Below are 72,089 nucleotides of genomic sequence, written 5' to 3' on the forward strand. Positions count from 1 at the left end.
AGCACCTTCGCTTCATTGATCTTCGCAGGCTTATGCAATATAGGCAATGTCTTCACAACTGATCAACTTTCCTCTAACTATTGCTGCTTTTATTGCATCTCGTCCTATAGTTTCTGAACATTTGGATCTTCTTGCAGTGAATTCCAAATATTCATACTCTCGTCTAGTAGTTTATTGTAGTTCGCCAATGTTGTGTAGATGCTAACCATAACTAACTTTAGGTCATCCTCCCTCTAGTCTCTTACATCCTGCATCGCAGTTGGTTGTAGCTTCAATTGTAGCTCATTGATTTTGACTTCGTATTTAAACTATATCATGGAAACTTTGTCTTTTTTCTCCTTGATTTCAAGGTTGTGCTTTGTGACCATTTCTTCTACTGATTCCTCTTTACAAACCTCCATGTTCGAAATTCCTTTGCATTTTGTTTCTATTATGTCCTTCATCTGCTGATATTATTTTTCTATTTGATCTCTCTCTTGTATTTTTTGGTCAAGCTTCTGTAACAGTGCAGCATACTCCTTTTTCACCTATATGTTGAGCTGCGATGTGCACTCTTCCCTTAGCTTTAGTTACTCTGTAATCTCTTCATGTATCTTATGTAACTTTTGCAGTAGCATTGCTACAATGTTCATGTTTATGTGAGTCCGCTCCTTGGTCTGTTGCTGAATTTTGGCTGACTAGAATTATAGAGCCCATGTAGGTATTTGTGTCAGCCTTGTTGCAAGGGTAGGCACGATTGGCCTTCCTTCTATAATCCTTTCATATGTCTTTGAAGGTCGTCTAATTGATAATTCTGAAATCTTAAACTCCATGATCCTTTCCTACACACCTGTGATAAGCTCGTCGTAGTGATCTTCCACCTTGTTCCAAGATTCCGCTGTGATCTCCTAAACCTTGTCTCCAATTTGGTCCAAGTCTCCCTTAGTGAGAACCATTGGTGTGAGCTCCTTTGACTTATCCACCTTATGCTTTTTTTTGGCCTTGGTGGAAGCTTCGCCTTGGCTCTTCCTTTTCTTTGTGGCATATTTCTCTGTTTTTTCCTTCTCTGTCTACTTCATCATATCCTCGCCTCCTTGAGGATCCTCTTCATCATGATGTTATTCTTCATGGTGTTCTTCTTCCTCTTCCTCTGACTCCTTCTCCTTTTCTTTTCCACCGCCTTCACCATGGTGTGAAGTGTCTAGCTCTTCTTCTTATGTTGCATTGTCTCTTGCTTCCTCTAGCAGAGTCATCCAATCTACAAGCCATGTCTGCACTACTTCTAGTACATAATCCTCTTTGACCATACATGGTAATGAATGCCATTTCTTCTTCGTGTCTTTGCATGCCTATATGTACAATCTATGAAAATCCTCCTTGAACCTCGCCACAGAAATGTACTATTTGTATAAACTTGGCAAGAGGCATGGATACCGGTTTACGAGCATATGTATATCCATCGGGTATAGCATAAAAAAAATCTTGTTTCCCTGTGCACACGATAGTTGAGTGGTATGCCATAGCGAAGCATACCTCACGGCCAAGGAAAAATTTAGGGGCTAATATTCACATGTAGACTAATTTTCCATGCTTTTTCCAAAAAAAACGATTCTCTAATTTCCATTTTTTCCAAAAACGATTCGCCCAAATTTTATAGTATAAGATTAGTTTACCTTAAAGGTTTCCAAAACATTATATAGACTAGTATAAAATAATTAAAAATCTAATTTTTTCTACAAAAATGTGTTGGCTTAGGGGGTCTTGATCTAGGTTCATAGTCAGTTTCACCAACCAACAAAACCCTACAGTACAGGCCTTTTCGGAAAACAATCGGTGTAGCACAGGCTGCAGTCTCACCCGAAGCAATATGGGGGGGACGATGGAACCAAGTTTCCGCACCCAAAGATCAGTGTGATGTCTTTTAGTGCCTTAGGCATGCCTTCGCATAGATCTATAAGCCCTTAGGGCTCGGTACAACACTCTATTAAAATAGCCTTCAAACCTTCGCGAAGGTCCATGATCGGTCTTTATGAACCCTTAATAGTCTATTCATCCACTTACGTGCACCAAAAAACAACCCTAGATCAGAGCTCACGTAGATCTACCTTAAGTATTTAATAAACATAATAGATTTTATCCCAGTCTTCACAAAAGTACATAACTTGCATTGCATACATTTATTGAGACTGATTCAAGTGAATTTCACATCATTAGATCAATATTTCATAAACACATTATCCATCCACAACATATATTGTAAACAGAAGTGAACAAAAATAAACAGATATACACATGAATTCTTCAATAATCTTCTTTATTGATCTTCAGTTCAGGTTTACAGACTCAAAACTATCCTGCGCACACAACTGCATGGGTCCATGCACTTAGCTATGCACTCTACCTAGGCCTTTGCGCACTCAGCTACAGACCCTTTCTCTCCGATCTGACCCACTTTTCTGCGCTATCACTCTAAGACTCCATCGATTCTTACCCATAGACATGCCTTAGACTCTCTAAGACACACCTATTTATACCCTTTTACATACAATCCCATGGTCCGCTGACCATTGGTAGATCTCAAAACCGACTCAAACTTTACATACACAAAGGGCTAAAACCATTTTGACTCCTAACCATCTACGCACTCCGCATCCACAAACTACAGAGACTTTACATCATTTACAAAAAATACATCAATACTTGGGTTATTTTAACCCTAAAACTAACCGAGGGGACCCCATCCCAACAGGCCCCCAACATAAAGGTCGTGACTCGCCCTCGATTCACTTGGCTGGCATGGCGATCTTGTTGCGAAGTTCCCCCAGCTCCACCTAAATCACGGTAACTTCGGAAGTGCTCTGAGTGGCTACCTGCTTCACCTCCTCAAGTAACTTCTCTGTAGCTGGTCCTTCTGCAACCAGCCTCATTGTCTATTGCATCTGCTACAATCCCTTTAGCTTATCCTGAATAGTGGTCATTACTTGATAAGCCTCCTCTAACCAAGGCTCCAGCCTGTCCTTAAGCAAGGCCTCCTTTTTTGTGTTTCCTCTACTTTTGCGAGGAGCTTCTTCTCATCCTACAATTTTGCAAGGCGCTGCGCTGGTGCGATTGATCGCATCGTTGCCCTAACTTCATCATACTGCCACTGTAGCTCCCTGATCTTTGTATTCAGTGTCTACAGGTTTGGATCTTCCTACAAATTTGTGACCAACTCCATGGCTTTCTCAAATACTACTATGTAGTCTGCAACTGTGGCATCCAAAGTAGCCAGTCCTTCCTTGATTGTGGCTCTGCGCTGCTCCCAGACCTCCGGCAGAGTTGTGGGCTGCATATTCAATTGTAGCTCGGTTATCTTCATGTTGAGTATAAATTGAACTTAATTAAACTCATCTTTAGCCTCGTGCACACCAACATCTAATTTTCTAATATTCGCTTCTGGTTGTGCATCCTTGGGAATATGAAGCTTAGACATTATTTGGCATGTCTTTGCAACTACTGAATCTAGTCATGAACTATGTGCCTAGAGCACCTCCTTTTCCTACAGAACCTACATCTTCTCAATGAACAACTGCTGATTATTAACCTTGATTTCGCTGACAACACTGAGTGCTCGTTGTTCCTGGATACGAAGCTCTTCCACAACTCCTTGTAATAATGCATTCAATGACTGTAGTTGAATCACGACAAGGTTTAGGCCCGTCTTCGGGACTCCATCAAGGAGGGCCCATTGTTCCCCAGGGTTAGTGTAGGCTAAACTTGTAGGCAAGGGGAAGACTTGCACATCCTACGACAGCCACAGAATTATCTTCGTGCCTGTACTTTGACCTCGCGCTGAATTTCCTGCTGCGCCGCTCCCGGCATCATTTGCTTGGATCTTGGTTGCTTGGAGTTGCAACTCCCGTAGATCCTTCTGGACTCCTCCCAATGTTTGTATGTATTGCTACTCCAACTATTGCAGTACTTCTATTGTGGCGTCCCTGAATTTATCACCAATTTCATCTAGATCGCTCTTTGTGAGCACCATGGGATCAACCTGTGTTTTCTGAGCCTTCTACTTCTTCCTCGATCCAGCTTGTTGTTCCAATTCTCACCTTTTCATAATGAAGGGGGTGCACTGCCCTTCCTCACCTCCGTTGCCTTGCCCTGTAAGCTCTTTGGTTTCAGTTTTTGACGAAGGTGACTTTTCACCTTTCTGTGTCTCATGTTGCTCCTCCTCTAACGTTTCCTTAGCAGCGCGTTCCTTCTCAACCTGAACCTTCTCTGTAGCATCCTTCTTTTTCTACGTAGCCAAGTTCTATGCATCTTGCTTAGCTACCTCCTTCCTCTTCTTCATGGTAGCACTCTTAACACTCATGCTTGGCCCAGCAACTAGATCTAAAGGAGCACACCACTCTATTGGCCATCGCGCTGCTACCTCCTGCACATCGGTCTCTATTACCAAATAGGGAAAGTCATGCCACTTCTGTGCTGGATCCTTTTGTGCATGGATATGTACTCAGTGGAAATCAACCTTGAATGTTGTGTAGGCTAACAATTGCGTGTACAAGGTTAGGGACAACCTTGGGCATTGGTTAACTGCCTTGCAGATACTTTCTTCCATCAAGACCCAAAAAATCTTTGTCTCTGTGATTCACGTGCGGTCCTTTGTACCCCATAGAGATGCAAACTATAATGCTTCTGGTAATCCTTCTTCCAATGGAGGAAATTCGCCATCCTCTAGCAGTTCCCACACAACCAACACAATGGAGAGAAACAACCAAACATAATGAAAGAGCTTGGTTTCATCTTGGGCCTCACAGCAACTTGCGAGGAATTCTTGGGATAGGTACCTTGACTAATTGAACAATACATCTTTCACACACTAAGCTGCTAGAGACCCTATGAGCACCGGAACTTCATCCACACGGCATTTCCTCGTCACCTTGCTGGCCAATATCTGTGCGGCCAATTGAACTACGATTTCTGAGATGGACAAAATGGAATACCCACGTGACTTTTTCACAAGTTCAAACTCTTTCTTCATTCTCTTTGCGAGGTCCTTTTCCCCCGTTTTCTGCCAAACTCCTTGGTTGGGTTTAGACCTTCCTGAGGCAGATGCGTAATCCTGTGAATCAACATGTTAGTTATGGGGATATGCCCTCCTAGCCATAAACACCCACATGCACCAAAGTGAGCAATTGGCATATGAAAATTGTGTTAATAGAGGGTGTGGTGGTAATGTGGCACCCATAGAAAGTTGAGAAATCCTGATTGCTCAACACCACGGACCCATTCCTCTGCTTCTAGCACGGTGACACCTATTTCTTCATAGTACACTCTCTTCATGTATTTGTCAGTCGCTAAGTGAGGGAACTTAGCGTGATTCATGAGGTCCCAATCCTCCATCTTCAATAGTGGGACTCACACGAGTCGCAGACTTTCAAATGGAACCTTCTTAGGTAACAGGGGCATGGAGGTTGTGAATATTTCTGAGTCTGGGTCTTTAGTGATCTTCGCCTTTCCCTTTCTCAAAGGGATATACCTAGGCAATGTTTTTATAGTTTTTTCTCCTTCGGTGTCAACGTCTTCTGTTCCTTGGACGTCTTCCGCCTCCAACTCTACAACATTTTGTTTTCCTTTTGCTGGTTGCTTGTCTTTCTTCTATGTTGGTGTCACGGTATGCTTCCTTGGGGAAGTGTGTACCTACACCAACTTTTTCTTCTTTCCCTGTGCTACAAGTTTCTTTTCTTTCACCATGGATTGTTTTGGCCTTAGCGACCTCGGCGCCATGGGCACCACAGGCGTAGCTTCAACACTGGAGATTTTTGGTCCTGGAGCATCGGATATAGTGGCTTCCAAACTCACGGCTTTGGCAGGGTTGGTGGCAGTCATCCTCTCCATAAAAAACTCACAGGCTTCCAGAGAAATGTCTATGTGGGCAAAGAATTCCTCCCAAAATTCTCAGCTCATTGACAGACAACAAATTTCAATAACAACTCTAAGGGTGCAAAGTGTTCTCTATTGGGCTGACATGCTGAATTTATAGGGGGTTTTGAATTCAAATTTGACCATTCCCCCCAAATTTTGACAATTAATGTTACTTTGGCGGAAAATCTTCAAATATTTTTGCCTTAAATACCACCAGTCCGCTTCTCTTAACCATCTTCTGGATGTCAAGTCATGAACAGTGACTCCAATGGTCACTTTTCTGCTATGCTACGTGACACCTCCCTCTGTGGCACAGCTCCCTCTGCTTAGTTCCATATGTTGCAGCTTCACCATTTTCTATGAAGCCCGCCTACTACATAGTCCTCTGAACCTGGCAGTGTAGTTTATAGTCTTGTGCTCCCTTGCAACTTCCCAATCCACTAAGACTGTCCTTCTACCATGTAGTCATTGTGAAGGATCCCCTATATATAGATTTAATCATCTTCCATTCACTCTTCCCGGAAAAGGTTCTCCATTCAGCTTTGCGAGCTAAACTGCGTGTCCATCTATAATTTCTTTGATAATATATGGCCCTAGGCAATGCATCTGAAATTTCCCTGGAAACTTAGTGAATTTACTATCATATAACAAAACTAGATCATTTACCTTGAATGTACAAAGCTTGATGTGTCGATCATGCCATGCTTTTCCACATTCCTTTTGTACTTGTTGATGAAATCCAACCAAAAATATATCCTCTTCGAGCTCCATCAGCTATGCGAGACGTTTCTCCAAGGCCTCATGATCCGCCATATTCGTCAGTGCCACTATGTGTAGACTAGGCACAATATATTCCATTGGCATTATAGCTTCTACACAATATACCAATCTAAAAGGTGGCTACCTTGTTAGCTTTTTACAAGTAGTCATGTAAGCCCATAACATTGCAGGTACGTGCACATCCCATTCATTTCACTACGCATTGCAAATATTTGTCAGTGTATTCTCCAAAATCTTATTAAAGGCCTCAATTGTTCCATTAGCATGTGGATGATACAAAGTGCTCTTCTGATGGTAGACTTGGAATTATTCCATTAACGCATTGATCGTCTCATTTAGGAAGTGTGTTCCTTGATCACTCATCAACACCTTCAGGCAGCCAAATCTGGTTAAGACATACTCAAACAAAAAATCCATTGTTTTTAGCCCTTGTATAATCCTTAACCAGTTATGCCTCTGCCCATCTGGTTAGATATTTCTGTCGCGGTGATGATATAGTGCACACCAGTTTTCTTCCCTGGGGGCTGAATTGGTCCAATGAAATCAATCACCCATTTTTCAAATGGCTACAAGGATACTTGGGGATTTAGTGGAAACTCATCCCTCTGTGATGGTCTACTATTTCTTTGACATGAATTGCATGGCCTACAATACGCCTTGAAATATTTATGCAATGTAGGCCACCATAAACCTGTGCGGAAAATATTCTGCGCAGTCGCCTTTCCTGCATAATGTTCTCCCATAGCTCCTCCATGAGCTTCAGTGAGAATGCTATCCCTCTCAAAATCTAGCACATATCTTCGCAATATGTCGTCGGCACCCATCTTATATAGATGTCCCACAATCACTGAAAATTATGTTGCGTGCACTACTAATTCCTTCTTTTACTGACTCGTATACCCTTCTGGAGCCATCCTCGTAGTCAAAAAGTGGATGATATCATCAAAATTATTATCTACTACACGTACTGCAAAGAGTTGCGCATCTGGCAACCCTTCCTCCAAATTAGTAGGCTCCTCTCTGGTTTCGATTTGCGATAGATGGTCAGGTCCTACATTTAACCTCCCTAGCTTCACAATTACCTCAAAGTCATACTCCTAGAATAGTAGCAACCATCTGCAGATCTTCCCCCCCAACACAGGCTTATTGACCAGGTATTTCAAGGCAGAATGATCTGTGTACATTTTGAAATGTCTTCCCAACAAATAGTGCCTGAACTTTTGAAGCGTGTACACCATAGCCAACCCTTCATGCTCCGTCATTGAGTAATTCCTCTCAGCTTCGATAATTTCCTACTCGCAAAGGTTATAGGATGGTCCATTTCTCCCTCACCATCCTATGTTAGCAATGCACCCAACACAATGCAAGAGGCATCGACATGTACATTGAATTCCTTCTTCTAATCAGGGAAGACCAAGATCAGCACGGTGATCATGTTCTCTTTCAATACATCCAAACTGTGCTGACATTCTTCATTCCAATATAATGTGGTGTCCTTCTTCAGAAATTTCTCCATGGGCATGATAATCTAAGCATAAGCCTTGATGAACTTCCTGTAATATCTTGTATGTCCCAACGTCACACACAGCTGCTTAATGCTCCCTGGGGCCTCATAATTTACTATCACCGCAATCTTTGTAGGATCCACCATCAATCCTTGCTTGCATACCATGTGGCCTTGAAAGATCCCAAATGGAACATAGAATAAGCATTTCCTTAGATTCAACGCGATCTAGTATTTGCGACACGTATCCAGCATGAGGTGTAGACATTCTACATGGCACTTCACTAATCCAAACACCGTCCAATAAACAAAGTATAATTCCAAGAACTTATGAATGAATTCCTTAAACACTGTTATAACTATGCGAGAGAATATCGCAGGTGCATTCTTGAGTCCAAATGGCATCATAGTATACTGGAAACAACCCCATTCCATTGCAGAGGTTATTTTTCTCCTATCCTCTGGCACGATCTTGATCTGATGGTACCCAGAAAATACATCAATGAACGAGTAAGCCTCTTGCTCTCCAACATTGTCTAATACTTCATCTATAAATGGTGTTAGGAATGGGTCATGGACACAGGAACCATTAAGCTTCCTCAGATCTGTGCAAATCCTTACTTCACACTTCTGTTTCTTCTCCTAAACCACCATCGGGCTTACCCAATCAGATTCCTCCATAGGTTATATGATGCTCGCCTCCAATATCTTATCCAACTCCTGACAAACCTTTTCCTTTTATTTGGGATTAAGAAGATATGGCCCCTGCTTAATAGGCTTCACGTCCAGCTTCAAAGTAATATTCATAACACCAAAGTCACCTATTATGCCCTTCAGGTCCAAAATCTTGGTAGGAAAAAGATCCTGGTATTCGTGGAGTAACTCAGTGACTTTATCCATAATGGCATCATCCCAATAATCTCCAATCTTTGCAAACTTTGGTTCTACTTCAGTACCAATGTTGACTTGCTTTGTCTTCAATAGCACGATGATGTCTGGGTTCTCTATTTGTGGACCTTTAACTTCACGATACCCCTCTACCTTTGGAATATTAATATTCCTTGGGTCATCATCCTCCTCTTCAGCAATCACATTATAACATTCTAGTGCATGGCGCAACTGGGTCCTCCAATCTAGCTACACCCATTCTAGAGGTTCTTGTGGTGTTCTGAAGATAATCGCCTTGATTTCTTGCAGTGCATCATCAATGTTCGCGAAGTCATCCTCAAAGTTTAAGGTCAACAAGAATCCTTCTCTCAATATATCCCACTTCGCAGTGCCATTGCAGAGCTCTGTTTCCAAATATCAGTTCATAGGAGTTGTGTCCAAAGTATGGCAGAATAAGTGTACACGCTTTGGTTGTGGCTCTATTCCATAAGCTTTAGTCCATTTCACTATGTGATCACTCGGATCATCCCTCCCATCATAGTTCTCAGTCATTCTAGTACTAGGATGCCCAAACCGTAACCTCATCATTCTTCTGTAATCCCGCCATCCATCAAAACTATCCTTTTGCGCACCCCACCATCGTGCGGGTGTAGCGTGTAGTGCCAAATCTAATGCTTGGAAGTGATGATGCGCAGGGAATTCATGCTCAAACACATCCAAAAACTTATCCACGTCAGTTAAACCATCATAACTCCAGCTCGATACCGACAAGAATTTATAGTTATTGCATGGGAACAAATCCATTTCAGAAGTATTTTTCCTTTCCAATATTTTTCTGTTGGAGTTTCCCTTATTCCTTTTCTCAAACATAATGATGCGAATCACGCTCTAATGGGTTCTAATATGCAGCATCAAGCAGTTCCACTTTTTCGACTCGAGAAGTGCATTGCCGGCACTGGGTTGGAAGGTCAAGCAGCTCTAGATTCAAGAAGTGTAGCTATAGCTACAAGGTAAGTTCCTTACCTCTGATGAAACGCAGCACAACGATTTAGTCATCATGTTACAACACAGTGTAGATACTTCAAGCAGCCAATTCTGCCAATGCTACAACTCTTCATCTAAATCAGAGGTGCAAGAAATCTCTTGGTCCCATGAAATCCATCCACTGCCATCAGATTGATCCAGTCTTGATCTCGCACTGTTATTTTGTAGATCTAATCCAGTTCATCTTCACTTTCTTCATAGTAGCGGACTGGTTCAGTGTAGCATGACCCTTCTACAGGGTCCAACGAGACTACACCCGAAGTGATTTTCTCTCAAATGACATTGTCCTCTTCTTCAAATTGATGACCCCATTCATGTCAATGGCCCAATCAATTCCTAGGAGCACAAGGTATGGATTAATGTCATCAACGATTTCTATCACCTCAAAATCAACCATCGTGTTCGCACCTTTGATAGCAACAGTTACTCCATATAATCATCCCTTAGGGATGATCTTCTGCTAGTTCGCCATTCTGAGCTAAATCAGAGACCACTGTAGCATAGGTCTTCCCATTCTTTCCCATCTATATTTAGGAAAAACGTTCGTGTCAGACCACAGATCCAAAATGACCTGGTCCATCTCATATTCTCCTATCTGCGCGATGAGCCTCATCTTGCGCCTTGTTCTTGCCTTATGTTTAAAAAAATTTCTAACTACATTGTGTCCATCCAGGACATCTCTTTGCTGGTACATTTGTTTATTAACTCTTGCAGGCCTTTCACAACTTTTATATCGTGCAACAGTTTCATGCAGGTCTCCAAGAACTTGATAAGAACAGAGGGATCAACCTCTGTAGGCATGCTAGTTTCTTGCACATTGTTCTAGCTTCCTAAGGTGGAGGCCTTAGTGAAGCTCTTCTTGGCTTCCATAAAATTTTCCTTAGCATGCTCTAAATCAAAACAAACCTCCTTTTATGGGGCCTTGCGGACCCATTCATCCTCTTCAGGCTATTTTCCCTTATCAGTGCCAGTTTTTATTCCACTCCTCAACACTATATTCACATTATGATCTTCCTCGTGGGGCTCAAATCTCATCATTTGTAAGTTCTACATAGGTTGTTAAGGTTGTGCCTTCTTCTCCTGCATCTTAGCTATCAGCACTGGGCATTCTTCTATATTGTGGTCAAACTGGCTGCAGTATTGACATGATGGGCGTGTATGATTCTAACACTCCCATGCATAGTTCCCTGGCATTCCATAGTTATAGAAAATAACCTGTCTGCAACCTATACCAAGTCCTGCTCCTCCGCGGCCTCGTCCTCTTCCTTGATAACCTCCACGTGCTCCTTCGGCGCCTTGATCTAGAGGCTGAGTCTCTTCTTGCTCCAGTACGTAAGTGTTCTTTCCATCATCAATTCATAGTTGCGACAGTGGCACTCATCATGGCCCATAGATTTACAAAAGTCACAGAACAATTGTTGTGGTTTCTGAATGAAATTTTGAAGAAAATGACAATTATTCATTGTGTGTTTTCTAGCAACTTGACAAATAGTGCACTATAGTGCAGCCCCCATGCTTGACCCTGTTGGGGCTTGCAGCTTTAGGGGGATTGGCCGCCCTCCTGTAATATAATTCACGAATACAGGACAATGGTATTTATCATGTCCCTAGCTCTTACACTTCAGACGCCAGACTTATGCGCGCACCTCTGGTTTAGTCTCCTTGCTTTTCTTCAAACTATACAATTCTAAGCAGAGGCTCTATAACTAGGAGTGAATATGCTACACCCCCAATGTCACATCCTGAATGGGCATCACATGCAATCTCATTACGATTTCCAATGCTTGTTCCTGAGTTCCTATCTTCTGTTGCGACAAGGAAATTCTCAGATGGGGCAGAAGCGATGCTATAAACCTTTTGCGATGCTGACCATCTATGAGCTGCATGTTAGCTTCTCGAATCACACATTTAAACCTTTGATATAATTCCCAAGGCATCTCATCAATCCTCATCGTGATTTCCTTAAATCAAACTACTGACTGTGAGTTAGACTTAGGCTTACTAAACTCCTTGTTCAACACCGACTTAATATCTGCTAGCGATGCAAGAGGTTGATCAGAACAATACTTAATATACCAAGTCAATGCGCGATCCTGTAGAGCAGTAACCAACTAAGCCTTCTTTATGTTTTCATCAGTAATCTACTGCGTTGTCACACAACATCTGCAACAAACCAGAACTATTATGTATCCTCACTCCCTATGCCTTTAAATATTGGCAGCTTCATCATGTTCTCCATGGCAGATGGTGGTGGTGGAGGTGTGGGAAAAGGTGTATGTGGTGGAGGTGGAGGAAGAGGTGGAGTGGATGGGTGATGTATTCCCTAGGTTATTAACTGAACAACACTTCACGACGGAGTTCATTCCACCCCTTAGTCGTCACTAACAACAGGTCCAGTCAAAGGACTATACTCTGATCCTGATCCTTCACGATTTCTAAATATTCATCCACTTCATGTAGATCCAAACATCAAGGCAATGGAATAAACTATTTTTCACACAACAACATCTTAATCTATGTATTCAAAGATCTTAAGTACTTACCTCGCGATCCCTTGAAAAATCTCCGCTCCACTTCATTGTAGCTGACTAAGGTATCAACTCCAAATTCTATAACAAATCCTCCTATAATTTGATCGAGCCAGTGATCAATAGCCCACACGATGTTATCTACAGAAGCTTCCAGTTGTTGCACTAGCTATGGAGTCCACAATATTGGACTATCAAGCTTCCACCTCCCTTGGCAGTCTTCCAACTTATCTAACTACTCATATAATTTGATCGTGAAGGTGCAGAAGAAAATTTCATGAATTTTCGTATACAAATATCTATACAACCACTGTTCCTTTGATAGGCGCAAATTCCTATTTTCCTGTGCCACGAATTCGTGAATCTTTCTGTCCAACCACTTTTCAATTTCCTTCTTGGTCGGATTCGAGTGATGTGACATCATACATCTCGTTAAGCATATGCCGGTCCCAGACACAGAACCATTTGTTGGCTTAGAGGTCCTGACCCAGGTTCAAAGTTAGTTGCGCCAACCAACAAAAACCTACACTATTGGCCCTTTCGACAACAACTCACGTAGCGCAAGCTACAGTCTCACCCAAAGTAGTATGGAGGGATGTTGGAACCAACTTTATACACCTAGAGATAAGTGTGATGTCTTTTAGTGCCTTAGACCTGCCTTCGCACAAATATATAATCCCTTAGGGCTCGGTACTACACTTTGTTAAAACAGCTCTCAGACCTTCGTGAAGGTCCACAATCGATCTTTGTAGACCCTTAACAATCTATTCATCCACTTACACGCACCAAAAAACAACCCTAGATCAGAGCTCATGCAGATCTACTTTAAGTATTTAATAAGCATAACAAATTTTATCCCAGTCTTCGTGAAAGTACTTAACATGCATTGCGTACATTTATTAAGACTTATTCAAGTGAATCGCGCATCATTAGATCAATATTTCATAGACACATTATCCATCCACCTCATATATTGTAAATAGAAGTAAACAGAAACAAACATATATACACAAGAATTCTTCAATAATCTTCTTTATTGATCTTGAGTTCAGGTTTACAGACTCAAAACTACCATGTGCACTCAACTGTAGGGGTTCACGCACTTAGCTGCGGACTCTACCTAAGCCTCTATGCACTCAGCTGCAGAGCCTTTCTCTCTGATTTGACCCACTTTTATGTGCTATCACTCTAAGACTCCATATATTCTTACCCATATATATGAAGGAAACTAACACACATAAAATAAACTCAACAAAATAAACACTCAAAAATATAGAAACCAGAGATGGTGGAAAAGGCCTCGGCCTTACAACATTCCTCACTTTCTCATTATTAATCAATCCAATGTACAAAGAATGATAGTAGTACAAATAAATACATGAAGAAGTTGGTCTCAAGATAGTACATCTATCTTGGACACTATGGTTGGGAAAATATCTCAACAACACACTAATCTAGGAGAACTAGTTGGAGAGAACCTCTCATCCTAACTAAACTCCCTAGTTTGAGGAACTAATTCCTAATTCTCAAGATTTGATTTATTTAATTATAATTTTTGATCTATAATTTTTTTATTATGAGAGTGAGGCTAACATTCCCCCCCCCCCCCCCCCCCCCCCCCCCAATGATAAATCCAAAATAAGAACAAGGAACCCTCTTCCAAGTTCTCAAGTTGATCCTCAAAAAACATTTTCCTGAAAAATCACCAAAGTTGGATGCTGAAGAAACTCTAATATGAAGAGACCATGAGTCAGCTGCATGTCTGATTCATCTTTGGATGTTGCTTGACAACTCCATCATGTGCCAAGCTGCAAAAGGATCCATCTGTCCTTTGCTAGCAATCAACATCATTTGTCCACTGACAAAATATAGAGAACGCCCACTGGCTGATGACATTGAAAAATGACTCGCTATTGCTTTTTTTGTTTGAAAACTGCTCACAGCTGACTTTGTTGTTGATCGTCCACTGGCGAATTTTTTTTATGCTCACTTGCTAATGAAAATACCTACTGGATGCTTTGTTGATGTTGTCGAGACTTTTAGTCTGACAACCACTGTCAATTTCATTGACATTTTCCCCCCTTTGTCAGCTGAAAGGAGAGACAATTTTCTTCAAATTATTTCTGAACTCCCCCCCTTTAGGTGTAGGAGTGTTTCACTGGTGTACTCCCCCATTAAACTTCACGATAGTACCATATTTATTTTTACTATTGGCTGCAATATGTGTGAGTGAATTCGATTGTAAAACTTATACAATCTTCTGACCATGGATGACCATTCCCAGGGATCAATCCATGAATAATTTATCTTCAATCTGGTTTATTGTTGTTGTTTGCTGCATTGTGCTGATGAATGATTTGACTTGCCACAATGGTGACAAGGATGGAGATCAAAACACTGATCTTCTAGATGACTAGTTCTTTAACAATGAAGGCATTTTGGTTTGACTACAACTTCAGTTTGTATGTATTGTTGTTTGTCTTCAACTTTCTCAAAACTAGCCGATGTGATTTGTGCAATAAACCCTACACTGACAAACTTAATGGGTTGTGAATAATCTGGGATATGAAATTTGGCATCATCTTTGACATATACTAAGCCTCATTGATTTCTGTGACTTTGGGTTTCTTCCCATGGCTTGATGATTGGTTTGGAAGAAAGTTGAACTGGATCAGAGACCACTTCAACACTTGAATTTGGTTGGATCAATGACTTGGAATCAACATCTTTATATTCATCTGTACATATGAAAGAATTGGAAACATCACTCTTCTGTTGCAACTCATCTCTTTGAAGTTGCGACTCCAGTTGAAGAAACTCAATCATTTCATGTGCATGTTGTAGATTCATTGAAATATCAACAAGAGTTGATTTATTGATTTGCACCACGTCTTCAACAATTGAGAGGATCAAATTGTTAAGAATCTTTAATAACTGAATGCTTTTCTCCGAGTGAACTTGCTCACTTTGAATTCAAGCTTTCTTGCACTGCTGCTTATTGTTGATGCTTTAAATACTTGCTAGAGTTTTATAACTTGGTTGCTTGAACTTTGGATTTCACGCTCGCTTGATGACGACCACTTTGCTTGAATGCTTCACTCACACTTTGGGAATGCTTCAATCAACTTCACACTAGCTTGTTTTTTGTAGAGATATTTTGACACGCTCGCTTGCTTGGTTGTTTGAATGACACGCTCACTTTCTTTGTTGTTTGAATGACACGTTCACTTGCTTTGTTGTTTATTACACTTGCGTTAAACATTGTCTTGATTTGATGCTCACTAGAATTTACACTTTTTTGATGATGGTTTCTTGCTAGATGACTTTCTTGAACTTGCTTGATTGATTAATGACACTTTGTGCTTTCTTGAATGTGTGCTGAAATAAAAAAGGAAGGGTGTCGAACACTGTCGAGAATGCACCCAAGAGACAAATGACAAGTTCAATCTTGATGACTCAGTTGAAGACTTACTTGAATTAATGTATTCACCTTAACAATTCAAATTAGGGTGTCGGTTACAACCAAGAATGCACCCATACAATTCAGTTAAAAAATGTGTATTTTCAAGTGATACAAAAAGTGTTGATGATGTTGATGTTGTCTTGGCTTGAAATTCTTAATTTTGTAGCATCCTTAACCTGATTTCTTTGATTACATGATGTGAAATGTGCTTTCTTGGAAGATCATCTTATCAAGTTGATGATGTGACGCTTTGTGCATGTGTACTTAAGCTTGATTACAAGAGCTTGATTAAGCATTCTTATACTTAAGCTTGCTTATGTGCATGTAGTTGTTTAAGCATAATACAAAGAGATCATTTGAACACAAGTCATGCACATGCATTCATTACACACGGTGTACCTAAGATCCCCTTATTCAATTTTGGGCAGATCTAGGACACAATCATCACAAAAAATTATGATTTTATTAATTATTGGAGTACATCATTCTTCAATGTCACAACTTTGTAGTGTAAACTTCTCAGTGAGAATGTCACACTTGTAAGCAAATTGTCTTCTAAAAACTGCCTACACTAACTCAATCGCTCTCAAAGTAAAAAATTACTTTGGAGTACAACAATGAATTTCTCTAAAAAAGAATTCACTTATCACTCCAAATACAAAAATATTTATAACTCCAAAATTACAAAATATACTCCTTATCTCTCCGCACCTTATTTCTCCACATTACAACTTATACCTTATCACTCCATTGCAAAAGATTCACTTTACTTCAAACAATTTATGAAATCACTTTATAAGTGAATTGTTTTCCAAAGCTCAAATGTTGTGTACATTAAAAACACACCTTATTTCTCATGGAGAAAAAAAGCAAACTTTCCCAGAAATATGAGTTTACACTTTTCACCGATGAAGTAATATAATAAAAAAAAGTGCCCATGTTAAAAGCTTCAAACGTAAACTTCATGGGTTGACTTACGAATTTGTTTATTTCTTTTACCTTTGACTTGCATGCTGCAGGTATTAGATCCAATGCGTTTGATGATGGATCCTTTTGCTTGATTATAAAATCGTTAGTATCGATCCACCCACCATGAGACTGGTTATTCAACCTTCACCTCTAATTAACAATTCTTTCCAGACTCAAAATATGAATAACCAGGGACTGCAGTTGAATTAGAGCTTGCCTTTCAATATTACAAGTACCAACATGATTATGCTCTTGAATTGCGATCCTATAATACTGACATCGCCCTTGAACTGTAGCTCAACCAGTTCGTGTCATGCATATATTAATGAAACCAGAGCAGCGATGGCATGTAGTAATGATGGTATCTGTTGTACATTTACAGCAGGTAGTTCTACCTCTTCTCACAACATAAGGGCACACTCCACTGGATGCAGGGCTTACACGAGTGTCCTCAATTTCAATCCAGCCTTGTCTCCGAGGCAGTGGAACTATGGAGTAGAAATACAGTGGACTGCACCGTTCGAGCCTTCCTATAAAACTCAGGCAGATTGTGATAAGAACTCTGCTTTCTCACCTAATCCAATGGAATCCAGCAGATCCAGGTGTTTCTGCACTAGAGACTATATTTGGGATGTTGTACAAGGAAATTGCATAAATGGGTTTGTATTGATCCAAGGGGTTGTGAAAAGCATAATCGAAAAGCTATGATTGGAGGGCTAGTAGCAGGAGCATGTGTAGCTATTGTAATAGTTGTGCTTTTCATTATCCTCTATAGAAAAGGAAGGGTCTATAGGAAGACGCGGGCTCGATTAATGGAGGAGAGGTAACACATACTATCTGGTATAGCATGTGCGGCCTAGGGCAAGGCGAGGAGTTTCCTGGCCTTAGATTGGTGTGACTACAGCCCGATATCCTCTCTTGCAAGGGCTAGCTTCCTTTTGCATCAACAGCTCACTAAGGAGCTCGACGGGTCATCCTCTTATGGGTATTGGTGGTTGAACACTCTAAGTCTCGGTATTCAGGAACAAATCACTTCGAATTCAGAGAAATCAGGCCTTAAATCCACTTCGCATTCAAAGAACTTAGAGCTCATTTCATCTTGGGTCGATGGCAACAGTGCTGTCAATCTTGCCTCCATCGAATCCCCTCAGACGACTGCCCAAGTTCGTCCCCAGTTCTTTACCAGGGCAATGCTGTCGACCGCAGTTGAGAAGTATGGTATTAACATAGTCCTGCTACCCAAAAGTGATTCTTACAGCAGACATCACTCCTACTCTATGCAACACTCTTTAATCATCCTCCACTATGCACAGTATTATAATAAAAAAAATGTTTGGTGCTACACAACTTCACCGCTACTTACACGCTAGTTTGCTTTACACAGTCCAATGCTTTATACAACAATTTAATACTCTTACTAGTCAGTGCTTCCTTCACCAATCTCACAGGTTCCACGCTCACTCTAGCGTTCACACTGCTTTCTCATCCTTGCTCTAGCATTACTTTCTTTAACCATACAATTTGAAAAAGAGAGTGCGCACCAAAATTACCACCATGAGATTTGAGTTCTCCACATCCCATGAAAAATTACCACAGAATCATTCTAAGCTCCGATACCACATGAAGGAAAGTAACACACATAAAATAAACACTCAGAAATATAGAAACCAGACATGGCAGAAAAGGCCTCAACCTTACAGCATTCCTCACATTCTCATTATTAATCAATCCAATGTACAAATAACGATAATAGTACAAATAAATACATGAGGAAGTTGGTATCAAGATAGTACGTCTATCTTGGACACTATGGTTGAGAAAATATCTCAACAACACACTAATTTAAGAGAACTAGTTGGAGAGAATCTCTCATCCTAACTAAACTCCCTAGTTTGAGGAACTAACTCCTAATTCTAAAGATTTGATTTATTTAATTATAATTTTTTAATGATAATTTTTTTATTATGAGAGTGAGGTGAACAAGACATGCCTTAGACTCTCTAAGAATTTAACACCTATTTATAGCCTTTTACATACAATCCCATGGTCTACGAACCATGGGTGACTTAAACTTTACATACACAAAGGGCTAAAACCCTTTTGACCCCTAACCATCTACACGCTCTGCATCCACAAATTGTGGAGACTTTATATCAGTTACAAAAAATACATCAATACATGGGTTATTTTAACCCCAAAATTGACCCAAGGGACCCCATCCCGGGAAAATGTCATTAAATAGTTTACAAATTTCATATTAGGGACTAATAATATTCACCAAGTTTTTTAAAATTTAAGATAAACTATCATCCTTAAAATTTTCCCTGCTCGCGGCCTCACATACATCTTTTTCTATGGGAGGAAACTGTGTATCCTCCATTTCCTTCCATGTCAACATAGAAATGATCAATAGTAACTAGGCATAATGGAAAGATGTATCATTCTCCTATACCTCGCGAAAATCATCCAGTAATTCCTTGCATAAATACACAACCTAGTTATACTGGACTCCATTTGCACATTACGTCGCTAAAGCCACTACTGGTGCAGGTACTTCATTTATGTGGCACTTCCTCATAATCTTGTCATCCAGAATATGTGTCACGAAGCGGACTACTCGGTTGTTGATAGAATTTATGTCGTAGCTCCTGTTGCCTTTTACCAATCCATACTTCTGCTTCATGCTTTCTGCCAAGGCACAGTCCTGGTCCTTCTCAACAAACTCCTTTGCAGGGTTCCGTGTTGAGAAATGGCAACAAGAAATTCCAGTTTAATTTGTCCTTGAATTAAACTGAGAATTAAAATCAAATTCTATTCTCATAGCAACTTGTAAATAGTTAATTAAGTTTAATTAACTTAATTAGCTTAGGAATTTTGAGTTGGAAGTCTTTCTGAAGTCATGTATATGTTCTCCCTATATTATAGGGGTCTAGGATGAGTTAATTGTGAGTTGTAATTAGATAACTCAGTTTACTGAGTTAATTTTAGTTAAATTAGTTCCAAACTATTTGAGGAACTAATAGTGAGTTAATAGTCAGTTGGTGCACTAATGCATTAACTAGTGCTACTCCAATTAACTGAAGATTCCCTCATCAGAAACTCATGCATGTTGATTCTGAGAAATACTCAGTCGAGACTAAAGTGCAGGGACAATGTACTATCAATTGTATGATTTACTGAGTTGTATAGATCATGCATGCAATCAGGAACTGAACCTTGAAGGGATTGCGCAGTTTTGGATGCACTAGTTTCCCATTAATATGGGCTAATCAGCCATAGGAATTACGCAAGGAAATAGGGGCTTGGAGAGTTGGAGAATTGGCTAAGTGTTGGCCAAGAGCTTTCTTGTGAGCTAGAGATTGATTATACTAAGTGTTGGGATTGTTCTCGTGAGAATAAGCACTGTATTATCATCTTGGATTTCTGATATATGCAATACATATAGTGGGGTTTTGTGATGTGACTTTCCCATGATATTTATTGTGTTATGTGTATTTGATTATCTTCCTCTTGTCGATTATTGTTTTCATCAATCTATTGGCTTCCGCTAAATCAAGTAGAAGTATATTCGAGTCATGTGCTTTAGTACATTGCATGAGCTTGTGAATCTATAGGATTTTCTACATTCCACCCTTGGTATGGTAATCTCGTGATCCTCCAGATCAACATTTGGTCTATGGGGATTTTATTCCCCATCCACAGGTGTCTGTCATGTACTAACATCAACAATTGTTGAACACACGTTGTGTTTGATGAACTCTTGTCGAAGTGTGGCACATTTAACATGTTGAGCAGTCCTGACTGCACCAACCCATTTGCCCATTGTTGTGGTTCTAATCTTGTCACTCTGCTATCTGGGTAGTGAACCTGCTGCAAGTACCGGCTTGGTGCGAACTACGGGTACTTCATCCAGTCATTAAAATCATTATCTATGAATTTCAGTTGTGGGATTTTTCCTAAAATCTCTCTTTCAAATGGCATATCCTCTAGCAATAGAGGTGTGAATGTTCCATACTTTGCGTCCATGGAATCCTTTACCATTTTAGTGTTTGCCTTCCTTGACAGGATACATGTTAGTAGAGGTTAGATGAACATTGTGCCACCTTCCTTTGCTTAAATTTGCTCCACTTCTTCTTCAATGTCGACCTGCTAAGGTTTCTTCTGAGCCTTCACAGGTTTGGCAAGCTTCTTGTCATTATTTTTCTTGGTTCTAACTCCCTTGGGTTGCTTCTGCCTCTACGATGTCTGCAGCTTTTGTTGTGGCAATGCTACTACTCTAGGTGTTGTTGTTATGGGTGGTGCTACTAGTGATGTTGTGGGTGTATCAGTTGTTGTTGCAGTGGCTACCCCCATAACTCCTTTTATACATTTCTCATTAAAATATTCACACAAATTCTTTAGTTGACAGGATGTTCATGCAAGAAATCTTTGCAACTGCTTCACATTATTACTCTCTGAAGCTTTTGATTCGGCAAAGTTCTTAATTTGAGAGGAAGTTGGATATTTATAACAATTTCAGCCTTCGAACCTCATCATTAGATTTGATTTTGTCCCGATTTTGTTCATATTGTGTCATTAAATGTGTATCTATCATTAAATTCTACCAACTTTCGTCTTAAATGCAACTTGATGCATGTCTTTTCCCTTTTAATGGTCATATTTCTACTTTTCTGGTGAACTTCAATGCGTACCCTACTATAGTGCACCTCTGTCTTATGTCATGGTGTCCTGCGAACTTTGACATATTCTTGATTATAGTGAAGTACTTTCTTCGTAGAAGCTCTCTTGACAGTGTAGTTTATAGTCCAGTGTCCACTTTCAACTGCACGTGACACTAAGACTTTCCTTCTTTCTTCTTTAGTGCGAAGCTATAGGGATAGGGTTGTCCCTGTACAAATTCATCTATTGTCATTCACTTTTCCTTGAATTAATTGTCCATTTAACTTTGTTAATTGTATTGCACCTCAATTAATAATATATTTAATAACATATGGGCCTAACTATTTTGTTTTGAATTTCCCTAGGAATTTCAAAAACTTATTGTCATAGAGGAGAACAAGGTCTCCTACTTGAAATTTCTTTTGCTTAATATGCCTATCATGCCAAGCCTTTTCCCTTATTTTTTTCTCTTGTTGATGAAATCCTGCTATACACCTGTCTTCTTCCCGAGAATGTAACTCCGACATTCTTTCTTCCATTATGTTAGGGTATGCCATATTTGTAAAAGTTGTAATTCTTAGGCTAGGGACAATGTATTCCATGGGCATCACAACTTCTTGCCCATAAACCAACCTAAAGGGTGTCTAACTTGTCAAATTTTTTCATGTAGTCCTATAAGCCCATAATATTTTTGGAAGTCTAAGATCTGAGTCATCCCTATTCATATTAAATACCTTGGTCAGTGCATACTCCAAAATTTTATTGATTGCTTCCATAGTTCCATTTTCCTAAGGATGATAAGGAGTTCTTCTTTTGTGGTAAACTTGAAATTCCTCAGTTAATGATTCAATGGTCATATTCAAGAAATGTGACCCTTGGTCACGCATCAATATTTTTGGACACCCAAATCTGGACAGTATGTATTCAAAGATGGACTTCGTTGCAGTTTTTGCGCTGTAATCCTTCACTGGTTGTGCTTCAGCCCACTTTGTCAAATAATCAGTTGTAGTGATTATATACCTCACACCCATCCTTTTCCTTGGTGGCTTGATAGGTCCAAAAACATCAATAGCTCATTTGTCAAAAGCCCACAAATTTACTTGTGGCACTAGTGGCATATCATCTCTCCTTGTAGGTTTTCTTGTTCTTTGGCAAATATCACAAGCTCGACAATACTCATTTGCATCTTTGTGTAGTGTAGGCCACCATAGTCTTGCTCTTAAAATTTTCTGCGTAGTATCTTTCCATGCATAATGTCCACCAACTGCACCAATATGAACTTCTGTTAAAAGTATCTGTCTTTTGTGCTTAGGAGCATACCTGCACATTATTTCATCTGGTCCAATTTTATACAAATTTCCTGTTATCAGTGAAAAGTCTATTGCCTTAACCACCAATTGTTTCTTCTGTTGTGTAGTGTATTCTAAAGGAGCCATCCCTGTGGTTAAGAACTGAATAATATCAACGAAGTGATCATATGTTATCCTGATTCAAAATAGTTGTGCATTAGGAAGATTATCCTCTATATTTGTTGGTTCTTCTCCTATTTCTAACATTGACAAATGATTAGGTCCAGCATTTAGTCTTCCTAGATTAACAACAACTTCAAAATCATACTCCTGAAATAATAATAGCCATCTACAAATTTTTCCTCCTAAAACAGGCTTATTGACCAGGTAATTTAGTGTAGAGTGGTCTGTGAACATCTTAAAATGTGATCCCAGCAAATAATGTTTGAATTTCTACAAATAATATACCATAGCTATTCCTTCTCTTTCTATAGTTGTATAGTTCTTTTCTACTTTAAATAGTTTCCTACTTGCAAAAGCTATAGGGTGATCAATTTCTCCTGCACTAGGTTGTGCCAACACCACTCCTAAAGCTATGCATGAAGCATCCACATGAACATGAAATTCCTTATTCCAATATGGAAATAACAGTATAGGAGCAGTTACCATCTTTTCTTTTAGTGTGTCGAGGCTCTTTTGACATTCTTTGTTCCATAGGAAAGTAACATCTTTCTTCAAGAGCTTTCTGAAAGGTGCAGTAATCTGTGCATATCCTTTGATAAATTTTTTGTAATATCCTGTATGTCCCAAAGTGGTGTGAAGCTATCTCATTGTTTTTGGTGGAGGTAAATTCACAACAATAGAAATCTTTGTAGGATCCACCATCAATCCTTGCTTACAAACAATATTTCCTAGCAATATACCAAAAGGTACACATAATATGCACTTCTTAATATTTAGAGAAATCTGATACTGTCTGCATGTGTTGAGCATCAGTCTTAAGCTTGCAACATGTTTCTTCAACAACCCAAATATTGTCCAACGATCGAAATATACTTCTAATAACTTGTGAATATATTATTTGAAAGTTGAAATCACCACTCTTGAAAATATGGCAGGGGAATTCTTCAGTCCAAAAGGCATCACTGTATATTGATATGATCCCCATTCTATAGTGAAGGTAGTCTTATGTCGATCTTCTAGTGCAATTATGATCTGATGGTATCCTGAAAATCCATCTGTGAATGAGTAGGCCTCCTGTCCACCTACATTATCCAACACTTCATCTGTAAAGGGTGTAGGGAAGGGATCATGCACACATGCATCATTTAATTTCCTTAGATCCACAAAAATCTTGATTTCTCCTTTAGCCTTCTTTTCTTGGACTACCATGGGACTTACCCACTCTGATTCCTCCACAAGTTCAATGATCCCTACTGCTATCATTTTATCTAACTCTTCTTTTACTTTCTCCTTATATTTTGGATTCAATCTATAGGGTCTTTTCTTGACAGGCTTCGCATCAGGCTTTAAAGGAATCTTCATAAATCCCAAGTCTCCTACTATGCCCTTCATATCTGAGAACTTAGTGGGGAATAAATCCTGGTATTCATGTAAAATATATGTCACTTTTCTTACTATTTCTTCATCCCAATAATCTCCTATCATTACGAACAATGGTTGATCTTCACACCCTATATTCACCTTCCTTGTCTTTAATGGATTTGTTATATCAGACATTTCTAATTCAAGTCCATTCACTTCATGGTAGCCTTCAGATTCTTCTATGTCAATATTGCAAGGGTCTTCATCTTCTTCTACAGTGATTTTGTAGAATTTCACTATATTATGTAGTTGTGTAGCCCAATCAAGTTGCCAAGTGAGTGGAATTTCATTCTAAAAAATCTTCTTTTTAACTATATGAAGGGTTGAATCTATATATGGACAATCATCTTTGAAGCTAAATGTCAATATAAACCCATCAACCATCTCTTCCCATCTCACAGTACCATGTTGAAGTTCTATTTCCAAGTACCAGTTTTGAGGAATTGTCTCCAATGTATGGATGAACCCATGCACCCATTCTTCTTGTGGAATCTCCTTCCATGTTGTCATACAAAGCTGGATGTGCTCTCTAGGGTTAGTTTGACCATCATATTTATCTGCCAATTTTGTTTCTACCTGACCAAACCTTATCCATATCAACCTTCGACATTCCTTCCAAGTTCCTATATTCTTCTTATGTGTACCCCACCATCTAGCAGGAGTAGCTCTTAATGCTAGATCCAGAGCTAAAAATATTTGACACTCTGGTACTTGTTCTTCATATTCTTCAAGAAAAGTATTTATATTACCCAAACCATCATAAAAAGGTAAGTCACATACCTCAGCTGTCATACAATGAACTACTTTAGTAATTTTTGCACATCACCTTGTAGACACTTCATGTAACCTGTTTTGCCAATTTTCCAATTCTTCTTTTGAATCTAAAGTGCAGGAATTGTCTTATTCCCAACCCAATTTTCCATATGTGGTGGGATTAATCCATTCTTCTCCTTTAACTGGTTCAATATACCTTGCTCCTTTTGATGGAACTAATGGAACAATGACTCTCATATTGTCTCTTTCAAATATCATTTGCCTCTTCTTTAAGTTGAGTATAGCCATGTTTTGAGGAATTGTCTCCAATGTATGGATGAACCCATGCACCCATTCTTCTTGTGGAATTTCCTTCCATATTGTCATACAAAGCTAGTGTCGGCTGGATAAATCATTCTTGCGGACAAGACCGATCTCCCTAGTATCAACTGATATCTAGTGACAAGCAGAACAAGCAAATCTACCTTTCTCTAAATATTGTGATTTATAAATAAAAACCAAGAGGTGTTTTAGACCCTACCTTAAGTCCAACGCTAGTTTGTGGCAGCCACGCTTCGACCGTCTAAATGAGTTTCCTTTCGAATAACCTGCAAACACAAACAAGAACACATCAAATAACACCTGCATAGCCAATATAATAAATCATATTCATCATGGTGATCAAGGAATCCACGAAATAAACTATAGAAGACAGCTTATTGAAAAAAATAAACTTGATTGTATTAACTTTAAACAAAGAAGAACTTTACAACCTTGGTGCCTTGATGCTGTACAAGCTCCTCCCAGGGTCCAAGCAAGAATCTCCTCTACTTTGACAAGCTTCACACTCTTCCCAATGAGGTCAAAAGGTATGTAATCTCTCCTCTCAAGCTCAATTAGGAAGTCTAAATTCCAACAGCATTTACCCTCAAAAATATTCAGCTTTCAACCTCCTTAGTAACCAGCCCAATGCCTCATTTTATAGTGCAGAGGAAGGAAGTTACCAGGTCCACCCATGAAGGGATAGAGTCCTCCTTCAAAGGGATAAGCTCCTCACATCAAGGGGTTAGCTCCTTTAGTTATGGGATGCATGAACCTTCAAGAAGCGAACTTGCCACCACAATATTCCTTCTAGAAGCTTCCAGAAATAACCCAAAGTGAGTTTTTAAGAATATACTTGCGCATTTTTTACTTTTACAGGGGTCCGCACCCATTACACAGAAACAGAGCAGGCAGGTCCGCAGGGGACATGACCAAGGGGTGCGGGACCGCAGGTAATGCTAAGAGAAAGTGCAGAACCAGAGTTTTAGAGATTTTTAAGGACTTTCTCTCATTTTTCAAGGCTTGAAATGAAGAGCTGAGGTTTAAGACTTGCATAGAAGGAAAGTATGAGTGGTGATAGACTCACACTGATTGCAGAAAGTCATGGTGACAATATTTTGTGCAATAGATTGCCCCCTAAAGTGTGAAGTCTGTAATAGATAGTATTTGTCATCTAAGAAGAGTGAAGTACTTTATCATTTCGAGGATCATCTTGTGGAGAGCCTGGTTGGAGCTTGTAAAAAATTCAATACAAAATATATATGTGTGATCATATCATCGCTGAGGTAGGAATTCCCATACTCATATCAAAACTGACTAGAAAACTAACTAAACTACTCTGATATAGGAATGATCTTGTAATACATCACAAGTATAGACATATGTAGACACAGTATGGGCATAGCCATTTGTTTATGAATAGTCCATTGTATAATGAATAACAAAATTCCTTGCAGCTTGGATGGTGGAAACTAGATCCAGGGTCTTGATTTTTGCTTCCTGAACTAGTACGATTCTATCCATGTGAATGAATGTGTTGAAGTCGAACATGGTAGAAACCACTTGATTACCAGTCACTGATGTAAACTATTAACAAGTGTGAGAGAAACCACTAGTAATGTCAATGGTTCTCAAAGTACTCAGTACAATCCATGAAATGTGAATAGATGAGTTGATGTCGAACATGTCACGAAATCTTTTGATTGAAGGTCAATGATGCAACCTGTCATCGAAGGCGAGAAACCTACCATTGAGGCATGCAGATTCCAAGATACAGACGATTTCTAGATCATCTTTCTAGATAATGAGCTGAAGTCGATAGAAAGCAATCCATCGTAGGCAAGCCTATAACACGAAATCATAGATCAAGTTTAAAGAAATATGTTTGCAAGGACAGACTCAGGGATGGTCAAGATGGATGACAGATATTTTGCAGATGAATGGTTTATTTTCACTGACCTCTTGAACACATAACAACATTGCAGATGGTTTGGTGACAATTGACCCAAAGCTAATAACCAGAAACCGACTGAAGACTTTCAAAATGGTTTGATTAGCTATTAGGCAAAGGATTTCCCAACCCAGGTGAACAAAAGGTGTCATGTTCAAGAGTGGTTGAATGCTTTTTTGAGACACAAAGTATAACAAACAGGTTCATTTTTCTCTCTTTTCCCCCACCATTTTTGGCAAGTACCTCTTTATTTTTGACAAGCTTGAGGAGGATAACATTTTCTTGATTATAAGCTCATTCTTCAAATGATTCCAACTTAGTTTAAAATTTGAACCCTAAGAAGGAGTGGTCTGTTCCTGTTTGTAATTGAACAGGTCCTTTACTGTTAAACTTTAACGAGTCCAGTATAATAAAAACTCATCGTTTTTCAATTTTAGGGAGTCAGAAGAAAAACTTAAGAAAACTCCATCGTTGTCCTTTTTCGTAAATTTGTGTCTCCCAAGCCCGAAAAAGTATAAAATAATACTTGAGAGAACTGCTTGACCATTACAATCAAGGATTACTTTTCATAATTAGTGTCTCTAATCCAAAAAAGTAAAAAGCCGATCAACGACACGTCGTTTTATAACCAATATCGAATTTGAAATGACAAAAATCCGGCAATCTTTTCATGTTTATACGGTCAGAAAAGAGCTGTAAGTGGACTGTCCTTTTAATTCCGTTTTAACGAGCTTAAAAAGAAAAACTTAGCAATCTTTTCATATTTTAGGAGTCATAAAAGAGCTTAAAGATGACTCTAATGTTTTTCGTTGAAAATGATCAATTTTGCCTAAAAAATCCAATATTCTGCACAAAAACTCAAACATTACTCATACCTATTTAAAAATAAATAAAAATGCATCAAAAAGTTACCTCTTTAAAGTGAAAAATAAACAAATTAAAAATTCATTTATTCAAAAAAGCTTATAAAAAGGGATTTTGTAAATTCATTTTTACCGTTTGACTTCAGAGTGAGAAAAGAGAGCTTTTGGGTAAGAAACTTCCCATGAAGATTGCGGAAAATCCGTCCGTTGGAATTGAAAACCGTCACCTCTAGGTAATCCACATCACTTTAATCTTGTATTTCAACTGTTTGAATTTTGTTTTTAGGTTTCTATTTTGATTTTTATGCAAAATTTAGTTTTAAAGGCCGCTCGAGGGGTCCGCAGGTGCAGCATGAGAAACTTGCGAACCCCGACTTTTTCCCACAAAGGAAAGAGCCGGGAGCCCGCACCTGTTTGCGGACCTACGCATTGTCCCTAACTAGAGAGTGCGGACCCCGCGACATAGGTTTTACAACTTCAATTTTTTCAATTTCCGCCCAAAAACTTTGAATTTAAAATGTTCTAATCCGCCTTTTCTTTCAATATAGGACATATACCATGCTCAATTGGCAGGGACCAGTTAGAAAGGAGTGAAACCAGTTGATGTTTTTACTGAGGTTCGATACGCCAAAAGTGCTAAAAATAACATGTTATGCCAATTTGACCTATGAATCCCAATGATTCATCGGACCATAATGACTAGAACTTTGTTCATGGCTTCAACCAGACCATTATCCTGTGGGTAATATGGAGTAGAACTATCGTGACGCAGGCCAAGTTGATCTGTTAGTTCAGTCATCATGATGTTTCGAAAATGATGCCCATGATCAGTGATAATCGCTTGTGGAACACCGAATCTAGCAATTATATGATTGAAAATGTAAGCATCGCCTCGGCCCACTTGGTAAAATAATCTACCCCAAGGATGATATACGCATGCCCCCCGGCCGAGTGAGGGTTACATGTAATAACGTCGATACCCCACTTTGCAAAAGGACCGACGGCAATTATAGGGTGGAGAGGAGCAGGTGGAGCATGCATATTTTGATCAAAAATTTGACAATTGTGGCATTTTCGGAACGCGTAAATACAATCTTTAAATAAAGATGGCCAGAAATAGCCAGCGCGCAATATCTTTTGGGCTGTGGCATACCCAAACATATGACCGCCACACGCTCTAGAGTGACAGTCATTTAAAACCTTTTCAGCTTCTTCATGCGTTAAACAAAATTCGAAAACAAAGTCCGCCCCACAACAATAGAGTGTATCTCCAATGATCTTGTATTGTTGGGATTGGAAACGTATTTTTTATCACTAAGATCATGAAATCTCAAGCTGAAAAGATTGGGTTTGGAGATAAACTATGATATCTCCATACCATGAATCAAGAGTACTGATAAGAAACAAGGATTCGTCCGCAATGGGCTCTTCCGCCACAGTTTCAGTATCAGCACATGGGAATTCACACATCAACTCCGCAAAAACTAAAGATTTCTTTGGCTTAGATTTTTCAAATTCCAAGTCAAATTCCTGCAGGATAACAATCCATTTGGAATACTTGCCCCCTAGGAATTGTTTAGTCAAAATATAAATCATCGGGTTACAGTTAGAAATTACAGTAGTTTTGCGTAGTAAGATATAATGACGAAATCTTCTGACAGCTTGAACAGTTGCCAAGGCCAATTTCTCCACATGTGAATATTTTAACTCAGTCGGATTCAAAGTTCGACTAAGGTAGTAAATCACATGTTCACTATCGAATTCATCTTCCTAAACTAACACCATTCTGATGGTGGAATGAGAGGCGGCAAGATACAAGAAGTAATCCTGGTTGTAGTTGGGAGGATGTAATAATGGTGCATGGGTCAACGCGTGTTTAAGTGCATCAAAAGATTTGTTAGCTATCTCATCCCAAAAGAATGGAGTATTCTGTTTCAACAACCTGGTAAAACCCTTTGTTATATCAGCATTGTTAGGAATGAATCGACATAAAAATTTTGCTTTCCCCTACAAACTTTGGAGTTGGTTGTTATGAAACCAGCTCAAGAAAAGATAGAAAAGATAGATCAACGCCTTAGAATTCAGCCTCTTCGAGGGGGCAACCTCCTTTACATTACATAAATGAACAATTCTTTGATGATACAAATGACAAAACCTCCTTTCTATATATAGGAGTCTAAGGAGTCACAATATAATCCAGCCGACCTAACAATAATAATATAAAGCCACAAAAATAACAATAGAGGGATTCTATGGGGCACAGAAATAACAATATGGGGGTAATAGGGGCACAACAATATAAATAAGGGGTATAACTACAATAGTAATGGGGTAATCACTAGTATTATAGGGACCCAACATGCCCCTCTCCTTCAAAAAAGTGTTGTCCTCAACGCTTGAGTAGTTCTGGATACTTCTGCATAAAATTCTCATCCTCCCATGTGGAATCTTCAGCGGATAAGTTCTTCCACTTGATAAGATACTCTGAAATTGATCGATTTCGTAGCTGTCGAGTTCTTGTTTCTGTGACTGCTTCCGGTTCCAATATAATTTTTCCTTCCTCGTCAAGTTCTGGCAATATTGTTTGAACTGGGAGCTTGTCGCCTATAACCTTCTTTAAACATGAAACATGGAAAACTGGGTGCAATCGAGAAGCTGCAGGAAGCTCCAATTTGTATGCCATAGTACCAATCTTTTGCAACACCTTGTACGGACCATAATACTTTGGTGATAATTTATTATCCTTCTTAGCTTGCTTTAGGGACATTTGCTTATATGGTTGTAGCCGTAGGAATACCCAATCACCTACATCAAAACTTCTTTCACTGCGATGTTGATCTGCCTGTTGTTTCATTCTATTTTGTGCCAACACGAGGTTATCCTTTAAGAGTTGGAGGACTTGTTGTTGATGTTCCACTGCCTGAACCTTAGAATTTTCTCTTAAATATGATGTGATGGATGGTGGTTGATACCCATAAAGTGCCATAAATGGGGTCATTTTTGTTGTTGTATGGAAGGAAGTGTTATACCACCATTCAGCCAGAGGCAACCATTTGACCCATTGTGTCTGTTTATCAGATACAAAGCAACGAAGATATCCTTCCAAACATTTGTTTACTATCTCAGTTTGCCCATCAGATTGAGGATGATAAGATGAGCTATGAGCTAACTGAGTACCAAGACAAGAAAATAATTCTGTCCAAAAATTTCCAGTGAAAATGGGATCTCTGTCACTTACAATAATCTTTGGGTTTCCATGTAGCTTTTGAATTGTTTCCATAAATGCAGTAGAAACTGTACTGGCTTTAAATGGATGTGATAATGCACAAAAGTGTGCATACTTGGTAAGTCTGTCAACTACCACCATGATGACACTCTTTCCCTCAGACTTGGGTAAACCTGTGATAAAATCCATTGAAACCTCCTCCCAACGTTGGCTTGGAATGGATAAAGGTTGTAATAGACCCGGTGTCTTAATTGTTTCAACTTTATTTTGTTGGCAAACCAAACATTCCGCCACAAACTTTTGAATATCTGATTTAAGGCCATCCCAAAAAAATTCCTTCTTAACCCTGTGGTAAGTTTTTAAAAATCCTGAGTGCCCTCCTAAGGGAGAAGTGTGCAATTCCATAAGAATCTTTTGTTTTAGCTGGGAATTCTTACAGAGGTATAAGCGATCTTTGTACCATAACGAATCATTTTTCCAGCTAAATGTATCAGAAGTACTGGAATCTTGTTGTAGCTTTCGAATAAGTGCCCACACTTCTTCGTCATTCTTCCATTCCTCCCTTGCTTCGTTTATCCAATCTGGTTGGATAATAGAAATGGCGCACAACAATGCTTCCACATCCTCATCCTTTCTTGAGAGTGCATCTGCCACCACATTTTGCTTCCCTTTTTTGTAGATGATTTCAAAGTCATAACCCAACATCTTTGTGACCCACTTTTGTTGCTCTTCAGAGGATAATCTTTGTTCTAAAAAGTATTTAAGGCTATCATGATCCGTTTTTACCTTGAAGTGTCTTCCCATTAGGTAGGGTCGCCATTTCTTAAGTGCATGGAGTATTGCCAACATTTCCTTCTCATAAATAGCTTTGCTTAAAAACTTTCCCTTGATTGGACGACTTTCAAAAGCAATGGGTCTTTCATCTTGCATTAGAACAGCACCAATTCCATTTCCTGAAGCATCACATTCCACAATAAAGGTTTTTGTGAAGTCCGGTGTAGCTAAGACCGGTGCTTGGCACATTGCCTCTTTAAGATGTTCAAAGGCCTTTGTTGCTTCCGGAGTCCATGAAAATGCATCTTTCTTCAATAATGTTGTTAGAGGTGCTGCTATTCTCCCATAATTCTTAACAAACTTGCGATAATACCCTGTCAACCCAAGAAATCCTCGCAGATGCTTTATGGATGTGGGGATTTTCCATTCCTTAATGGCTTTAATTTTGCTAGGGTCTACCTTAACTCCTTCATGAGATACAATATGACCCAAATATTCCACCTCCTGGACTCCAAAGAAACATTTGGATCTTTTTGCATATAATTGTTTCTCCTCCAATAGTTGTAGCACCCTGTCAACATGTTCAACATGATCCTTCCAAGACTTGCTGTAGATTAGTATATCATCAAAAAATACTAACACAAATTTTCTAAGGAATGGTTTGAAAATTGAATTCATCAAACCTTGAAATGTTGAAGGTGCATTGGTAAGGCCAAAAGGCATGACCAAAAATTCATAATGACCCTCATGAGTTCTAAATGCCGTTTTTGGAATGTCTTCAATCTTCATTCTGATTTGATGATATCCCGAACGAAGATCCAACTTGGTGAAGTAAATTGATCCATGCAATTCATCCAGTAATTCATCAATGACAGGAATGGGGAACTTATCTTTAATAGTGAGCTTGTTGAGCTCCCTATAATCCGGACACATGCGCCATGATCCATCCTTCTTGTGCACCAATACTACTGGAGCAGAGAAAGAACTTTGACTGGTTGAATTATACCAGCCTCTAGCATTTCTGCAACCATACGTTCAATTTCACTTTTTTGGACATAGGGATATCTGTACGGCCTGATGTTTGGAGGAACACTTCCTGGAATCAGATGAATAGCATGATCATGATCACGCATAGGTGGGAGACCTTTGGGAGTCTCAAATACCTTGGAATGATTGTCCAGGACTTTTTGGAGATCTGGAGAAATAGATGATTCCAATGTGGAAACATCTAGCGAACATAATTGTGCAATTACACCTCTTTGCTCCTTTTTTAGAAGCTTTGTCATACCATTAGAGCTGATTATCTTTCCTGGTTTCCCTGCAATACCCCTTAATTCAACTTCCTTTCCTTCTGTAGAAAATTTGATGAAAAGTTCTTGAAAATTAAAAGCTATTGTACCCAAGGATTGTAGCCATTGGACTCCTAGTACAACATCAGCACCTCCCATTGGAATGGAAAGCATTGGGCTAGTCAATACATATTCTCCCATGGATAGCTTGATATTATGGCACCTTCTCGAGCAATTTATTGTTCCTCCATTTGCAATCATCACTTGACACTCTGGTGCTGGATATAGGAAGCAATTCAATTCTTTTGCTACCCTACAATGAATAAAATTGTGGGTGCTTCCTGAATCAATCAACACTATTACCTTTTTCTTCTTGATTTGTCCTTCTATCTTGATGGTTTGAGGAGTGGTAATTCCCACCAATGCATTACAAGATATGGTCGGATTTATTTGTTCTTCATCTAGGCTTTGTTCCTGGAATATATCTTCTTCTTTTGACCTTTCTTGCTCCTTTTCTTCTTCCTCTTCACAATCTATGTAGAATAATTTCTTCTCAGCACACTTATGACCTTTAGTGTATTTGCTATCACAACTGTAACAAAGCCCTTTTGCTCTTTTTTCTTCCAATTGTTGTGGTGTCAACCTTATAGGTTGTGGAAGACTAGGGGCAACAACACTTCCGTTTATAGTTGTGAGTGGTATGCTTCCTGGTTGCCATAATTTTGCTTTCCATTTTTCTTGCTAACCTGAATGCCTTCTCTAATGAATCAGGTTCCCAAAGGTGAACATCATGTTGGATATTATCCTTTAAAGACCCTATGAACACATCAATCCTATGCTCCTCTGGAATATCTTTTACCCTTATGTTCAATTTTTGGAACTCCTCAATGTGCTCCATTACTGAACCCTTTTGTTTGAGACTTATCAATTGGCTAAAAAAAGTGTTGCTTTTTGTATCTTCATAATGTGCTATCAATTCTTCCGTAAAAATTGCCCAAGTGATAAATTTTTTACGAGAGCAAAGCCATTGATACCATACAAACTGATTTGGTTCCAAATATACAGTTTCCATACGTACCTTTTGTGTGTTTTGCACATTATTGAGATCGAAGAATTGCTCCATCTGTAATATCCATGTGGCGGGATCCTTGCCATCAAACTTCCTCATATCGATTTTTGGAATATGGTGGGTCTTCGATCCAACATTAGCGTCTATGGAATCATGATTAACATTTCTTTTGTTCACATCATGAGTTTCCTTTACAACCTTTTCACCATTAGTAAGTATTTCTTGTAGAAAATTTGTCAAATCTGTCTTCAAATCTGCCATGTCTATCTTCAAATCTGTCTTCAAATATGCCATGTCTCTCTTCAAATCTGTCTTCAAATCATCCATCTTAGCTTCCATGCCCTTTATCTTAGATTCCACGCCATTTATCTTAGATTCCACACCATTGATCTTAGATTCCACGCCATTTATCTTAGATTCCGAGCCACTTATCTTAGCTTCTGTTAGCTTTTGTGAGCGTGACATTTGTTGCACTTGTTCTTGTAATTTTGATATATCATGTAGCATTTCTTCCTCTTCTTCATGAGTCATGCTAGAGCTTTCAGGTTCCTTACTAGGTGTTTGCATTTTCTTTCCTCGGGGCATCAGTTACCGATAATAATGCTTTACTATGCCCTTTGAATTCCGTTAAACCAAGCTTACACAAAAATTTAAAAAAACAACTACACACCTTTTTTCACTTTATAGAAGCCTCATATTGAATCTGATGTATCTCTGTAATTTTGGATCATCCAGTTCTAAAATTGTGCTCTGTAGTAGCCTTCTGCGTCCTCTTTCCAATGCCACAAGTCTGACCCAAATTGGATTCTCCAAGGAAGAGTTATGTGAAATCTCCCACAGTGACTTGCTTTTAGACTAGTTCAGTAGAGCGAACTTGTACGACGTGCCACGAGTCACTTTTTCAACCTTTGAATCTGAAACACACATACAAGAAACTAAAATCCGTCATCTTTCTGTACCTTCTTATGAAATTTCAATCCGATCCCCAGAGAGAAAGTTATGATGATTTTCCCCAGGTCACCTGTTTTGAACGTAATTCAGGAGTCTGCAAAAAGACCAAATTCCTCAGATCATATCTCCGCAAATATCGTGCGAAAAGCTCTGAAATTTGGACCAAAGGTTCAGCACGATTTCTTCTCAAATGGGTTCTTTTTGCGACTTCTGAAATGTCACAAAAAAAAAGTTATAGCGAAAATGCCACGATGACCTGTTTGGAGCAGCAAAACCCTAGAATCCAAAGCTCTGATACCAAATGTTATGAAACCAGCTCAAGAAAAGATAGAAAAGATAGATCAACGCCTTAGAATTCAGCCTCTTCGAGGGGGTAACCTCCTTTACATTACATAAATGAACAATTCTTTGATGATACAAATGACAAAACCTCCTTTTATATATAGGAGTCTAAGGAGTCACAATATAATCCAGCCGACCTAACAATAATAATATAAAGCCACAAAAATAACAATAGAGGGATTCTATGGGGCACAAAAATAACAACATGGGGGTAATAGGGGCACAACAATATAAATAAGGGGTATAACTACAATAGTAATGGGGTAATCACTAGTATTATAGGGACCCAACATTGGCAAAGAGTCGAATGAGGAGACAATTTGACAATAGCTTCAACCTTCGAGGGATCGACATGAATGCCGGCTTTCGAAACAACAAATCCCAGTAAATGACCCGTTTCTATACAGAAAACACATTTGTGTGGATTCAATCTAATTCAATAATGCCTACATCTCATAACTTAGATTGCTCGTAAATGAGTGAGATGATCGGCTCTGTGTGATGAATGAGCAGGTAAATCATTGAGATAAGGTTGCACAATGTGCTTGATGTCATGAAATGCATAAGACATAGCTCTTTTAAAAGTGCATTCTTCAGTCCAAAAGGTAATTTTCAATAAGAAAATGTCCCCCATGGACAAATGAAAGCCGTTTTTGGTTGATCGGCAGGTAGAATGTTAATTTGATTGTAACCCAAAAAACCATCCATAAAGGAGAAAATTTCACTACCGGCACAATCATCAATGATTTGATCGATATAGGGAGTTGGATAATTGTCTTTGGGACAAGCTCGATTAATATCCCTATAATCGATACATATTCTTATCATTCCTTGCTTTTTGTTAACAGGAACAATATTCGATACCTAATCTGTTAAGGGAATTGGATAAATGAAACCTGCTTTAAGTAATTTCTCAATTTTTGCTTTAATAGCAGCAGCTTTTCGCGGGTGGATCTGACGCAAACATTGCCGGACGGGTTTAGCATCCGAGTAAGTTTTGATTTCATGAACAACAATTGCTGGATCAATTCCTGGCATTTCTTCATATGACTAGGCAAACACGTTGCAGAATTCTTGAAATAGGTCCTTATATGTTTGAAGTTCATTTCCGGTACAGGAGGCACCTATATGAATGTTTTCAACAATTCCAAGTTTAACTAAAATGTCAATAGGAACTGTTTGAGAAATATTTCCCAAATTTAACTCAGAATTAGGATTTTGCAATGGATTCTGTGGTTCTTTGACATAATCAGTAGTAAAAATAGATGAAGAATCATTTTCAAAATGATCAATCTTAGGTAAGAACAAAGATTTATGATGAAGATCTTCCCATGGTAAGTCATCAACAGACAAAATCTCACGAATCTGCTCATCAATATGAACAAGTTCGGAAAAAGTTGTTGAATCTGAGTTTGATGTTGAAAGCGATTCTTCATGGACCACATTCATTAGATCAATTTTGGTTGAAGAAGGGTCGGAAAATGACTGTACAGCCTGATACGCAATTTCATAGGGACTCAAAGGCATAGCATCACCAAATGAATCCATCTCAGATTCGAAAGGTATGATCCAAGGATCATCATAAACAATAGTGTCTGATGAAATCATATGAATGGTTGCAGTAGAAGGCGATACGTTAGGAGGAGGAAAGGAAAAAGTTCCTAGTAAACCAGAATCTTTAACTAATCCTACTCCAACATCCTTATAAGGGATAGCTGTTTTGCCGACATGCTGGATACTTTCAAAAGAGGCTGGGTTAGATGAAAAGTAAGTTAGCTGGTTTATAGTTACGATCTTTCCATTGTGAGGAAACTTTATAAGCCGAAAGACCGATGAAACAACAACAGTAATAGCGTAAGACCAACTACGACCCAAGAGAAGGTTGTAATCTAGAGGGGCATCAACCACTTCCACATCTAGATTAACAGTTTTGCCTTCAACCCCTATAGCTATATCCTGTAGAATGCCAAACGGATGGAACCCATGGCCATCAAAAGCCTTTAGAATCATCAGGGATTGATTAAGTGTAGGAGAACCAAGCGATCTCCAACACTGGATTGACATAATACACGTTGAAGCTCCCTCATCAATTACAGTCCTAAAGCAAGGTCTGTTTTTTACTAACACTAGAATCTGGAAAGCCATTTGATGAGGTAAGCAAGGTGTACTATTTTCTAAATAAAATATTATAAGGTTCGAGTCCTGAATATCAACAGCTCCTATAGCTGACAATAGCAATTTACGTTGTGCTGGACATGATTGCAACACCTCCAAAGCCGACATTGCTGAGGGGAAATAGCTAAATCTTCAACAATGATATAGTTCTGAGCAGCTCTCGCATGCGGATTGAAAGTTGACTTTCGAAGTATACCTTCAGTAGGCGGTTTTATTACTAATTCTGGGTTAGGTTTCTCAAGCTGTAGCGGATCAGAACCAGGAGTTGAAGTTGATGGGTTTGAATTAGAAGATTCTGCTTCCTTACCATCAACAGGACTTTTACTTCCATATCTTGTGATCCTGTCGCAATCCTAACATGGGACATCATCATTATGGGTTCTTAGAGGCATTTGAGAAAGAACCGATCATCTTACTATATTGAGTAGGAAAAGGATCCTTCAAGGCAGCAGGCTTTTGAGAACCTTTGACGATTTTCGCAACCTCAGCGCGATGAGGGCAATCTCTTGTAAAATGCTCTTCGTCACAAATGAGACAAGGATAACGAGGTTTACGTTTCTCGTCATTAGATTCCATTTTATCTTATTTCTCTTTCAAATTTTGCTTATTTTTCTTCTTCCCTTTTGTTATAACTCCAAATCTCACTCTTATGGTTTGTGATGCTGCATTCATGGCCTAGGGCAACCCCTCCTTCTAGACCTGGTCCAAAAATTTAAAAAATAGTGTTTTATCCCTTATACGTGACATTGCCCTGAGTTAAACACGTGTATACATGGGTAGATATATACCCAACCTGCGTATATGTATTAAAACACTTTAAAAAAATATAAGACTCCTTAATTTCGGGCAGAGATCGCCTGTTTTACCTGCTGATCACCTGTTAGTGCCCGTGGCCCAACTGTTCCCAACCAACTCCCAACTAAAAAAATACTTTGGGAGAGGTATAAAAAGACCTCAATGGGAAGGCCTAAGGGAGGAGAGAAGAGAGAGAAAGGTTATTGTGCTGAGATTTTTCCCCTGACCAAGTCTGAAGACCCTTCTGCCTTCTACACTTCCCCCATTTGTATAGGAAACCCATGTTTCCTTGTATGTTGATGTTCATCCACTACTTGTGACATCGTGGAGTAATTCATGGAAGGAGTTTGTTAAAGGCTTGAGGCTGGACGAATCCGGAAGGAAGCTTTTCTTGGAGCCTGCGAAAGGTGACTCAGGTGAAATTATTCCCTTTCTATACTTTATTTGCTTATAATAAAAGAAAAACATGTCTTGGTTCCTGATATAAATCTTCTTTATGTTTATGATATTCATTTTGGAATTCATATGTGAATGGTTGTTTAAAGTTCATAACTAACTACCTTTGTTTATAACATGAAGATGGTTTCTTTATAAGGTTTTGTCCATATACTTCTGTGTTCTTTGGAATTGGTTGTTTTGCAGGACAAAGGAGCAAGAGGAACTTGAAGAAGGGTTTGGACCCTAAAGGACCTTCTCAAACATAGGACCTAAGGTATGCCCCCTTATCATAGAATTTACTTACAATAGCATAATGGCTGTGCGAATGTGTGTTTCTCTATATAGACAACTTTCAGTCTGCTAGGGTTTCAACCCAAAAGCCCTAGGGGAACATTTCCCTTAACAGAATTGGCGACTCCACTGGGGAAAACACTCTTGTTGTTCCTAGTTTGGGTGTTTTCAAGCCAATCATGGCTCAACTGCCTATCTTCTTGCTATTGCTGTGTGGTCTGTTCTTGAATTCTAAGTTTTGCCAGTTTCTTCAATTTGTTTTTTATTTTTCTTGAAATCTCTTATATACACTGTTTTTCTTAGTTACAGAGGCGTATATACGCATGTTTCCTTAAGTGAACCCGCGTATACGCAGGTTTCCTTAGGCACAGTTGCATATACACGCATTCTGTACATAAGTACAGTCGCTTATATCTTGCAATTTTCAAGATTTTTAAATCTTTTTATCTTTGAAGGTCTGTCTGATAGTTTGATTCAGTCTGAAACAGTCATTTTCCAGTATCAGTTGTTTGTTTTAAAGCAAGCATCTTGTTCCAAATTCTCTCTGATTGTAAGGAGTATTGGTCTTGTTTTTGTTGTTGCAAGCGTCATTGTTTTTTGATGAAGCACACGAGATTTCTTGCTAGGAATCTTGGTTGCTCTGATTCATCAGGGCAGGGAGATTGATCTCAATCTTTGTGTTCAATCTTGCTTTTGGTGACTTTTTGTTTGCTTGAAAAAACCGCTTTTTGTGACCATCCACTTCTTTGTTTCATGAAAGTTGTTGATTGATGCTTTCTTGAAATTTGTCTTTTTGATATTTTTGGTCTTTGTTGCCAAAACTTTCATCACAGCTTTTGATTGTTAAGAGCATCTTTGAACACATTTCTTTTTGTTGAGTTTTCATCCATTGTGTGGTGTCAACTTGCAAAAGTTTTTGTTGCCTATTCTTCAATCACAAAGTTTTAGTCTTGTTGAGAGCATTTTTTAAAAGACGTTTTTGTTGTTGTTTTTGAAGAAAACTTTTTGAAAAACTTAGTTTTGCTTTCTTGAACTTTGTTTTCATTTGGTTTCCTTTTAGTGAATGAAAGTGCTTTATGTTTGTCTTGAAACTTGTTTTTAGTGTTTAGACGAAATGAATGGTAGCATCTCATATTCCATCTAGACATTTTAAGTGGCAAAATAAAAATTGATAAGCAAGCAACTTTCATTTCTTGTTTTTAGAGTAGTTTTGAATCTTGCATCAGCATATATTTGTTGCATTAGGATAGATTTGCATATCTTTTTAGGCATCCATAGCTTTGTTAACTTTTGTGAGTGTGAAGCGTGAATTAACGAAAAGAAAAGAAAAATTTGTTTTATTAGAAGTTCCTCTGAACCCTGTAGAAATTGCTTTTCATCGAAAAACGAAAACAAGTGCATGTGCATGTAGTTAGGTTTTTATTAATTTATTTTGTGTCAAAACACCACTATTTTCACTTCCATTTATCCCGTGACTTAAAGAACAGCGTATTTTAAAATCAAGCGCTAATTAAAATTCACTAAAACTTTTTTTTTTAAGTTAGATACACCAACAATTTTTAGGATTTTAGGGCCTTGGATTAGGCGAATGGAGAGTTAACTCTCCAAGGCCATTTAAACTGTCAAACATAGAAGTCTGAATAGTGAGTGAAAATCCAATAGCGTTAGGAAGACCAGGAAAGCTCTGGATCTGGGAGTTAAGCACGAGGGTCTGTGAAGACAGGGAAGAGAGATACCCCCTCTACTACTTGTCTGAACTTACCTCACGACTGTTCCGCCTGGCTTCTGCGACGAGTTGGTGTCCATAGTTGCTACTCCTAGGGATCTACACAGGTGGCTGCGGAGGGGAATCCCGTGGCACCTGAGGTCGACGTTGCATCACTCTCAACGATACTACTGGAGGGCACCCTTGCGAAGCTTGGGGGCTTGCACCGGCGCAGGTTGTTGTTAGGAGGTCAGCGTAACTTCCTCTGTTACCTTCACTGATAGGACTGGGCCCTCATCATCCCAGACTATCTTCGGAAGGCCCCTTAATTCACTTTCTTGTATTTTGGTGTCCGGTCCTAATCACACGGAGCGGAAATACTTGGAATTTGTTTGACTGGATGATATCTTTAGGGACTTTATAGTGTGTGCTCTATGCTCTTAGTTGGCCTAGCTTTCAATTTTTTGAGTCTTTAGTTAGATCTTAACAAAAACTTCAAAGTGACTGACCAATCACCTAGACGGTCTTGAAGACTTCGTGGTCTTTCACCACCAAGTTTAGAGCCTTCTCCTAGAAGGCGCAGAGGTAATACTGCTAGTGGGTTTTGTCCCACGGCAGTTGACGCATCGGGGATTGATCCTCCGCTCGGCGGCATTAGTGTTCAAGCAAGTCCTAGCACTTCCGCAGAACAAGAGAGGAACACTCCAGTTCTTTCTCGAGTTCTCTTTCAGGCGGAGAATATCATAGAGGTAGAAGAACTCTCAGAGTCATTAGCGGCTCCCAATTCTCCCCTACCATCTAGCCATCCAGACGTATTACAATACATTGGGACTCTGACGCATAGACCGTCAAGTCCAGGTTACGCTACGCACTTATCATCGATGACCACTACTGGAAGCATGGCTTCTACTACAAGTGCTACAACTATGCACACTCCAACATCGGTACAAGTGGGAGGAACAATTTCCATCTCCTCTGCTTCCTTGTTTGGATCTTTTGCTAGCACATCTTTAGTTGGGTCAACCTCCATTCCATCCATGAGTGGAAATTCCCAAACCAATGCTTTTGGTTTTGGATTCTTCCCATTTGGCACCCATTCACAGGGTATTCCATCAGTTCCATTTAGTTCCACCACGTCCATGATGGTCGGATCGGCTTCATTACAGGGTTTTCCTTTTGGAAGTGGTCATATACCACATTCCAACCCGACGATAGGATCCATGCCTTTTTCTTCTATAGGACAAAGCAGCAATCCTTTCCAAGGTTGGACTAACCCTGGGGTTAGTGGTGCGGGAACTGGGAATCCGTTTTTCAGCCAACAAGGGAATAGGCCGTACTCCACAGTTAGTTCGTTTCAAAGTATTCCTCCCTTAGCTTCGGCTTGGAATCTGTATCAGGGGTTATCAACTCCTTATAATCCTTTAGGAGGAAACTTTGCTGGTTATGGAGGCTTTGCGGCCGGAGTTGGTCAAACTCCAAATTTTGCTGGATCACAAGGCTTGCCTTTTGGTTCAGCCGGTTCTGTTGGTTACTTTGGGCAGCCTGGTGCCTTCCAAAATCCAGGCCAATCTTTTCAGAACTTTGGGAGCTCCGCCCAGTCTAGGTGGAATCCCCAAGGTCCTCCTAGGCTTCCGTTTCTGGCAACTTTGAACTTGCCAGATCTCACTAAGTTAACAAACGATCCAATCAAGTACAATCCGACCTAGCCTCCGGTCCCAACCAAACTCCCTTCGAACATTCCAAAATTCGAAGGGAAGAGAGGTGAAGACCCAGGCGACCATGTAACCACATTCCATTTGTGGTGCTCATCGAACTCCCTTATCGATGACTCGATTAGGTTGAAACTTTTTCAATGCACCTTGACTGGTAATGTAGCCAAATGGTATATAGAGTTGCCAGGGGGCAGCTTTACATCTTTCGCTGACTTAGCTAATATTTTCTTAAATCATTTCGAGTTGCCTGTCCGTTATGATGCCGGAACTGAACTTCTGGCCACTTTTCGTTAGGATAAGGCAACTCACATTTCTGACCATATTCAGGAATGGAGATGGAGAAAGAGGCTCATTAAAGCCGAAATCCCTCCAGAGTACCATCTTGAATGGTTTTTGAAATCTTTACAACCCAAGATCTCTAAGGATGTCTCCATGTCTGGAGTCCATTCTGAGGAGCAAGCCATTTTTACGGCCCAGCAATTAGAATTGATCTACTCTCAGTCTGGGATCCTACAAAAATACTTGCCAGATGCTCCCGGGTCTAAGGTTGACATAGCTAAGTCGAAGCTAGGTCCCCATGCGGATGGTATCGTTGGGTCGGTAGACACGAATGCGGTGAACTTGTTGAACCAATTGCAGCAGTTGTCTTTACAAACTGCTTCTAACAACCAAGTCACATCATCTAACCCTCCGGCTTCCCAAACCTCTTCGATTAATGTCGTCCAATCTGATAACCCCAAAGGAAATAAAAATTCCAATGGGAAAAAGAAAGGATGAGGTAAGAAAAACAACCAGGATGGGTAGGCTGACGCAAATAAATCCGGCAATAATGCTTGTGGTGGTAGAAATGAGTCTAGAAAGAAAGTCAAGTTTCCATGCAAGTTGTGCAATGGAGACCATTTAACTCACCTCTGCCCCAAGATTGAAGACACTCAGTGCTTGTTAGAGCTGCAAGGGACTTCTAGTTCTCAAGCTGTGTTAACCAACCCTTTTCCCCAAGGGTAGCAACTTCTTGCTGGCGCAAGTTCAAATCCTGGTACCTCTGCAGGGGGCAACCAGGAAGGGGAAAAATCATCAAATGTTTTCATGATGGGTTCTAACGTCCATGTGGCTACTTGGTCATGTGATTACGGTGAAGCCGAAACTTCCAAGGACAAGACTGCTCCCGGAAATACCGACCTTCATATTGAGCGACCCCCTGTCGAGATTATACCATGGATATCGAAAGGTTCCGCTAAACGTGCGACTATTAATCCTAATGTTAGGGCCGCCCAGAATTACTCCATTATTGAGGTTTTGGCTTAGAGTCCGTGTGCCATGTCCGCTTTAGAGGTTCTCCAGTCATGTCTGGCTCGGTGAAGTGCTTTACTTTCCGCGATTGGGGCAGTCGATCCAACTAACTCTTTAGTGCTCACTTTTGACATGTTAAATGTCAAAAAGTGACTCCCTCATCATATGGCTTTCCAAATAAAGTCTACATACTGGAAAATTAACATTTTTTGTACCGTTATCGATGAAGGAGCTTCCATGTGTGTCATGTCGATGTCATGTTGGAAGGCTATTGGATCGCCTTCGACTGTTCCTTCACCTACCGTCTTGACTGCATTTGATGGTCATTCGCATAAGCCGCATGGGATTATCCCGAGCTTTCCTATATGTGTTGGGGGGAAGGTCGTCAATATTGAAGTAGAAGTCATAGATGCTAACCTAGACTAAAATCTCCTCTTAGGAAGGAACTGGGTATACGAAATGGACGCCATTGTTTCGACTCTGTTTCGTGTCATTTGCTTTCCTCATGAGGGGAAATCATTAAGGTTGATCAATTGGATTATTGTCCAGTCAATCCTCAAGCAAGCTCCGACTCTACTGTTCCCTTAGTGGATAACCGTCATCCGCCTACTGAGAATTTAGGAGTGGGGATGTATTCCTCATTGATGGGTACCTTTGATCTTCCCTCTCCTTTCGCTAGAATCAATGTTGTTTCATCATCTAAGGAGTCTCCTCACGAAGAGTTCTTCCGAACTCGTTATTTTTCAGACCCTTGGACCTTGCCTTCACCTATGACCACATTAGTTGAAGGACAAGTAAATGGAATGGCATTCCCTATATCTGCAGCTGAGCTTAGATATCAGTCTATCGTCAACTCTGCAGACGACCACTCTACTCCTTTTTCTGAAGAGGAGTTAGATGGTGATGTGGCCCCAGCCTGGAGCCTTGATTCTACCTCTGCCTTGGACTGCTTAGATTTGGTTTTACCTTCTAAAGAAGCAATCCTCGAAGCAATGATGGGTATAGATCGACCTTGGGAAGACTTACACCATTGTTCATACTTTCTTCCTCCATTGCAGGAAGTAGAATCTAGATTATTCGAGCTCTTCACTAGTGATGTTTGTATGGTGTCAAATCCTTTGGCTCCAACACATGTTCATGCTAAAGGTAATATGTCGGTGATTTCAAAAACGATACCTGTAAACATCTCTAGGGACCCTAACGTGATTGAGAATCTCTACATCGGAATTGAATGTTCCCCTGAAGAAATTCAAATTTACACCGACCTGTTCAAGGAATTTCGAGATGTATTTGCTTGGTCTTATGAAGAAATGCCTGGAATTGACCCATCTATAGTTCAACATGAGATCAAGACGTATGAGAACGCCAAACCGGTTCGTCAAAGGCTTCGGACGGTTAACCCTAGGAAAGCAGCAGTTATCAAAGCTAAAGTTGAGAAGCTGCTAAAGGCGGGTTTCATATACCCTGTTCCTCTTACTGATTGGGTTTCTAATCCAGTCCCTGTGGATAAAAAGCAAGAAACAATCTGAGTATGCATCGATTTTAGGGACCTAAACAAGGCTTGTCCGAAAGATAATTACCCCACGCCTTTCATTGATCAGATTATCAACGAGTATGCAGGTAATGAGATTCTTTCCTTCATGGATGATTTTTTGGGTTATAATCAAATTTCTATCCGTCCTGAAGATCAACATAAGACAACCTTTATATGTCTCTAGGGTACCTTTGCATATAGAAAGATGCCTTTTGGTCTTAAAAATGCTGGAGCCACTTTTCAGCGGGCCATGTCATATGCTTTACACGACATCAAACATGTCATCGAAGCATACTTGGACGATCTCGCTACTCGTTCTCGAAAGAGAACTGATCACCCTAGTCATCTTAGAATGATTTTTGAGCGATGTCATTTTTATAAAATCCGGTTGAATCCCAACAAGTGCGTTTTCGCGGTTACGTCTGGTCAGTTGTTAGGGTTCATTGTGTCAAATGAAGGGATTCCGATTGATCCCTTTAGGATGAGGCAATAGTTCAGTTGCCTCCCCCATCCTCAATTCGACAACTTCAAAGTCTTCAAGGGAAGGCTAATTTCTTAAGACGGTTTATAGCAAAAGATGCCAAGATTACTAAAGGGTTCATGCATCTGCTACAAAAAGGAGTTCCATTTGTGTGGGACGACTTTGCGCAGTGGTCATTTGATGCTTTGAAAAAGGCACTAGTCTCTACCCCACTGTTGAGTCCACCGGATTATGGTAGAGACTTCCTTTTATATCTCGCTGCAGCAGAATCAACCATTGGTACGGTTCTCGTTCAGGAGGACGATGCTCTCACAAAGCATGTGATTTATTATTTGAGCCGAGGCTTAATAGGTCTTGAACTTCGCTATTCTCCGGTTGAGAAGTTGGCCTTGGCAGCTGTCCATGCTGTCCAGTGGCTCCGTCATTATATCCTACTACGCAAAACTTTTGCCTTAGCGGCAGTCAATCCATTTCAGTTTGTCCTCAGTAGGCGAGTGATTGGGGGCAAGTATAATCGATGGATAGTCATTTTACAAGAATTTTCTCTCGAGTTCTTGTCTGCCAAGTCTAAGAAATCCATGGTTTTCGCTGAGCTAATTTCTGAGATGCCTTGTGGAGAGGATACTGTTTATGAAGAAAGTTTTCCCGACGAACATTTATTCCTCATCTCTTCACTCGACCCTTGGTATGGAGATATCATTGTCTATCTCCAGACTTCGAAGTTTCCCTCTACTTTCTCCAAGGATGAACGTCGAAAATTACGTCACCTGGCTAAAAATTATGTTATCATCGGTGACACATTACACTATCAAGGGGTTGATTCAATCCTTTGACGATGTTTAACCTTAGAGGAAGCAGAGTCATTGCTAAATGACTACCACAGTGGAGCTTGTGGTGGTCATCTATCAGGGCTTGCTACAGCCCAACGCATCTTACATGCCAGCTATTTTTGGCATTCACTCTTTAAAGACTGTGTGGAAGCAGTCAAACGCTGTCACCCCTATCAAATTTTTACTCGAAATATGCGCACGCATCCAACTCCTCTTTTTCCCATTGTCACTGTCGGTCCCTTTACTAAGTGGGGTATTGATTTTACGACTTGTAATCCGCCTTCAGCAGTGAATCACAGGTACATTATCGTGGTCGTAGAATACTTTATGAAGTGGGTCGAGGCCATGCCCACTTATAAAAATGATAGTGACACGGCAACGTTGTTCCTTTTTAATCAGGTTATCTCAAGATTCGGTATCCTGAGAGAGATTGTCACTGATCATGGCAGTAATTTCCAGAATCAACTGATGTCTGAATTGTCCCTCAAATTGGGTTTCCGGTAGGAGCATTCATCTCCTTATTATCCTCAGGCCAATGGACAGGTTGAGGCAGTCAATAAAAATCTTAAGACCATCCTCCAAAGGACAATCGACAAATCGGTCCAATTGGCACGTTATGTTGTATTCGGCTCTTCGGGCATACCGAACCTCCGTAAATACTGCTACTGGTTTTACACCTTTTCAGTTGGTTTATGGGATGGAATCTATCTTTCCGGATGAATGTGAAATTCCATCTCTTAAGTTAGCTGTTGAGCTCCTTCCAGAGACTTCGAGTCTCGAAGAGCACCTCCTTCACTTGGAACATCTCGATGAGCAACGTCGAGATGCTGCTACGATGAATGAGGCTCATAAGAAAAGGGTTAAAACGCAGTATGATAAATCTGTCCGTCCTCGAGTCTTTTCTGAAGGTGACCTTGTCTTGGTCTATGACCAAGATAAAGACACCTTGGGGGCAGGCAATTTTAAGCCTATGTGGTACAATCCTTTCATTATTAAACGAGTTCTAGAAAAAGGGTCGTATGAGTTAATCGATTTTGAGGGAAACAAGCTGGCGGAGCCCCGAAACGGGCTCTACCTAAAGAAGTACTTTGCTTAAGTAGAAGTTAGGCAATGGCTTCTTTGTACTTTATGTATATTTGTACACATATCGTCGAGAGTTTTTTGATATCAACACTTTTTGGTCTGCTGTGGCAGGTGTTGATGGATGACTTGGTCTATTTTGGGTTCGTCGATGGTGCTAGCCGGCACACTTGGAATCTCGCTTCCGCAGCTTGGGTACTTTATTATCCAACTGGTCAATTGATGGTATCAAGAGGCATATGCATCAGTCCCGCTTCAAACAATATGGCTAAGTATACTGCCGTTATTAATTTATTATCCGAGGCAATCTCTCACGAGATCGACTCGTTGTTAGTTTATCTTGATTCTCAATTGATAGTGTCACAATTAAACAACATTTATCGAGTAAGGGATCCATTTTTATATCGCCAGTATTTAAGGGTGAGGTTGTTGCAAAGATCATTTACTTATATTAATTATTTGCACATTCCAAGATCTCATAATTGGTACGCTATTTCTATCGCTAATCAAGCACTAGACTGGCACATCAATTATTCATCACAATAAAATCAAGCATCAAAAATTTGAACTGTATATATATATCTATATATATATCATAAAGCGTCTAGAGTGTACATATGTTTGTCCAAAAATATACAAAATTGGGACTCAAATGCCCATAATCATGTCCGGCATATCTAATGCCCCGGCTCAGGATGAGCCGCTAAGTAGGTAACTATCACATTGGCCACACGCCGAAAAGTGCAAACCCAGTCATGTGGCATGCCAACCACATGACGCTGCATATCCTCAAGAAGGTCCTTTATGGCAGCCATCGGTACTCGGTAGCTTAGTCTCGCCAAGTGTCACTGGACGTTATGTAGAGTTCGTTCTGTATCAGCAGCTGCCTCTTCGGCTCCTCGGCCGCGCCATCCATGCCGCAGGAACCCATCTGGTCATACCGGCCCAATATCTAGAACATGATCATCATATTAGTAATTTTGAATCCCATCAAAAATATCTTTCCAAAATTCATCATTATATTTGAAAAATCCTAAAAAATCATAAAATCAAAAATTCTAACCAATGTCGCCCCATGCTGCATTTGGCAATAATGCTAGATCAGGATCTCCTCGGAAATCCAACCCAGCATAGGGGTAGTCATCTACGGCGATGATCTGCTGATCCCACCAGTTGAAGAAGTCATCATCAAAGGAAGTTCTTGGGACCTCCCCACCCCCCAGATGTTTCATCAAGTCAGCCCACCGGCCCATGCATGGATCTCGTGGGGTGCTGATGGAAACTGCTACCCTGGGGCGGAGTGCGAGAACCTTCTAGAAAAAGAAAGAACACAGGATAGTCCCATATCCAAAGTTTTTGGTCTGTCCCCTCTTGATAGAAGTGAGATGGCTCTTCATGTTGGCCAGAAGAGGAGTACACCAGTCGAATACAGTGGTGAGACAGTGAACTGCAACACTCATGGATAGCCATGATGCCTGATGCAGAGAGGCTGATTCGTTCACTTGAGCTATGGTGAACAGGATTATCCTCAGTGATAAACTTGCCACATGTGTGATGGAAATCTGGCTCCCAACCTTCTTGGGATGTCTTGCGCAATATATTTGTACGTAGTCCTTGATCGTGAGACTGCTCTGTGTCTTGCCCCGTGAATGTACTACCTATCCCCTTCGAGAAAGGCCCGTGATAAAATAGATATCCTCCACTTCTATCCTGAGTGGCATTTGGTTAATCATAAAGGCATCCTCCTCGACATCCCAATAATCAATGAGCATCTCAAGCAGACGTGTGTTTGCTTTCATATTCGGTAGTTTGAAGAATTTAAGCAAACCACATCCCCGTAGGGCTTCCAAAGCATCAGGATCGTTCATGACTTCATTATCCACCGTTGCATGCTCTCTTTCTCGCCAGGTGACCGGCATTCTGAGAAAAAAATGATTTTCAACCATTAGTTTTTTGGTTAAAAATGTTCGTGGCGTATACGCGGGTCCCTGTGCACACAGTTGCGTATAGGGCCCGCATGTACGCGGGTTTCATATTACCAACCTGCGTATACGCCGCGGTGAAATTTTTGGCAAAAAATTCAACGGTGAAACATCAATTAAAAATCTTAAAACCAGTCACAATCAATTGCAAGCTAAGTATAAGAGTTACCTCGAGGTTTTTGAAGAATTTGAACGGTTGAATTTGGCATACGGGAAATTTTCTCCTTTTGCTCCAACTCTTTGCTCTCAAACTCAAATGGTAAAAATGGTGAGTCCAAAATCCCTTTTATAGGTTTTGAAAATGCAAAATTTTTTCAAAATTTTATTTTGTTTGGCCTCATGTGACTTTTAACTTGGGAGCTTGGAATGTCGAGAATGGTTTGTTTTTTAGGACATTTTGGACGTTTTTCGACAATTTCGAGACGGTTCCATGACTGCTGACCCGTCATGGAAGGTATCATTTTCTTACTGGCATGTAGGTTAGGGACACCATTTTTCCATTGCATTATTCTTACTCGCCTCCATTTGCCGATACATCTGCCATAGGGTCGACCCCATCGTGTTATGGTTCATAAGCCATCTTCACTCGCCGATTCTTTAAATCATGACACGATGGTAGAGCCATCCTTTACATGGGCATCGTAGTTAGCACCTCACTGACATTTGTTGCTCATGCTGCTCCGATTTGAGTAGGCTCGGGAGTCCTCTGTAGTCCCACCATGACTTATGCATTGAAGACTCATTCCTCTTAGCTTCTTCGCTTTGTTCTAGCCTTATACCCTAGAGGCTCCTTTGTGTTGAGTTGTACTACTGCATTGCATGTTGACCACTTGCACCTTTTGGCCTAGAGCCAGCTTCACTTGGACTCGTGTTTAAGCCAACTTTTGACCATGACGACTGCAAAATCAACCTTGCATACCTTTGACTTCTGCAGCTTGACACACCTTGACCCGTGGAAGGAACGCACCTTTGAGTGTCACTAACCAGTTTTCACCTCCCTGCATTGAGCATAGGAATGTTCCATTCCCAGGAACTAGATCATCTATTTCACCGACACTCGTTCTTTCCACTATACCATAGCATTCTTTTATTCTTTTTCAAGCTTAACAGAAAAAGACAAAAAAAAAAAATATTCCAAAAAGAGCAGGAATGGGACAGTATTTCCATTTATTGTTGGCAACTAGAGTCAGTCATGTCGCCCTTGAACAAAGCACTCAAAGCAAAGTCTCCTACGTTTGTGCGGGATTTAGTTTGACTTAGGTATGCCTTAACCTTGTTATTGAGTCAGTTCTCCCCTGATTGGTTATCTCTTCCAATCATATGGAGGGTTCGTTTGTGCCTCCTGCATGATGAACTTATACAGAGTCAACATATGCCGCCACATAGTCACATTGAGTCATGCTTTTGTTCAAGGGAAGTTAGCCTGAGTCGGCCTCTCTGCGGTGTCTCTTGACTCATTTTTCAGTCGGCCATCCCTGGTTGTCAGTATCATGTCTATCATTACAACAACTATATTGGTCCTTTACTCGTGCCAGTTTGAGAAGGTCTCCATTGACTTCTTGTTGGCGAGTCTTGTCCTTATCGACGACGACATCTTGCTCTGAGGATAGGCCTAGAGCTACACCCTGGCCCTATTTTCATTATTGATAGGTCACCTTGTGCTCAGCATTGATCAGTATCATGGGTCTTTGACTGAGTGGTTTCCCTTGTGTTCGACATCAGCTTACATTATCACACATTGGGATTCATGTAGTACCTTGGTTTCCATTTGACCCTATTGGTGGATACCTCGCCTCTGTGTCAGCTTCCATTATTGGTTGGTTCAGAGGGTTTCTGTCGTGCGCTAGCCACATCTTGTGTACGCTGGAAATGTACTTCGGTTGGATTACTACATCTCTTTCGTTTGATTCCTTCCACATTATTGGCCTACCGGTTACACTCGCGCTAGACTGATGAAGGATGCCTTAATGCCTTCCTTCTAGTGGATCTTTCCCTATCGACTGCGATTCATTACTCTGGGGCAAAGATCTAGAGTCCATTTGGCAGTACCTTGGGGTTTGTAGTCATTAGTGGTAGATCCTTCGCTATCGACAGTGGGAAACCATCATTGTCTCCTGATCGATAGATTCTTACAGGTGTTTGACTCCAGCTCATCTATTCACACTTGTTAGATTGTACTGGGTACCTTGACACTCATTATCATTATCGGTGAGTAGTCTCGCGTTTGTTAATGGTATACATCAATGACCAGTAATCAAACGATTTCTCACATGGTCGACTTCAGATCATTTATTCCCATGGTGTAGAAATGTACCACGGTGGTCGGTGAAGACCTCAGGTTGTATTAGCATTCATTGGTTCACTTGACAGTTGCTCCTGTTGCTGCTAGTTGATACCACTCCACCTTATATGTTGTAGTCAGTCATGGCGACATTCTATATGCTGGCACCTGAGTTTGCAGTGTAGTACCATCCTATTCCATCATGTTTAGTTGGTACCTTTTGGGATCAGTCTTTGATATCAGTGATCCGTTACATCTTTTAGCATCATTGACAGTCTTATATGTGATATTCAGACATGTACTTGTTCGATCATGATCAGATGATCCATTATGTATTTTCCGGTCATTTATACTTGTATACTTAGTGGATCCGCTTGTACTTGATATGCGGACATGCTTTACTTTTTCTGAGCATGGGTATGCCCGCCTCAGACAGTGTTTCTTTCTGATCTCCTTTTGTGGCTTGGCAAGCTGAATTCTGGTGAAGTCCTCCTTGGTTTTTGACAGATTTCCTTTCCATGTACTTGCTTAATACATTTCGGCCATCATGTACCCCTTCTGACCTCATATATTAGGGGGCATCTGTTATAGCTCCAAATCTCACTCTTATGGTTTGTGATGCTGCACTCATGGCCTAGGGCAACCCCTCCTTCCAAACCTGGTCCAAAAATTTAAAAAACAGTGTTTTGTCCCTTATACGCGACAATGCCCTCAGTTAAACGCGTGTATACATGGGTAGGTATATACCCAACCCATGTATATGTATTAAAACACTTAAAAAAAATATAAAACTCCTTAATTTTGGGCGGAGATTGTGGGTTTTACCTGCTGATCACTTGTTAGTGCCCGTGGCCCAACTGTTCCCAACCAACTCCCAACTAAAAAACTACTTTGGGAGAGTTATAAAAAGACCTCAATGGGAAGGCCTAAGGGAGGAGAGAAGAGAGAGAAATGTTATTATGTTGAGATTTTTCCCCTGACCAGGTCTGAAGACCCTTCTGCCTTCTGCACTTCCCCCATTTGTACAGGAAACCCTTGTTTCCTTGTGTGTTGATGTTCATCCACTACTTGTGACATCATGGAGTAAGTCATGGAAGGAGTTTGTTAAAGGCTTGAGGCTGGACGAATCTAGAAGGAAGCTTTGCTTGGAGCCTGCGAAAGGTGACTCAGGTGAAATTATTCCTTTTCTGTACTTTATTTGTCTATAATAAAAGAAACACATGTCTTGGTTCCTGATATAAATCTTCTTTATGTTTATGATATTCATTTTGGAATTCATGTGTGAATGGTTGTTTAAAGTTCATAACTAACTACCTTTCTTTATAACATGAAGATGGTTTCTTTATAAGGTTTTGTCCATATACTCATGTGTTCTTTGGAATTGGTTGTTTTGCGGGACAAAGGAGCAAGAGGAACTTGAAGAAGGGTTTGGACCCTAAAGGACCTTCTCAAACGTAGGACCTAAGGTATGCCCCCTTATCATAGAATTTACTTACAATAGCATAATGGTTGTGCGAATGTGGGTTTCTCTATATAGACAACTTTCAGTCTACTAGGGTTTCAACCCAAAAGCCTTAGGGAAACATTTCCCTTAACACCTTTCTTTTTACCACCGGATTTTGATTTGGCCATAAATGATTCTACGACATGAATATCGGCAGGAATTTCTGCGAAAGAGTCTCCTGTCGAGGAATATGGTAAAGTTATGATAGGAGAAGAATTCTTTGAAGATTTCTTCTTACTTTTGGTATTAACTGAACCAATCATACCGTCAGCAGCATGAGACCCTGAAGGAGCTGCAGTTATTTGATTTTGTTTAGGAAGGTCGGGGATTTTTTCGTGTAAAGTACCCGACTGCGTATAAACGAGGTCAAGGTACTGAGCTTGAGCAATCACTTGCTCTTTAGTAACAACTCCTGCCTTAGCTACATCCTTAGTGATTTTAGGTAATAATGATTTAACAAACCATTCTGCTAAGATTTGATCCGGAATAAAAACTTTCACTAAACGCCGTCGACGTCTCCATTCATGAATGTGATCTGAAATATAAGTGGACATTGACTGTTTTAATGAAGTTAATAATTTCGTGCCATTGTCATATCTGACAGGCAACTGAAAATGAGTTAAGAATGAAGTAGCTAGCTGACTAAAGTTATAAAAAGAGGCTCACGGTAACTCAATGTACCACTTGGCCGCAAGACCAATCAGAGTGCGTTGAAAAAGATGTAAATGAATTGAATCATCCATAATGGAGTTAGATGCACACCAGAGGTGATAAGTCATCACATGGTTTGACGTATCCTCTCTTGGTTTACCTTTAAATTTTGGGATATCACTGGGAAACTTATTCGACATTGGCAGCCAAAACGGAAGATAATTAATCGGATCATTCGTAAGGCGTGACAAATTAGGGAAGTCTAAATTTGCAATGAATGGTAACTGATGATTAGGGTCTTGAAAACCCTGGGTCATAAGACCAGCCCTAGGAGGAGGATATCCAGGATAACTTGGAATTGGAATTGCATTTGGGATATTATATCCTCCTGGAAAAACAGGATTAACTAGACCGTACTGGGGTTGTTGAGGTTGACGATAAGTATATCCAGGGTACGGTTGATACTGATAGACTGGGTTCTATACAGTAGGACCAAATTGGTACTGTCCCTGGTATAGTTGATAAGTAAATTGAGGTTGACTTGTAACAACCGTACTTGGACCAGGTTGTCCTACAGGCATCTGAACCGAAGTCTAAATTGTAGGTCTAGACTGAGGTAAATATGCTTGAGGAGTTGATGCAGGAACAGTAGAAACTGGAGCTGCCGATACTCCAGAAGTAGGTGGGGTAGATTGAACAGAAGTTGTAGTAGTTGCAGCAGTCGTTTGAGGCGAAGTTAGAGGTGAACTAGGCCCAGACTGATGAGCTACACCAGGTGTAGAAGTTTGAATAGTAGGCTGGACAGGTTGCTGGGTTGAACCAGAAACTAAAGGTTGTCCAGATTGAGATGACAACTGCACATTAGGTTGCAAGATCTGTTGAGATTGAGATGGATCCCACACTATGTTCATTCCAGGGTACAGACCCAAAGAAGGTTGAACATATTGAGGACCATAACTGGGTTGAGGGTAGGGTTGATAATTCAAAGGTACATTTTAGCTCCTTAGACAAATGATTGACCTGAAGGTGGTTGGAAACCTTGAGTTGGGTACTGACCTTGAGGTTGATAACCTTGAGGCACGTACTGAAACTGGGGTTGACCTTGAGGTATATATTGATACTGGGGTTGACCTTGAGGTACGTACTGAGTCTGGGGTTGACCTTGAGGAATGTACTGTCTCGAAGGTATGTACTGTCCTTGAGGTTGCCCCCCAGGCAGTAACTGGGTACCTTGAGGTTGCCCCCCAAGTGATAATTGAGTACCTTGAGGTTGCCCCCCAGGCGGTAACTGACTACCTTGAGGTTGGGGATTTGGAATAGTACCTGACATCATAAGAATATCTTCTACACTCAACAGTTTAGTTCCATTATTACCAGTTGATAACCCATGTTCAACAGGTTGAGGAGATGCTCCTGAAAAAGTACCAGTAAGTGACTGATACCCAGAAGGAACAGAAGGACCGCCATATAAAAATGTTTCCGGAGATTGAGAAAACATGGATGACTGTCTCGACATATTCAAAGGAGGATAATAACCTCTAGGTGTTGGATGAAAAGGAATGCGAGGTGGTGAAAAACTGAGACCCGAATTTTCTAAAAAGTTGGTCAATGAAAGATACCAAGCGTCCCTCCTAGGTGGACTGTAAAAAATCGATTCACGCTCCCTAAGTTCTATAGTTGGTTGATTTTCAAGGATAGATATACCTTCTTCCAGAGTAACGAGTTCTTCAATAGCAATAAGTCTAGAAGGAAGATTTTGGGTAATGATCCTTCCTACCCTGGGTGAACCATGACCACTAGAAGTTGGAGAAGCAAATCCTGACGATGGAGTAGCAACAGGTTCAGTTTCAGGCTCAGAAATTTGAGGTTCTTTAGCTAATTCACTAGTAGAAGAAAAACTACCAGTAACTTCGAAAAATGAAATTGGTTCGGAAATATACTCTGTTGCTTGAACTTGATAATCAGGATGAACAACTAAAGAAGATTCTCTTTCTTCCGATGAACCAACTCTAATGTCATCAGGAGTTACAAGAGCTCGTAGCCCTTCAAGCTGGCTTGGTGAATACTCAGGAGGTTGCCCCCGAAGTCTACGGGATTGTCTCGGTAATTCAGCCACGATTAAATATTTTAATTACTTCACACGCAAACAAATAAAAATATCAATCAAACCACCTAAAGTCTCTAAAGAACCAAATAATTTGAATCACATGCCTAAAACATCTAGGAGTTCAAACCACACGCAAACAATAACTTTCCGTACCAAAAACACTAGTTGGTGATGAAATCCAACGTCGTAGAATTCAATACAGAAATGGAGGTTGGAATAGTTACCCCGACAACCTGCTTAATGAAACAGACTGGCAGAAGTTTCTTCACTAAACCATCTCGAGTGAAGAGAACCCCTGAGAGAGTCCAAGTGAGTCTAGTTGACGTCTGCTCCAGGTATAGTGGGATCTTCCCTCCACCATCACCTTAGGAAAGAATCCTATAGATTATGGTCACTATGGTTACCAACAGAAACAAATATATTTGGGGGAACAGCCTGTGATCTGATACACACACAAGGGCAGAGTAACAAAGCTCAATCCCCTTGAAGGCTCCTTGACATAATCCAAGGTTTACCAACAAGTGACCCCAGGCTCCTCGACAATGGTCAATCCGAGGTTTACCGTTTTTAATACGTGTATATATTCTATCATTTCCAATGAGGAAGGATTGATTACCCCACTGGTTCGGATATGATCTCGTGCTTGACTCCTTTAAGAGGAGCTTCCCCAGATGATCTAGATGTATCACTCCTTTATTTATCTTCCTAGACAAGATGTAGCAATTGTATTCCTACCACAAGATAATACTCCCTACTAAGATGTTAGCCTAAGCTATCTTGTGAGAAAGAGCCATAGAAATAAAAGATTGCTAGATAAAATTTACTTTAAAATTTTTATGGTTGTTTCTTAAAAAAGGTGTGGAGATGAAACTTTATGGTTGAAGACTCGACTCTAAAACACTAAAAATTCACCTAAGATGATAAACAATCCTTTTTCTTCAATGAATTTCTAGCTAAGAAAGAGTTGAGAATGCTATTTCTTGAAAAACAAATCTTTCTTTAACAAACAAATGAAAAGAAGAAACTTTTTTCTTTTTCAATCTTTCTTTAACAAACAAATGAAAAGAAAAAACTTTTTTGTCTTTTTCAAAAACTACAAAAAACAAATTCTTTCAAAAGAGATTCTAAAATTTCTTCAACACTCAAAACTGTGAAAAACTACAAATTGAGATCTATCAATTTCTAAAAATTTCTGAAGTAAAAGCTTACAAAATTTCTTTTCGAGGACGTTTTAACTTAGTTATCACAAACTAAAAGCTTACAACTAATTTTCAGAATAACAAATTATAAAAAAACCCATAATTTTTCTTTTTAAAAATGAAATTCAAAACTTTCAAAACAATTCAAAACTTTCAAAGCTTTCAAAGCTTTGCAAAGAGAAAAGGAGATCTATTCCTAACCAAAGGCAGATTTTACAAATTAGTCGGACTCATTAAGAAGACCAACAAAAACCAGGGTAATCTGAGGTTTCTTGGGCTTCTAATCTCCGAGTTACTACAAAGACCAAACGAAAATCAAGCCAGGCACGCAAAACTTCTAGAAAATCACCTAAAACCTAAATGCCAATGGAACTCACTCACAAGAAGTTTCTGACAAGACACATGCAGATCTGGGCAGAGGCTAAAAAACATAAACAAATCCTAAGCTTAACTGGATGAATAGATTTTAGGTTTTTCAAAAATTTGACAGGGTCCGCAGGCGTCTAGTATAACCAGGTGCAGTACCGCTCTGTGTAGTAAAGCAACAGTGTGGGGATGTCCGCACTGTGTTACAAACAGAACATGCGGTCCTCTTTCAAAAGCGTGAAAAAGCAAAAAACAATTTAGGATCTAAAAAACTACCCAATCCCACACACATCAAGCAAAAACCAGAAACAGAGAAAAAGTTTCTCAAGTCAAAGTAAAAGTAAAGGCGAAAACCAAAATTCAAGTCCCCAGCGGAGTTGCCATTTTGTCGACCGGATAAATCATTCTTGTGGACAAGACCGATCTCCCTAGTATCAACTGATATCTAGTGACAAGCAGAAAAAGCAAATCTACCTTTCTCTAAATATTGCGATTTATAAATAAATACCAAGAGGTGTTTTAGACCCTATCTTAAGTCCAACGCTAGTTTGTGGCAGCCATGCTTCGACCGTCCAAATGAGTTTCCTTTTAAAGAACCTGCAAACACAAACAAGAACACATCGAATAACACCTGCATAGCCAATATAATAAATCATATTCATCATGGTGATCAAGGAATCCACGAAATAAACTATCGAAGACAGCTTATTGAGAAAAATAAACTTGAATGTATTAACTTTAAACAAAGAAGAACTTTACAACCTTGGTGCCTTGATGTTGTACAAGCTCCTCCCAGGGTCCAAGCAAGAATCTCCTCTACTTTGACAAGCTTCACACTCTTCCCAATGAGGTCAAAAGGTATGTAATCTCTCCTCTCAAGCTCAATTAGGAAGTCTAAATTCCAACAGCATTTACCCTCAAAAATATTCAGCTTTCAACCTCCTTAGTAACCAGCCCAATTCCTCACTTTATAGTGCAGAGGAAGGAAGTTACTAGGTCCATTCATGAAGGGATAGAGTCCTCCTTCAAAGGGATAAGCTCCTCACATCAAGGGGATAGATCCTTTAGTTATGGGATGCATGAACCACCAAGGAGCGAACTTGCCACCTCAATATTCCCTCTAGAAGCTTCCAGAAATAACCCAAAGTGAGTTTTTAAGAATATGTTTGTGCCTTTTTTACTTTTACAAGGGTCCGCACCCATTACACAGAAACAGAGCGGGCAGGTCCGCAGGGGACATGACCAAGGAGTGTGGGACCACAGGTAATGCAAAGAGAAAGTGCGGAACCAGAGTTTTAGAGATTTTTAAGGACTTTCTCTCATTTTTCAAGGCTTGACATGAAGAGTTGAGATTTAAGACTTACATAGGAGGAAAGTATGAGTGGTGATAGACTCACACTGATTGCAGAAGTCATGGTGACAATATTTTGTGCAACGGCTAGATGTGCTCTCTAGGGTTAGTTTGACCATCATATTTATCTACCAATTTTGTTCCTATCTTACCAAACCTTATCCATATCAACCTTCGACATTCCTGCCAAGTTCCTATATTCTTCTTATGTGTACCCCACCATCTAGCAGGAGTAGCTCTTAATGCTAGATCCAGAGCTAACAATCTTTGACACTCTGGTACTTGTTCTTCATATTCTTCAAGAAAAGTATTTATATTACCCAAACCATCATAAAAAGGTAAGTCACATACCTCAGCTGTCATACAACGAAACTACTTTAGTAATTTTTTCACATCACCTTGTAGACACTTCATGTAACCTATTTTGCCAATTTTCCAATTCTTCTTTTGAATCTGAAGTGCAGGAATTGTCTTATTCCCAACCCAATTTTCCATATGTGGTGGGATTAATCCATTCTTCTTCTTTAACTGGTTCAGTATACCTTGCTCCTTCTGATGGAACTAATGGAACAATGACTCTCATATTGTTTCTTTCAAATATCATTTGCCTCTTCTTTAAGTTGATTATAGCCATGTTAGCAAATGCCCAATCCAATCCAAGTAGTGTAGGATAGGGGTTACTATCATCCACAATTTCTATCACTTCAAAGTCAGTAGTAGTCACCCCTTCAATGTCTATTGTAATGCCTGACAAAATTCCTAGAGGAACAATATTTTGTTGGTTCGCCATTCTTAGCTGAATAAGTGACCATTGCAACTTCATTTTACTCATTATTCCTATGTTTGCTTTGTCAGGACATTATCTTTAGATCCTAGATCTAAAATAACATGGTCCATGTCATATTCTCCTATTTGTGCATTAAGCCTTATTTATTTTCTAGTTCTCTTTTGTCTATGTGAATTGTTAACTTTGTGCATCTCACTCCGCCGTACTTATTTAGATGCGTAGGAATTTATCAATTCCTAAATTCCTTCTACAACTCTTTGATCTCGCAACAATTTCATACAAGTTTGAAGAAAATATTTTAGAGTATCTATCTGATATGCTGCATCTTGTTCCTGTATTGTCAGAGCTTGGCCTTGTGTCAAAGATGATAGATCACAGCTATTCTTTTGACTATGCTGCATGCTGGATGTCGAAGCTCTTGCATCCATAAAGCTTCGATTTGCTTCCATAAAGACTTTTTTTTTCCTTTTGAATATCAAACACAAGGACTTTTTTAGTAGTCTTTCTTACCCATGTAGCTTCGACTTCCTTCTTCCCATCTGCTTTATCATCCCCAGTCGCAACTCCACTTCTTGTTACAATATTTATGTGAGGTTCATCGGTCCTTGGTTCTGAAGTTATCATTTGGATGTTTTATGTCGACTGTTGGTTCCTTTTTTCTTGTATTTTTTCCATAAGTATCGAACATTCTTCAATTACATGATCAAAAGATTTTCAATACTTACATGTCGTGGTAGGATTCTAAATGTCTCTCACAAAGTGTCCTACCTGGTCGTAGTTATAGCAAATAATTTTTCATCGTCCTTGACCAGCTCCTCCACCTCGACTAGTATCTCGAACTCAACCTTGATAACACCACCACCATTGTGTTGTCCATGTTCCTCTTCTCCATGTTCTTCAGTTTGCATGTTATATGCATCATCACTTCGATCCATCATTAGTTCATAAGCTCAATAATTGTTTTCATCATGTCCCACTGATTTGTAGAACTTGCAATACAAGTTCCTTGGATTTTGTACATACTTTTGCAAAAGATAACAGTCTTTAGTGCGATGTTCGCCCCTAGTTTTACTTATCTCGTACCATAAGCTAGATCAGGGATTCAAAGGATTTGGTGCTTCACTAGCCATGTAGTTTCTGAGGAGAGGACATTGTTCCTTAGAATGACCTTCTCCTTTAAACTTTGTCCACCATACTTCTTCTTGAACTTCTTTACTTTTCTTCATATCTTGTATCTGCAGAGTCAAATTTCCAGTTGACTCTAGATCTACTGCATACCTCCATTGGTATCCCTTATCGGTGAAAATTCTAACTTCATCACAAGTTCTAAGGTTTCGTCTTGAGTTTCTATCTTATGTTGTGACAAAGGCAATCTTATATGTAGAAGCAGCACAGCTATAAACCACTCTTTATGTTGTTGTGGATCTATTTCAAAGCTCACCTGATCTAATAGTATCTTGAATCTTTGATCAAATTCCCAAACAGACTCAGTAGGATTTTGTTTGATTTCTTTTAGCTCTGTGATGCACTACGACTCAGACTTTTGCTTCTTGAATTCTTTTATCAGCTTTGTTTTAATGTCTAAAAATGGTCTAGTCTCATTTCTCGAATACTTCATGTACCATCAAGTTGCGCTTTCTTCATATTTTCATCATGTACCTTCTTCACTATCCATACTTCTTAGCATAAGAACCAGAATTTCTTTAGATCCTCTGATCCATTCCCTTAAAAACATGCAACTTAATATCATTGACCATATTTCTTCATAGTGGGGGAGGGGGATGAGGGGTGGGGGGCTAGGGGGTTACAAGGATGGGGAAAACCATAAATACCCCTATTATTACTTGATTCTAGCTTCTGTGATCTTTCAGGTTAGAAGGGTGAATACTACGGGGTTACTTCAGGTTTCTTGGGATGGTTTTCTTCACTTTCAGACTCACTTAACAAAGGGCTATAATCAGCTTCTATAAAAGTATTTGGATCTTGGCCACGAGATCTCTTTCTAGTGTCTATTCTATATATTTTTCCACTTCGCGTTGTTCTAATTTCTTCTTCGGATCTTCTCCCAAACATAAGTAACTAATAATCTAACTGCATTCGTAAAATCCCCTTTTCACACAAAATCATATTAATCCAAAGGTTCAGAGATTTTAAGAACTTACCTCGTGGTCCTTTGAAAAAAATTTGTTCTGCTTTGCTATAGGACACAATCGAATCTACCACAAACTTAGTAATGAATCCTCCCAAGATGTTGTCAATCCAAAAATCAATAGCTCTTGAGATCCTATTATCAGTGTTCTTGAGTCGTTGTATTAATTCAAGATTCCACTCCTTAGGTTCATCTCCTTTAAAGCAATATTTTCTATCAGTCAACCTTGATATCCACTCATATAGCTCCACATGGAATGAGCTGAAGAATATTTTGAATTGATCATCAAAAATATACTTCTCCAAGCACCTCCTAGTAAACAAACAAGGATTTCTATTCTCTTTTTTTGTGAATTCTCATTCCTTTTGTTCTACCCAATCTTGTATTTCTTTCTTCGATGGATGCCACATAAACATACCTCAAATAGACCCCAGTCCTGACAACAAAACAATTTTTTGGCTTAGGTTGGGATGACCTAGGTTCAAAGTTTACTGCGCACCAACAAAACCCTCAACCACTGGCTCTCTCAGAAACAACCTGCAAGCAGATCGCAATCTCACTTGAAGTAATTATGGGAAGTTGCAGAACCAGGTTTCTACAGCTTGAGGGATGCTACAATGTGGCACTTTTGTGTTTTATTTATGCTTTACTACTTACAAAATACTTTTCATTCATTAAGTACTTCGCACATATATATTACTTCACAGAATTACTTTCATCACTTAAACATAGCATAAGCATCCATAAAGTTCACAGTACTAAAATAAAGTGCAGATATTAAGCAAATAAACACATGAGACACAAATTTTACCATGGTTCATCCCAATGTGGGACTACGTCCACAAGAACTATTGCTTATAATATAGAATTTGGTACAAAAAACAGTTCTTCCCTATGCACACAACTCTAGGGTGTTTGCACATTATGCTATAGATGGTCTGCGCACTACGCTGCAAACCCAGGACTCTATGCACACACGTGTAGAGCCTCGCCCTTCTCATATCAACATAATATAAACATAGATTTTTGATCAATACTTGATTGCCTTCCTTATTTATTATTCATCCCTATATATACTATTACATGAGGGATTACATTGCTACATTACCATGGACCCGATACCATGGTTTCCAAAATACAAGGGACTATGGTCCAAAACCATCAACTTATACAATATTATATGTTTTTACAAAAAGGAAGGAGCTTTTCCACGAAATCCCTATATTTCATGGTGTCTTTCATGCGTGATCTTCGTCATGCTCTTTTGCTCTACTACACGGTCCAATTTGTACTCCGTGGCATCTTTTCTATCGCGTGCTCCACAAAACTTGGGTTTCTTACCCAAAGTCTGGCCAAGTTGGGCTGCGTCCAACACCGGATTTACCATTGGCTTACCAGTTTGGTTATTTTCGACCTCTATGGTTCTATATGTCCAAACTACTTCTCAACCGACTTCTCCTCCACCTGAACAACATCAACCTCATGTTGATCCTAAAGTTTACCCTTTTCCTTCTTCACCTATTGTTTCTTCATCCCTTTCTTCCTCTTTGCCTGGTGAAACTCTTAATTCTAGTAACCAGGAAGCTAAGAAGAAGAAGAAGAAAAGGACAAAGAAGAAGAAGCAAGATTAGCAAGGGGGCAACCAAGAAGCCATTGCTACAAATGTAACTAGTATGGAGAAACCTTCCAATCATCCCCACAAATTTAAATTCCCTTGCATGTTATGTAAGGGTGACCACCTTCTTAGATATTTTCCCGGTATTCCCAAGGTATTAGAAGTGTAGTCCACAGGTTCACTTCAACCTTTTCCATCATCCTCTAAAGATCATGTTGGTGACAAACCCTCAACTAGTGATAGTAAGGTCCATAAGAAACATGGTAAATTCAAATTTCCCTATAAGTTATGTGAAGGGAATCATCATATTTACCTTTCTTCTTATATGGATGAATCCTCAAAAGGTTTGGAAAACCTTGCAGCTTCTCAGCCTCAACTCTCAGGTAGTTATCAAAAGCTTTCTCCCAATCCTCCACTAGTATATAAAGTGATTGATTAGAATCCATCTCCCATGAATACCACTCTCGCTGAACGTGAATCTCATGATTCTGTTCCCAACCAATCATTGGTTGAAAAAATAGTTGACTTGATTCCACCTTCATTTGATCGTACCTCTGTAGAGAGTGAAATTGATACTGCTTAGGTTCTTCTTGTTTCTTTAGGTTCTAATGGACTGGGGGGAAATCCTCCCATTACAATGGAACAGGGGGGATATCCTCCCATTCTCACAACACAAGGGGGTAGTTCTCCCATTCCCATGACACCCCCTCCAAGTAGTATGGTCACTTCCTTTGATTGGAGTCGACTGATAGGATATCGTCTTCCTCCTTACATGCCCTTCTAGATCATAGTACATGCTTATAATGTGGTTGTACCTAGCACAATCATAGATGAAGGTGCATTATTAGTATTTTGTCCTCAACTACTTGGAAATATTTAGGTTCTCTGCAGCTTGTGCCCATTACCTAGAATTTGTTGGCTTTTAACAGAGGAACCAGTCAACCGTTAGGGATCCTTCCTAAGTTTCCTATTACTTTGGGAGGAAATATTGTCTATATAAATGTGATGGTAGTCCAAGGATCTTTGGATTTTAATTTAATCCTTTGGTGTGACTATGTTTATGTCATGGGAGCTCTTGTCTCTTCACTCTTTTGTGTGATGTGTTTCCTGCATGAAGGAAGAATCATGACCATTGACAAACATTCATTCATTGATCCTAATTTGACTCCCAATCAATCAAAATCCATAAATGGTCCTTATATGCAATCTGTATTCCCCTCACCATAGGTTAACTATGTGGCAACATGTTCCATACTCATGTCTACTGATGATGCAGTAGGCGATTTAGTGCATCATGTATAGGGGGGCATTGGAGCCCGATATTTCCATTAGATCCCTTGATATGTGTCCTTTCCAGAGTGTTGCTCTCCCATCTAATGAGAACCTCTTGGAAGCCATGGCCTCTTGAATGTCATGATCAAGGTTCTCAGAGTAGATTTCCTTGCCTTGTGTCAAGCTCCTTGAAAAATGAAACAAATTTCTTAGAGCATAGTTCATTTTCTCGTGTCAAGCTCATTAAAAAATAAAATGTGGTCCCATAAGCATAGTTATTTTCCTATGTCAAGATCGTTAAAAGATGAAACAAATCCCCTTCAATTAGAGTCTTTGATTATATCTCATAAATTCCCAGTCGATTCTTTCACTTGATCTCATAAATGAACCTTCATTCCATCCACCTGTTAGTAACTGGTAGTCTACTTAGGTGAAAGAAATGAAGTTTGGGGGGCATGTACCTTGAATTGATTCATTATGTTGGGGGCATGAAAACTTATTCCAAGCATAGTTTTTCTTTGTTTCAAGCTTGTGTAAAAATGAAACCAATTTCAAGCATAATTTCCCATGTTTCAAGCTTGTGTAAAAATGAAACCACTTTCAAGCATAGTTTCCCATGTTTCAAGCTTCTGTAAAAATGAAACCATTCCCATTTTATCCCTCGTGATTTCCATTTTTATCAACCTATTTTATGCCAGATGAACCTTGGTTTTCTCATTCCATCATCACCATCTGCTTGGTCGATCATACGCTTTCACCTGGTTATTTTAACCTTTCCTGAAGAACCGTTGCAATGAGTGGTCTTATTAGCCAACCTCTTGACCTTTGCATGTTTTGAGAAGTTCCATCATGACCAGATCCAGTTGCTACCCTTTATACCACTCACTCATATAGGAGGAGTCCTCTTTCAACTCTTTTCAAACTCCCAAAATATGAAAAGATTGTCAAGCAATTTTCTTTTTGAACTTGCAAAAGTAAATAAAAATATGTCTACTCAGTATAAGTTTAACCCTTTTCTAGACTAAGATAGCTAGCTATGAAAAAGGAATACCTTAGCCGAACATGGCTAAGAGTTTCTCTTGGGTATTGTTTTCTACCTTTTCGAGTGTAAGGGACTACCCATGAAAAGGGACATTCGTAGTTTTTTTTTTCACCTCTTTTTCAAACTCTCTAAACATGAAAAATATGTTGAGTTTTACCTTCACTAGACTTATTAAAACATACAACAGTGCTGGACTTGTCAAACATGACAAGGTTGAACCACTCCTTCTTAAGGTTCATTAAATATACTCGGAGGGATTCATCTGAATGATGAACTTATAGATCAAGCATATGTTATCCTCCTTGAGCTTCTTAAAAAATAAATAGGTATTGACTAGTATGGTTGGGGAAATTGGGAAAAAAAAGGATTTCGTTTTGCTAATAGCAGCGAGTCACTCTATAACATGACATTCTTCCACTTCATCTTTGTGGCTGTCAAGTTGGGTAATATTCGTGTCTTTTGGTTATCATATAGTTTTCAGAGCCTCCATTTTGGTTTTGGGTCAATGCTACCAACTCCATTCAGTGTCACCGATGTGTTTAAGAGAATTCATTCAGTTGATCTCTGCTACAATACTCTTAAGTCTTCATTTCATGTATGCCTTTCCTGATCCAGTTCCATGTCAGCATCATTCTGATCATTTTGTCTCAATCATGATACCTATTTTGTGTCGTTGATTAGGTATACATCAAGGCCCTCCCATGACGGGCCGCTTCCTGTCGACATCAGCACATCATCCAGGAAGTTGACTTAGAAACACCTTTGGTACCTTGGTGTTTACATCCATCAATGGAAATTTTCCTTACTCTTGGTGACAGGTTTACATAAATAGCCTTTGAATGAAATATTTTTTTTGGTGTTTGACATCAACTCATTTACTCACACCATACAGATTGTACTATAGTACCTTGAGAGCCATAAACATCATTGATGGTTTCTCTCACATCTATTAATGGCTTACATCATTGGCCAGTAACCAGATGGTGTCTACCATGTTTGACTCTAGCTCATTGATTCACATGGTTAGACTCATATATTGGTTGGTTGTGTGAATGAGATAGAAGACCCCAGATCTAGTTTCATCCATCTGGGCTGTGATTTCAGGAGTTATACAAAGATCACAATGTATGATGGTCATGATCATATATATAGTCATCCAGTGATGGGTCCACCAGTTGCATCATTTGACCATTGTACATGTTATGATAGCTTATGAGTTGATTATGGGTATGCCTTCATCATTAAACAAAGTTGTCATGTTGTAAATATATTGTAACAGATGAAGTTCATTGCTTGTCATTGATCCCTACTTGTCACAAGGTAAAACACTTTAGTTATCAGTCATCATCTCCGACTTTGTGCTTTAGGGGGAATTCTGTTATAGGCGATTTTGTCACATCTGATCAGTGAGCCTCCTAATGGGATCAATCAACATCCTATTCCCCCTTGTCACCATGTTGCACAAATCCCTAAGCATGTACTTTTCATTCCACATAATTTCAGCCCTAAACTACATCATCTAAGCCAATTTAAGGATCAGCGCTCCCTGTAAGCCTACTAGGGTGTTTTCACCTACATGTTTCTCCATTATGGCCTGCATTGGTCAACAACAGGTTGCTCCCCTTTGCACCTATATTGGTTCCAGAAATCCAAGAGAATGATCAGGATTCTAGAAGCTCCCCCTTCTAGGAGTTTCCAGAATTTGTTACAACTACTTACCTTGGATAAAACATTCAGATCTTATCCTACCCTACTTTGGAGTTTTCACCACTTATCCTTTGATCCTATCCCTCCATCAAAGGTGGATATCTTACCCTAGATTGGTAATTGGATAAGAACTCCCAACTTTCCCTACTTCTTTATATATTCCCAACCTTCTATGTGGTTGGGGGTTGGTCTTTGGAGAGTGATTCTACCCTTATGTTGTTGTAGTGAGTGGTCATCATCTCATGACTTTAGGGTGATTGGAGGTGCGTATTGTGAAGAGGAAAGGACAAGTCAACAACTTGGAGGAGCTCTTCTACAATATCAACTGCTACTTATGGTTGTAATCTCCTTCCATTTATAGTTATGAAAAAAAATCATTTTTTTCCTATATATGTTGTTATTTCACTTATTTCAATACCATGTTGATCTATTTAATGAAGTACTTAGGTGATACTACATAGATCTCGTATTTTCTTGGCTTGTGTTATCTGACTGTGCAGGTTCTAGTTTTGGAAATCAGAGCTAGAATTGGAGTTTCCAATGGAGAAAGGTGTGCAGAGGATTACAAGTAGGACTTACTCCATCATTTATTTACTTTAAGGAAAATCATTGTGTTCCTTGTCTCTCTGTTGTTTTAGGTTAGCCAACAACCTAGGGGAGATACTTTTTTCTGTAATCCTAAATCCCACATAACAAGAATTCTTGGAGCACTCTAGAATTGGCTCAAGGAAAGTAAAGGAAGGATAAAGAAGGCAAAGGGAAGCAAAGATCAAACAAAGAAGAATAGGATCAAGAAACTATAACGAGATTAATTTTAGGTATCGATTTACATGTGTGATTTCCTTGCTAGATTTGGCATTCATGGTACATGCATGTGAGTATTTTGTTCTAGTGTTGTCATTGGCATGGGTTTTTACAAGTGTGATAGTGATTTTCATACTTTCCTCGCCTCTTTTGAATAGCCATGGTGTGACGAGTTCTCTTTTATTTGGTTAAGCTAGATTTTCAAATGGTTTCAAAACTAAATGAGGTGGTCTCTAAAGAAGAAAAGGTGGTATTACAGTAAGGTTATATTTTTTGTACCTCGAAGGGCCTAGGAATCCTCCACCGGTGAATGGCGAGATATATGGTAGATCCTAGAGGTTGGAGTCTTGACTGGGCCTAGGAATCCTCGATCGGTGAATGGAAGGATATACAGTAAATCCTAGAGACTAAGAGGTGGAAAAATTCCTCACAATGTATGTTGAGAAATCCAGTGGTATCCATGCTTGTTTAAGGCCTAGTGATCTCGGGGGGGTTGCATTAAAGCCTGAGGAAACTTGGATTGGTTTTGTTGCGAGTCCCACATTCATGCTTGGAATATGGCACGAGGGTGATTGGCTAAAAGAAAGATTTGGTTTAGCCCAATATATGGTCAGGTGGTTCATGGAAACCCCAAAACTGGTTGGCTTATGCATTCATTGATAAGAGCTCTTTCTCCTTAGTATTTTATGTGTAAATATACTAGTTCATATGTGATTCTTATGGTTGTTATATCCTTGTTATTTCTGTTGGTTATATGTTGATTATGAGAATGTTTTATGACAGACTTGATGTATGGATCTTATCATATTTTGATTATAAAATGAATGAATAATGAATATATGACCAAATAGATGATAATGCAACTATTGTGATAAGGCATCAATGCTTCCTTATGAATCTTAGATAAGTATGAGACCCTTACATTCAAATGTGTATTTATAACATGTAGATTTCATGTTCATGATATGTTTAATGGAATGTTCATCATGGCCATCCCTTGTTAGGTCAAGTTCTTGTCTAATATTTGTATGGAAGGATTTTTCCTTGTGTCATTCATGGTTTTGGAAAGTGTCATTAAGTTCTGGGTAGAGGTCTGGATCCTAGCCTAAAAAAGTGGCTTAAATCTTGTGATCATAGGCACATAACTGGGTGAAAAAGACTACAGTCACTCCCTTGTAGGCATCATGCCTGTGACTAGAGGGTTTTAGTCAAAATTAGGTAGTGTTGTGCCAATGTTTGGGAGATCAGGGCACTGAAGAAAGAGGTCTAGTTCAACGTATAGGCACCTGGAAGGGTGGTTTAGCCTTTGGGTGTCCTATACCATTTAATATGGAAGTCATTAAGGTTTTTGGTTTGTCAATTCCACTTCCTTAAGGTGATAGAGGAGGTTGAATCATATCATAGTAACTATTCATCACATGGTTACTCCGGTAAGCCAGTAATTTGGGTAAATGTAGGAGGAGGGCATTACAGAGTGGTATCAGAGTATGGTTCAACACTTGGACTAGATGGGAGGAAAGTGTTTGTCATGCATGCATGTAAGTTGTATATGTGATTGTTATGTATGCATGGTAGTGGTCATTGTTACAATTGTGCTGACATGTAGGAGTTGATGTTGTTATGTTAGGATGTGTTTTTCATGAATGCATGTTGGTTGTATATGCATTTGTTATGCATGTCAATGTTTATATGTTGTTATGCATGCATTGGCATGGTCATGGTTATTCATGTATAGCAGGTAAGAGAGGCAATGTGATGGTCATTATTGTAGTATTGTGTCATCATGATGTTATTGGTATGTTATGATGCTGATGTGTTGCCTGAGATGAAGCAAGAGATGTAGATCATCAAAGCGAGGTTGCATAACGGGACCTCGGGGTAAGAGGAGATTATCATATAGGTTTGTATGTTTAGCATGCAAGTATGTGTTTAATGGTTGTTATAAGCATTAGGGTTACTTATATGTTTTTCATTCTATTTTTGTTATGGTTACATGTATGATAAATGTTATTTGATCAGTGTAGTCACATGCACATGTTTCAGATAGTCATGAATGATAGTAACTTGTTGTTGTATGTATTTTAGTCATATGCATAATGATTATGGTCATTGCAGTTGATGTCCTTTTGTTATTATGTCTTGTTCTAATTTTAATTGACTTATGCAGATGATTATGGTTATGAAATTTAGGTATGAGTTAATATATTGTGATATTATGTCATACTAATTTAGATTGGCTGTGCATATGTGATTGTTATGCATGAATGACAATTGTTTATGAGTTTATGATGTGAACATGTTAACTAGTTGTTGTTATGGATATCATGACCTTATTTATGTTTCAGTTGATGTGTTGTGAAGTTATATCATGCTAATCTAGATTGATTGTGCAGACAAGATAGCCTCCCCTGAGATACATTAAGGTATGAGTTTGCTTATGTCATCTATTTGGTGTTTGAATGTTTGATTATGTCGTCTATTTGGTGTTTGAGTGTTTGGTGTCTATTAGGTCATCTATCTGTTGCTTGAAAGTTTGATTAACTGCATTATATGAGCATGTTTCTATAAGATTGCATAAAGGAGTGATCTTGTTTCAAAATGGTTGTACTAACACATTCTGTGTTGAGACAACTAATATGCACTTGGGTGCAAGTGGGTGCTAGTTGTAGTATTATGACTTATGACTATGAGTTGATTGCATATTATGACATGACTGTTCATATTGGTAAAGGTTGATTTCAAATTAATATACATGATGTCTTGATCTTTGGAACATGTGACTGACAT

The sequence above is a fragment of the Pinus tabuliformis genome, chromosome J (assembly GCF_031772625.1).
Source record: "Pinus tabuliformis cultivar Carrire ecotype Pingquan chromosome J, CPIR1, whole genome shotgun sequence".
In the NCBI taxonomy this organism is placed as follows: Eukaryota; Viridiplantae; Streptophyta; class Pinopsida; order Pinales; family Pinaceae; genus Pinus; species Pinus tabuliformis.